Here is a 72,089-nt window from a genome sequence, read left to right as displayed (position 1 = left end):
GTTATTTCAACTTTAAACCACCCCCCCGCCACACACACTTACACACACAAAGGGAACATCTGATTTGCTGGCAATACTACCCCTTATCAGTGCATGAAGGGTATAAAATATCTTCCAAGATAATTTGTAGACCTTACTGCTCACAACAAATACTTAGCATTTGGGTCATGTATGTCTAGGATTAGGAATATTCTTGATGCTATGTAAACTTTTCTAGGAAGTAGAAAAATTAGGTAAATCATTTTGTAGATGTGAGAATGTAAACATATTGGTCACACTAGCGATAGAATTTTGTGACTGGGTATTCTGAAGAACTCTGGGTTTGTGTTGTTTAAAAAATGGTATGGCTCTGGGGTAAAGAATCTACCTACCACTTCAGGAGACACGGGAGAGGTGGGTTTACCTAAGGGTAGGAAGTTCCCCTGGAGAAGGAAATAGCAACTTGCTCCAGTATTCTTTCTTGCGAAATCTCATGGACAGAGGAGCCTGGCAGGCTACAGTTCGTGGGGTCACAAAGAGTCGGACTAAGCACAGCATAGCGCAGTACAGAGATATTTAAGAAGGTCCCACTTCACTGACTAGTGTTTTCTCTCTCACTCATCTCATGGTCTCTAACCCAATGCTTTTCTCAAGTGCATTCTCAGATAAGTATGTGGGTAAAATATTCTTTGAAGATATATACTTATATCTATTATACAGCCATAAGAAATAAGGAAACCCTGCTATTTGCACCAACATGGATAGACCTTGAGGATATTATGCTAAGTGAGATAAGTCACGCAGAGAAACACAAATACTATATGACATGACATATGTAGAATCTTACAAGGTAAACTCACAAAACAGAGAGCAAATGCTTACTAGAGGGTGGGTACAGAGACTGGAGAGGGTACAAACTAAGTAAGCCCTAGAGGTCTAACACACAGTACAGTGTATATAGACAAAGTGTATATACACAGTAAAGTGTATATAGACAACAATATTATAATCATCAAGTTTGTTAAGAGTATAGATCTTAACTATTCCAGGCACAAAAAAAGAAATGATACATTATACAGGATGTGATAGATGTGCTATCTCTACACCTCTCTCCTCCCACGTCCCAGCCCTGCTCCCACCCTCTTCCCTTGAAACCTCTGAAAGGTTGTCTTGTGTTCCATTCCCATGCCCCCTAACTGCGTGATCCAGACTGCTGTGATTCTAGCTCTGACTTGGATTCCTGCAAAAATAATCCCTCCTCTTACAGAAAGTCTTTACACAGTCTGATGTATTTTCATGAGTATTAGGAGTAATGGAAGCTGGGTGTGTGGATGTTACCAATTAAGAAAGGAATCAATAAATTTGGTTAAAAATGTTGAGTTTAATTATGTGGTACAACTCAGGTTATAGTGGATTAGTTTGTAAGAAAAAAAATTTTTATGATTTATGCTTAAAACATCCTTGACCTAGTATAGTTTTTTCCTTAAAGGTCTGTACACATCAGTCGGTGACTAATGCATTATTTGTTACCCAACTAGCTCCCCTAATTCCCAGACATAATTACACTGACATCTGCAAAAGTTTGCATCTCTGGTGGCAGAAAAAATCCTGATCCCTCATCCCTTAAATCTACACATTACTCTTAACCACCTGCCAACATGAGAAGAGCAATATTTTAATTAAAAATTTGACAAAATCTCTCTCATCAAAAGCATACACCCTCAATACCACTGGTATTGAATACACTGATGTTCAAATCCCACAAGATATGAAAACCTTAATAGGTTAAAAAAATGTTAAAGCTTAAGTTTCTGTTTCTATGAATGTATCTATAAAATAAAAAATGTAGGACAGTTAAATTGATGTGGTAAGGAATAAACCACCACTATTAAGTTCGTGAAGAATAATAAAATAAAATTATTAAGCTCAATCATCTTTATTATGAATTTGACAAGTGCTAAGGGGTCTAAAATGTAGGCACAATGAGCCAAGAAAAAGTTAATTCCAAAAATAAAACAAATTCAAACAGATATTTTAAAAAAACAAAGAATACAATGATGAATTGCATTATAAATATTGCTTGAAAAGACATGCTTTTTCCAGAATAAAAAGCATCAGGTATGGATAAGTACATTGTACATATGATAAATACAAAAGAAAATTCTAGAAACATTGGAGAAATAATTGAACAAATAAAGCTAAAAAATCCAAGTCATTCAGATAAAATAGACAGTCTCTCTGTTACTCACCATCCCTGTTATCAGAGTATTGGAATGTCTTGCACTTGGAAAAAATCCAAACTTAACACTTATAGCCAGCCTTAGAGGGGCACATAGAGTACTTTATTCATTTATTTTATATTTTCCTAGAGAATAGTATGGTAAAGTATTGATCATAAGTGTTTAGTTATATAACATTAATATGGCTGATACTCATGTGAAATCACACTTAATCCTGCTGGTGACCAGAAAAATAAAACTGAGACTAAAAATAGGTACCAATTTGTATCCATTAAATGGGAAAATTTTAAAGTCTAGTTATAACAACTTCTGCTAAAAAAAGTGAATCCTTAGTGTCTATAAACATATCAATAAAAACTGTTAAACATATCTTGGGAAACATTTTGGTGTTTTCTTATTAAACTGAATATACTCCTTCCATACAATGTAGTGATTTCTCTTGCAGCTATAAACTAAAAAGAAACGCATACATGTACACCAGGAAACATGCACAGAAATGTACACCAGCAGCACTCTGGTTCTTTATGTTAGCAAAAGCCTGAACGAACCCAAGTATCTGTGAACAGAAAAGTGCATTAAATGATATTAAACAATGGAATACTATACAAAATTAATAATGAATAAGTTACAGCAGCATGTGATCATATGAATGAATTTTAGCATTATAATAGCAAGGAGAAAAATAAGTCGTAAATCTTACATACATCATCACATTATAAGTCTTCAAGGGAATTTAACTGGAATCATTCCATCTTAATTGTTATTTTTTCTTTCACTCTGTGAAAATGGCTAGGGTGACTTAAATAGCTATGAAGGAGGCACCTACATTGACCATAGTTTTGTGCCTTTAAGTTCTGAGTACTAGCTAAAGGGGGATAATAAGAAAAAGTTCCAGCTAGCTGCTTTTAGCCAACCACACACAATAACTGCCACTTGAACACGTATTTTCTACCATTTAAACACCGTAAAATCCCAGTTAAGCACAGGGACCTGCCCAACTTAAAACGATAAATGAGCATCAAAACCACAAAGGAAACTGGAACAAGCCACCATCCCTGGACACTGAACTTCAGAATCACTCTTATATATACTTTAAGAGCAGTTAAAGCTCTTCAAAGATTACTAGATGGATGTGATGGTAGGTGGGAAGGAAGTCCAAGAAGGAGGGGATAGATAAACCTGATTCACTTCTGTACAGCAGAAGCTACCACAGCGTCGTAAAGCAACTATACCCCAACGGGGAATAAAAGAAAACAACCACAATCTACTCTTTCTGTAGTCTTTAAGTAAATGTGATTTTCGGGGGAAGAATATAATCAAAAAAGAAAAGTGAAAATTGACTAGTATACTTTCTTCATTAATTAATCAGCTCATTCATTATTGTAAAACCTAGATACCAATTTTTCATACTCATTCAAAAAATTTCCCATTAATATATGATATAATTATTATATGATGTACATTTTAAACTAGCTTTTGTTATGGGAATTTCAATAATAAAACAACAGAGAAGTACTTATTACCTCTAGTGAAGTGAATGAAAGTCGATCAGTTGTGTCCAACTCTTTGCAACCCCATGGACTTAGTCCATGGAATTCTCCAGGCCAGAATACTGGAGTGCGTAGCCTTATTACCTTTAGGGACTCTTCAAAACCAACAATTCTTACAGAGATAACTCTATTATCTCTGGGTAGATTTTACTTTTTTTTGGTTGCCTAAAGTCTACTAGGTTAATGTTTGTCCTTTTTTTGGTATTTAAACACTAACCATTTTATATTTTATAATAAAAATTTTTATAAAACAGAATTTGAAGAGGAAATTTTATATTTTTATTCTTTTTAAAACTGCTAAGCAATACAATGTCTTATGAGACAGCCTAAGATTTTTCAGGTAATTTTTGTGACAGATGAAATGAATTTGTCTCTCTTGGTCACCACTGAGACATTAGTTTGCCAGCTCTCCTCACATCATCACTTTTAATATTTGTCAATCCCCTGTAACTTAAGTCTCAACCCAGATTGATGCTCAAAGTTGTACAGGGATAATTTTTGTGAAAGAGATGTCTACAAACAATGCATATTCTCAGGAGAACCACAAAGCTCAATCTCCCTTAAGGTTTTCAATTTTTACTCTAATACAGTTCATAAGATTTCCATTACAAAAGATTTCTTAAAAAAAAAAAAAAGAAAAAAATCTTGTATGAATGTATTGATTGGGAAAAGACGATCTAAAAGAATCTGAGCTTTCTCAGAAAACTAAATTTAAAAAATTCACAAGTATAACACATGTATAATTTTTTTTTTAATTAAAATTGAATAAAAAAAAAATTCACAAGTGTTCTGTAGTACATGTTTATATTCCTGCAATTAGTTTTTCAACTGAAGTTATCAGTAAAATGACATCCTTTTTGCAAAGCAGATGCTAGGTTCATCATAAAGCAATTAACACAACCAATTTAAAGGCTGAACATTGTAAAAAAAAAAAAAAATCTGTTCCATATTGATGTAATGTCCTGTCAAATCTATATCATCAGAGACAAAGAATTGCTCATTATTAATAAATAGAATGGCAGAATAAAAGGTAATAACAATAAATTCCACAATGTATATTTAATATCTAATTAATTAATTTATTAATTAATTAATATCTATTTAATATTTAATAGGACAGTTGGCTTTTGGGCAGTGGATGAAGAGTCAATATAAAAGAGTAACTGAAATAAAAGTGCCACATTTTGTAATAAAATACAAAATGATTCATGCCATTGGCTAAGATTTTATTTTCAAATGTAGCAAAATGGCTAAAACTTTATAATCATTAGGTAAAATTTCTGATATTTTTCTAGGTCTCTAACAGCAATCGGAATATTTTCATATCATGTTTATTTCGACATTACAGAAGAGGGTAACAGAGATGAGACGATAGGGTGGCATCACCGACTCAATGGACACGAGTTCGAGAAAACTCCAGGAGATGGTGAAGGACAGGGAAACCTGGGGTGCTGCAGTCCATGGGGTCACAAAGAGTCAGACACAGCAAATGAACAACAACAATAGAAAATTCTGACTAATTGATAATAAGAAAAAAGATCAGGGGATCTCTTGGTCGGGTGAAAAGTAGAATCTGAAAGGACGAAAGGAAACTTCTGGTGTGAAGAATATATTCACACTGTTTCAGAGTATGTATGTGTGTGTGTATGTAAACTTATCAAAATGTACCCTTCAACAATGTGCAGATTATGATTCATGCAGTCTACTTTGTGTCACTACAATTGTTAAATTAAGGAAACAGAAACATAAGAAAAAGTAATCTTCAAAAAAAAGTATAATGCTTAATATATTTATTGTAAGGGTCTGTGCATTAATAAGCTTTTAAATATATTTAGGACTATCATATATAATATAGAAAAAAGAAAGATAGCGCTAAGTTGTGTCTGACTCTTGCAATCCCATGAACTGTAGCCTGCCAGGTTCCTATGTCCATGGGATTCTCCAGGCAAGAATACTGGAGTGATTTGCCATTTCATTCTCCAGGATATTTTTTATTAAATATGTCTGTGTATTTTCCAAGTTACTATTTGATAATAGTGCTTTTCCAAGATGTCAAACTGCTGGGTTTTTAATTAAATCTATTCTAAGTCAAGTCTTAACTAACAGTGTGCAACACAGACTTAATATGTTTTTAGCACTTAGAATCCAATCTATGTAAGACTAGACAATAGATCAATATACTGCATTGTTAAAGATAAATAAGTTAGTGGTGAACAAAAGAAATCCATTCACCCAATTAACATTCCATCAGAAAGGATGATAGGAATTATCACCAAAACAGAGTAATATGACAACAAGGATTCAACCATGAAATTTTGTGGAATTTGTTTTGTGGTTTGTTACTTCTACAGGATTTCATTCTTGGTCCTGTTGCAAATAGCTCAAAATGTGTTATGTGAAATTTAAATGCAAGCCAGGAAAGTACATATAGTTTGATATTTTTTCTTGCAAATACCTATGCACTTGAATGAAGTGAAAATGTGAGATTTCTTTGATCACAAATCAATTTCACATGGTCTTTCTACCACAAATGTTTGACTTATAATAACTGAAGAGCCCCCACTTACATATTGAGCAGTCAGATAAAAATAGCAACCTCTCACTGAATAACTGATACTAATGAGAGAGGCCAATAGGTAAGCAAAAGTTGGCAATATAATGTAGTGAGCACACTATAAGGGGTATGGAAAAAATGCATTGGAATGGCAAAAAATATATATAATGGAAAAAATAATTAGACATGGAAATAAAATCTAGATTTTAATCATGTCTCTGTAACAAAATTATAATAATATGCAAAAAATATAATTTCCCTTAACTTTCATTTCCCTACTTGTAAGTTAGGGAAAATGGTTTATTTCAAATAACTATAAGCCCCAAATTAGACAACCCACTCCAGTACTCTTGCCTGGAAAATCCCATGGATGGAGGAGCCTGGTAGGGTGTAGTCCATGGGGTCGCTAAGACTGGGACAGGACTGAGTGACTTCACTTTCACTTTTCACTTTCATGCATTGGAGAAGGAAATGGCAACCCACTCCAGTGTTCTTGCCTGGAGAATCCCAGGGACGGCAGGGCCTGGTGGGCTGCTGTCTGTGGGGTCGCACAGAGTCGGACACGACTGAAGCAACTTAGCAGCAGCAGCAGCTATACCTGGCACAAGAGCAGACACAATTCAAGTGTAAACACTAACCACAAAGTTGATTTTGAACTTGAATCTAAATAGCAATACAACAAAAAAAAGTTGGACTATAAAGAAAGCTGAGTGCTGAAGAATTGATCCTTTTGAACTGTGATGTTGAGAAGACTCTTGAGAGTCCCTTGGACTGCAAGGAGATCTAACCAGTCCATCCTAGAAGAAATCAGTTCTGAATGTTCATTGGAAGGACTGATGGCTGAGGCTGAAACTCCAATACTTTGGCTTCCTGATAGGAAGAGCTGACTCATTTGAAAAAACCCTGATGCTGGGAAAGATTTAAGGCAGGAGGAGAAGGTGATGACAGAGGATGAGATGGTTGGATGGTATCAACGACTGAATAGACATAAGTTTGAGTAAACTCCAGGAGTTAGTAATGGACAGGGAGGGCTGGCATGCTTCAGTCCATGGGATTGCAAAGAGTCAGACACAACGGAGTGACTGAACTGATGCAAAAGTAGGAAGTCAAGAGATACCTGGAGTAACAGGCAAGTTTGGCACTGGAGTAAAATTGAAAAAGGCCAAAGGCTAAGAGAATTTGCCAAGAGAATGCACTAGTCATGGAAAACAGCCTCTTCCAAAAACACAAAAGGCCGCTCTACACAGATATCACCAAATGTTCAATACTGAAATCAGACTGAATACATTCTTTGATCTGAAGATGAAGAAGCTCTTTATAGTCAGCAAAAACAAGACCTGGAGCTGACTGTGGCTCAGATCATCAGCTCCTTATGCAAAATTCAGACTTAAATGGAAGGAAGTAGGGAAAACAACTAGGTCATTCAGGTATGACCTAACTCAAATTGCTTTATTATATAGTGGAAGTGACAAACAGATTCAAGGGATTAGATCTGATAGACACAGTCCCAGAACTATGGACGGAGATTTGTAACATTGTACAGGAGGCAGTGACCAACAATGTTGAAAAAGAAATGTAAGAAGGAAAATTGTTCTCTGAGGAGGCCTTACAAATAGCTGAGAAAAAAAGAGAAGAAAAACTCAAGGGGAAAAGTAAAGATAAACCCATCTGAATGCAGTGTTCCAAAGAACATCAATGAGAGATTAGAAAGACTTCCTAAAGGATCAATGCAAAGAAATAGAGGAAAACAGTAGAATGGCAAGGACTAGAGATCTCTACAAGAAAATTAGAGATACCTAGGGAACATTTCACATAAAGATGGACACAATAAAGGACAGAAATGGCAAGGACCTAACAGAACCAGAAGATATTAAGAAGAAGTGGCAAGGATACACAGAAGAACTATACAAAAAACCTTAATGATCTGGACAATCATGAGGTGGGGTAACTCACCTTGAGCCAGACATCATGGAATGCAAAGTCAAGTAGGCCTTAGGAAGCATCACTATGGACAAAGCTAGTGGAGGTGATGGAATTCCAGTTGAGCTATTTCAAATCCTAAACAATGATGCTGTGAGAGTGCTGCACTCAATATGCCAGCAAATTTGGAAAACTCAGCAGGGGCCACCGGACTGGAAAAGGTCAGTTTTCATTCCAATCCCAAAGAAAGGCAATGCCAAAGAATGCTCAAACTACCACACAATTGCACTCATCTCACAGGCAAATTTGGCTATGGAATACAGAACGAAGCAGGGCAAAGGCTAATAGAATTCTGCCAAGGGAACACACTGGTCATAGCAAACACCCTCTTCCAACAACACAAGAGAAGACTATACACATGGACATCACCAGATGGTCAACACCGAAATCAGATTGATTATATTCTTTGCAGCCAAAGATGAAGAAGCTCTATACAGTCAGCATAAATAAGACTGGGAGCTGACTGTGTCTCAGATCATGAACTCTTTATTGCCAAATTCAGACTTAAATTGAAGAAAGTGGGGAAAACCACTAGACAATTCTGGTTCGACCTAAATCAAATTCCTTATGACTATATAGTGGAAATGAGAAATAGATTTAAGGGACTAAATCTGGTAGACAGAGTGTCTGATGAACTATGCACAGAGATTTGTGACATTGTACAGGAGACAAGAATCAAGACCATCCCCAAGAAAAAGAAATGTTAAAAAAGCAAAATGGCTATTTGAGGAGTCCTTACAAATAGTTGTAAAAAGAAGAGAAGTAGAAAGCAAAGGAGAAAAGGAAAGATATTCCCATTTGAATGCAGAGTTCCAGAGAATAGCAAGGAGAGATAAGAAAGCCTTCCTCAGTGATCAATGCAAAGAAATAGAGGAACACAATAGAAGGAAAGACTAGAGATCTCTTCAAGAAAATTAGAGATACCAAGGGAACATTCCATGCAAAGATGGACTCAATAAAGGACACAAATGGTATGGACCTAACAGAAGAGGAAGATATCAAGAAGAGGTGGCAAGATTACACAGAAGAACTGTACAGAAAAGATATTCAAGACCCAGATAATCACAATGGTGTGATCACTCACCTAGAGCCAGACATCCTGGAATGTGAAGCCAAGTGGGCCACAGGAAGCATCACTATGAACAAAGCTAGTGGAGGTGATGGAATTCCAGTTGAGCTATTTCAAATCTGAAAGATGATGTTGTGAAAGTGCTGCACACAATATACCAGCAAATTTGGAAAACTCAGCAGTGGCCACAGGACTGGAAAAGGTCAGTTTTCATTTCAATCCCAAAGAAAGGCAATCCCAAAGAATGCTCAAACTACCACACAATTGCCCTCATCTCACATGCTAGTAAAGTAATGCTCAAAATAGCCAGGCTTCAGGAGTACATGAACTGCGAACTTCCAGATGTTCAAGCTGGTTTTAGAAAAGACAGAGGAACCAAAGATAAAATTACCAATATCCACTGGATCATGAAAAAAGCAAGCGAGTTCCAGAAAAACATCTATTTCTGTTTTATTGACTATGACAAAGCGTTTGACTGTGTGGATCACAATAAATGGTGGAAAATTCTTTAAAAGATGGGAATACCAGACCACCTGACCTGCCTCTTGAGAAATCTGTATGCATATCAGGAAAAAACAGTTAGAACTGGACATGGAACAACAGACTGGTTCCAAATAGGTAAAGGAGTACCTCAAGGCTGTATATTGTTACCCTGCTTATTTAACTTATATGCAGAATACGTCATAAGAAATGCTGGTCTGGAGGAAGCACAAGCTTGAATCAAGATTGCCGGGAGAAATATCAATAACCTTAGATATGCAAATGACACCACCCTTATGGCAGAAAGTGAAGAAGTAAAGAGCCTCTTGATGAAAGTGAAAGAGGAGAGTGAAAATGTTGGCTTAAAGCTCAAGACTCAAAAAACTAAGATCATGGCATCTGGTCCCATCACTTCATGGGAAATTGATGGGGAAACAGTGGAAACAGTGGCTGCCTTTATTTTTATGGGCTCCAAAATCACTGCAGGTGGTGATTGCAGCCATGACATTAAAAGATGCTTACTCTTTGGAAGGAAAGTTATGACCAACCTAAACAGCATATTAGAAAGCAGAGACATTACTTTGCCAACAAAGGTCTGTCTAGTCAAGGCTATGATTTTTCCTGTGGTCACATATGGATGTGAGAGTTGGACTATAAAGAAAGCTGAGTGCTGAAGAATTGATACTTTTGAACTGTGGTGTTGGAGAAGACTCTTGAGAGTCCCTTGGACTGCAAGGAGATCCAACCAGTACATCCAAAGAGTTGTTCATTGGAAGGACTGATGTTGAAGTTGAAACTCCAATACTTTGGCTACTTGATGCAAAGAGCTGACTCATTGGAAAAGACCCTCATGCTGGGAATATGAGGGCAGGAGGAGAAAGGGATTACAGAGGATGAGATGGTTGGATGGCATCACAGACTCAATGGACATGAGTTTGTGGGAACCCTGGGAATTGATAATGGACAAGGAGGTCTGTCATGCTGCGGTTCATGGGTTTGCAGATTTGGACATGCCTGAGCGACTGAACTGAACTGAACAATATATACAACTTGTAAAAAGTTTCTCTTCTTTGGAACCACCACTTAGAATATGCAAAGACATTTCAAAGACTGTGAGTAACTGTTCACAGAACATATACCACACAAAAGGCTTGCAAACAGAATTTATAATAAACTCCTAGAAATAAATGAGAATAAAACAAACAATCCAGACAAAAGATTTGAACAAACATTGTATAAATATGTGAATGCCCAGTAAACATACAGAAATCTCTGTATCATTACTCTGCTGCTGCTAAGTCACTTCAACTGTGTCCAACTTTGTGCGACCCCATAGACTGCAGCCTACCAGGCTCCTCTGTCCCTGAGATTCTCCAGGCAAGAACACTGGAGTGGGTTTCCATTGCCTTCTCCAATGCATGAAAGTGAAAAGTGAGAGTGAAGTGGCTCAGTCGTGTCCAACTCTTAGCGACCCCATGGACTGCAACCCACCAGGCTCCTCCGTCCATGGGATTTTCCAGGCAAGAGTACTGGATTGGGGTGCCATTGCCTTCTCCATATCATTACTCAGGGAACTGGAAATTAACACTGCAGTATTAAGACACATATGCAAAAATGATAGCATTAAAAACACTAATAATATCAGGTTTTGTGAGGACAAAAAGTTACTAGAACACATATGGACTGCTTGTCTAGGTGCAAAATAATAAAATTGTTTTGAAAAAATCTTATAAATTTATAATTGATCTATGAATTTCATTCCTGGTTATTTACACACACAAAAAATAAAAACTTGTGAACACATTAGAACTTACACACAAAAGTTTTTATAATAGTTTTAATAACAGTAGCCCAAGTCTGGAAACAATCCAAATGTGCATTAACCAGTGAATGGCTAAACAATTTATGGTTTATCTATTCAAGGGAAGGCTTTTCTGGTGGCTCAGTGTTAAAGAACCTGCCTGCAATGTAGGAGACATAGGTTCAATCCCTGGGTCTGGAAGATCCCCTGGAGAAGGAAATGGCAAACCATTTAGTATTCTTGCCATAGACAGAGGAGCCTGGCAGGCTACAGTCCATGGGGTCACAAAAGAGTCAGACAGGACTTAATGACTAAACAACTATTCCAAGAATACTATGTAGCAATTGAAAGCAAAGAACTACTGATCAATTAAACAACAGTAAGGAAACAAGTTACACTAAGTACAGATATCCTTTGTATACATTGTTCTATTTTTGTACAGCTGTAGAAAATGAACAATGTGTCTGTGGTCACAGAATGGCATTGGTGGTGATTTAGTCTCTAGGTTGAGTCTGACCCTGTGACCCTGTGGACTGTAGCCTGACAGGCTCCTCTGTCCATGGGATTTCCCAGGCAAGAATACTGGACTGGGTTGCCATTTCCTTCTTAGGGTAGTTTCCTGACCCAGGGATGGAACCCAGGTCTCCTATATTGCAGGCAGATTCTTTACCACTAAGCCAACAGGGACTTTCCTATAGAAAACATGAAAGTAAGAATGGTATTCGTTCACTCATGTCTGACTCTATGACTCCATGGACTGTAGCCCACCTGGCTCCTCTGTCCATGGGATTCTCCAGGCAAGAATCCTGGAGTGGGTATCCATTCGCTTCTCTAGGGTATCTTTCCAAATCAGGGATCAAAACCAGATCTCCTGCATTGCAGGCAGATTCTTAAACATCTGAGTCACCGGGGAAGCTACAGAATGCATATTAATTGCCTAAAGTCAGATGTGGAGATGGTGTGAACAGAATTTGACTACAACATGACAAGTAGGAACTTTCTGTATTCATCCATGACAAGTTCTTCCCACCATATTCTGTTTCATTCTGCTAGTTACACAATGGTGAGCTTGCATATGTGACAACTCTGCAACTATTTACAGAATGAAATGGTTTTCCTTTTCAAAGACATTCTCAGTCTCCACTAATAATGTATTATTTTAGAATCCTTCCCACTTGTTTAAGCACATCCACCCCCTTTTTCTCTCACATGAGGTAAAGATGTAACTTTTCACTATGAGAACTTTAAAACCTAGAAATCAAATAAATACCTCTTCTAGTTTCCTAGTTTTTCTTCCTTTCTTTCTTTTTTTAACATTAACTGGAAATATATGGCAATGGTAACTAGATAATTTCTGTTACTTCCAAGAAAAGTCTGGTAAAGTTATAATGGCTTACTGGTATTAATTTTCAGATGATACTATTCATCTTATTTTCTTTTTTGAGAATTTCAGTTGTCTTTCGTAGCAGTGGGGAGAATCTCTTTCAAACACTGTTATATTACTTGATTTTTGTTCCTGTATTTGTTCTTAACCTTTAAAATTTAAATATTATAGAAAAAGTTCATACGCAAAGTTCAAATAGATAAGAATTTTGCAAAAGGCAAAAATATTTGACTTTTAATTTTCAAAAACATTTTTAAGAGGAAGTAGGATGTCTAACAGTGACTACTATTAATAAAATTATTCTGATCACTTTGCTGTACACCTCAACCAAACACAACATTGTAAATCGACTGTGCTTCAATATAAAGTAAAAATTAAAGTTTAAGACTGCAAAAAATCATATTGGTAAATGATATAAAAGCATCAAGTGATTATTTAAAGTGTATTGCTTGCAGGAATTCTTAAAAAGTAATTTTACAGAGTTTGCTGAGAATCTTAAAGCACACAGAAACTCTAATATGTATAGTATTTTTTTTTTTTTTTACATATAAAGTCAATAGATTTACCCATCTCCTGAAATCCTTTGAATCATGGATACCTGATAAAAGCTTTGACCTGAAAACTATGCCTGAATCAAAACTAAAACACAAACATAGTAAATAACTTCAAACCACAAAACACTGGGAATAGTCCTATACTGTATCCTTCCTTGAAGGTCATTATTATATAAGGATTATTCCTCTTACATTATAAGATTTTCATATTTTAACCTTCTTTCTAGCTTCTATATTCAATTCATAGAAATTAGATTATAAAACAAGATACAAGCATAGTTGAAGTTTCAGTTATGAGTACCATGTAAATTTAAGTAATTCTTCAAAGAATACTACTTGATAAATCACATTTATTTTTATTATTTCTGAAATCCTATAATACATAATTTTAATTGGGCCAAACTTTTGTCCAAGTGGACAAACAAAATATGCAGCAATTCATGTTTTTGAAAATTTGGGGGTGAATCTTAGTTTTTTCTCTAAGTTTTAAACATATACAAAAATTCATTCCTTGTTACTGAGGAAAAAATAAATTGATGGTACTGGAATTTAGATCTGTGAAAACTTCATGAGCTTTTAAGTATATATTTGAGTCACAATATTTATGAGGCTTTCCAGAAAATTTCAAACATCAATACATTAGGCTCTCCTTGACATGTTATCATCCTATTATAAAAATGTTATACACTTATGTCACACACAGAAATAATTTGGTTAGAAAATATATAGGATATTATGATTTCAATCCAAAAATGAGATACTATATTAGAAAGTATTTATGTGAACTGACACAAGGGCTTTATTATAGATGATCTAAAGCAAGGAAAGTAAACATCAGCTATGTATGTCTTTCCTGTAATCACCTAAATTCCAGAGAAAATGGTTTGTGTTTTATGTTAACTCATTAAGTTGTGCATGTCAGGAAAGGAGCCCATCCATGAATGCAGCCCCCATTACTAGATGCTTCATCAAACCTAATAGAGTACTTACATCTCCAGTAAGATGAGGAAGGAAGGAGAAAAGGAGACTTACATTTATCAAACATCTTTTAATGTCAGTTTCTGCACTTAATGCTTTTATGTAGGAGTAAATAGAATGAACTCAGTGACCTTGTGTAATTGAGAAGTCCTTGTGTAAAAATCCTGTGGTCAACATAAATAGTAAATCAATTCTCTACTGAAACACATAAAATGGTAGCAAAAAGAATGGGATAAAGTATAAAAATACAGAATCAAAATGAAGGAAAAGTGGACAACTATAAAGAGTGTTAGTAAAAAAATGTTTGGAAGACAGGAAAGTAGCTGTAAGTGATTTCGCTGAGTGACTAAAATCAATGTGCATGCAATGGAGGGAAACAAAACGTAAGAAGCAAACTTATTAGTGCCAGAGTAATGGTTAGAAACATCTAAAACTCCATATTACAGAGCTAGTAGTTTAAACAAACAGAAGAGAGTTAAAAGTGATTGTGTGTCTAAAATAAGGTTTGAAACTGGGAAGAGTTGGGGCAAGTAAATGCATGTACTTTGAGGTATTATTTACATCTAATTCACATGCATGTATAAAAATGTAAAAACCCCGAAGAGAGAAAAGGAGGCTTCTTTCTTAGTTAAAAGTGTATAGTTTAAGTTAATAGTGGCCAGCTCAAAGTAACACTGGTAACTTCTGCTGGAAACAGAGACCTGAGGAATGTGTTTGTTCGAATGTCACACAGTAATGGATAGATGTCAGTTACAACCCCCAGCTAGCTTCACTTTATGGTGAGTGTTCTGCTGCTTGCAACATACTAACTATTGTTCATTGAGAAATAAAGGAAATATAAAGAGGTATAAGGGCTTCTCTCATAGCTCAGTCAATAAAGAGTCTGCCTGGGTTTGATACCTGCGTCAGGAAGATCCCCTGGAGAAGGAAATGGCAACTCACTCCAATATTGCCTGGAGAATCCCATGGACAGAGGAGCCTGGCAGGCTACAGTCTATGGAGTTGCAAGAGTCAGACACAACTGAGCAACTAAGCACACACCACACACAAATAGGCATAAAGACAGAACAGGTATCTGTCTTTCCCCCCAAAAAAGAACAAAATATTTGTCATTGAAAAATTACTTTGAATTGATGAACACAAATCAGATTTTATATGACAAAATAAAAAAGCAGTATCTAAATTGTACAACTCTCTGCAACCCCATGGACTGTAGCATATCAGGCCTCCGTGTCCATCACAAACTCCTGGAGTTTACTCAAACTCGTGTCCATTGAGTCAGTGATGCCATCCAACCATCTCATTCTCCGTCGTCCCCTTCTCCTCCCACCTTCAGTCTTTCCCAGCATCAGGGTTTTTTCAAATCAGTCAGTTCTTCAAATCAGGTGGCCAAAGTATTGGAGTTTCAGCTTCAACATTAGTCCTTTCAATGAATATTCAGGACTGTTTTCCTTTAGGATGGACTGGTTGGATCTCCTGGCAGTCCAAGGGACTCTCAAGAGTCTTCCCATACACCACAGTTCAAAAGCATCAATTCTTCGGTGCTCAGCTTTCCTTATAGTCCAACTCTCACATCCATACATGACTACTGGAAAAACCATAGCCTTGACTAGATGGACCTTTGTTGACAAAGTAACGTCTCTGCTTTTTAATATGTTGTCTAGGTTGGTCATAACTTTACTTCCAAGGAGTAAGCATCTTTTAATTTCATGGCTGCGGTCACCATCTGCAGTGATTTTGGAGCCCCCAAAAATAAAGTCAGCCACTATTTCCCCATTTATTTGCCATGAAGTGACGGGACTGGTTGCCATGATCTTAGTTTTCTGAATGTTGAGCTTTAAGCCAACTTTTTCACTCTCCTCTTTCACTTTTATCAAGAGGCTCTTTAGATCTTCTTCACTTTCTGCCATAAGGGTGGTATCATCTGCATATCAGAGGTTATTGATATTTCTTCTGGCAATCTTGATTCCAGCTTGTGCTTCATCCAACCCAGCATTTCTCATGATGTACTCTGCATATAAGTTAAATAAGCAGGGTGACAATGTGCACAGGTATAACACAGTAATGAAACAAGAGGGAAGGGGGTAGGGCACACATTTAAAATAATGACATAACCTGAGACATGGGATAAACTGATTGGAATCAAGTATAGTAGATCCAAGATGAGACAAGTTGACTTCCACCAGACCTTGAGCCTCAGTATACATTCATTGCAACATATTAGCAAGCTAAATGACATACCCATAGTGCCATGACAATTCCAAGGCCAACCATAAACATCAAAAAGTGGATGGTGGGTGGCCCAATTCCTGGAAATACCAACTTCCCCAAAATAGCTAGAATACTCCTCCCACTCATTAGCCTATGAAATCACCCACCCATTTAAAAACTGACAACTCCATATCCTGGAGTCTCTCTTGCCTTCAAAGATGGCCCACACTCATTCTGTGGAGTGTTTCTCTATAAATTAATCCACTTCTTACCTATCACTTTGTCTCTCACTGAATTCCTTCAGTGATGAGATATCAAGAACCTGAGCCAAGTGTGTGATCACACCAAGTTTGTGATCTCAGTTAAAAGACCGTGGGTTTAAGTCCCAATCTGAATTACACAATCTCAGCCTCATTAAATGATTAAACCATTCAAATGATTCATGGCAAATAGATGGGGACAAAATGGAAACAGTGACAGACTTTATTTTCTTGGGCTCCAAAATCACTGCAGATGGCAACTGCAGCCATGAGATTAAAAGATGCTTGCTCTTTGAAAGAAAAACTGACAAACCTAGACAGTACGTTAAAAAGCAGAGACATTACTTTGCCAAGAAAGGTCCATCTAGTCAAAGCTATGGTGGTTCCGAAAGTCATGTATGGATGTAAGAGTTGGACCATAAAGAAGGCTGAGGGTCGAAGAATTGATGCTTTGACTGTGTTGTTGGAGAAGACTCTTAAGAGTCCCTTGAACTATATGGAGATCAAATCAGTCAATCCTAAAGGAAATCTATCCTGAATATTCATTGGAAGGACTGATGCTAAAGATGAAGCTCCAATACTTTGGCCACCTGATGTGAAGAGCCAACTCCTTAGAAAAGACCCTGACTCTGGGAAAGATTGAAGGCAGGAGGAGAAGGTGATAACAGAGGATGAGATGGTTGGATGGCATCACTGACTTGATGGACATGAGCTTGAGCCAGCTCTGGGAGTTAGTGATGGACAGGGAAGCCTGGAGTGCTGCAGTTCATGGAGTCTCAAAGAGTTGGATATGACTGAGAAATTGAACAACAACAAATTCAAGTAATTACATTGAAAGGATTATTTACCACCAATAAAGTTGCCCAGGATTGCAATCAAATTGGGACACACACAGGTTCCAGATACCTGAAGATTTTGTGAAGGTAAATAAGTAAGGCTGTTCAAAAGGATTTATTTTTCATATCTCAAATTTTATAAATACTAAATATGTCCTGCCTAGAAAAAAGTCTTTTGTTGAGGTACTGTGTCAAGTCTTCTATTTTGCCTTCCTTGTTTAAATTATCCTTCTCCAACATTCAAAAATCATGGCATATTTCTCATTTAATTCATTTTCACAACTGAGTATTTCTCCAATGGCAAAGACAAATTATGATATTAAAGAGAAGGAAACTTATAAAAGATAAGGAGCCTGCTTTAAGGAAACACATAATTATAAATATAAAGTTAGGCATGGAAGTAAATATTTATTTACAATAAGAAAGGAGGTCATAAATAATTACTGGAACATTGGAGTTCAAGGTCCATTTCTTGTGAAATTGCTTTAGGCAATTTACCAGAACTGCTTACATAGAAATGCTTCTTGCTTGCAATCTGTCTTCATTTCCTCTCCTAGAAGAGTCTACAACTAACAGTAACTCCAAGCAATCATAGGAATTTCAAGGGAGGGGCTCTGAAACTTGAAGTTCATTATTTCAAGGCCTCCTGCTCCTGCTTTTAGGACTTTAGACAAATATAAAAATTGAAATGTGAATAGCAGTGAAGCCTTTCTTAAACAATTAAGTCACCATAAACCCATCAGAGAAGCATGGTGCTTCATTTGCCTTAGATAAGTTTGTGTTGAGAATAAATTGTATAGATAGAAATATTTTGGCCCACATTTTGAATTCAGAGTAGGACAGAAAGAATGATAACTATATGAATTTAAAAACCATGTCATATCTCTAAACTTTCTCCTCTGGTCACAAAGAATAAAGATATAAGATGAGTCCTTCCACTCTAAAAATTAATAAATCTGAACAATACACATAGCAACTGTTTTGGTGCAGTGGACAAAAGCAACACAAGACTGCAATCAAAAACATTTATAAAATGAAATTTTAAAGCTACCATTTACAATAGAATTTTAAAAACACTAAGCACCGTATTAAACAAGTGAAAGGACAATCCGCAGAAGGAAACTAATATTTGCAAATTATATGCCAGATGGGGATTATTATCTTCTTTTAAAAGAATTCACACAACTTAGCAAAAACAATAAAAACGACAACTTGATTAAAACATGAACAAAGGATATGAACAAACATTTCTGCAAATAGGATATTCAAAGGGTCAATAAGCAAATAGAAGAAGAGCAACATCACAAATAATTAGGGAAATGCAAATCACAACCACAATAAGACACCACATCATGATTTTGTTAAGTTGCTTTGGTTGTGTCTGATTCTTGCGACCCCATGGACTGTAGCCTGTCAGACTTCCCTGTCCATGGGATTTCCCAGGCAAGAAAACTGGAGTGAGTCCAGGGGATCTTCTTAACCCAGGGATCAAACCCAAGTCTCTTGTATTGCAGGCAGATTCTTTACCAGCTAAGCCAACAGAGAAGCATTTAGGATAGCTATTACCAAATAAATAAATAATACAAATGTTGGTTAGAATGTAAAGAAATTGGAATCATTGTACACTGATGGTGGGGATGGGAAATGGTACAACTGCTGTGGAAAATAACAGAGCAGTTCCACAAAATATTATACACTTACTTATGATACTCGCTATATACACAAAAGAACTGAAAACAGGAACAGATTAGATACATCTACACCAATGATCACAACATTATTGGCAATAGCCAAAAGGTCGAAACAACTCAAATGTTCATTGACAAATGAATAAAGGTGATGTATACATGCAATAGGATATTATTCAGCTTTAAATAAAAAGAAATTCTCATATACACTACAATAAGGTTGAAACTTGAAGGCATTTTATAAGTGAAAGTATTGACATAAAGAAGGACAAATATTGAAATATTATATGATACCACTTACATGAGTTACCTGGAATAGAAGAGTCATGTTGATGGATAGGAGAAAAGTGATTCTCAGGGGGTAAGGACAAGATGAAATAGGGAATTATTGTTAGTGGATGCAGTTTCATCTTGGGTTGATGAAATGTGTTAGAAATGGATAATAAGGATGGTTGAACAATGCAAATGTATTAAATGATACTAAATTGTATATTTGAAGATGGTTAAAGATGTTCACTGGATGGCATCACTGACTCGATGGACGTGAGTCTGAGTGAACTCTGGGAGTTGGTGATGGACAGGGAGGCCTGGCATGCTGCGATTCATGGGGTCGCAAAGAGTCGGACACGACTGAGTGACTGATCTGATCTGATCTGATCTGAAAGATGTTCAAGCTGGTTTTAGAAAAGGCTAAGGAACAGAGATCAAATTGCCAACATCTGCTGTATCATGGAGAAAGCAAGAGTTCCAGAAAAGCATCTATTTCTGCTTTATTGACTATGCCAAAGCCTTTGACTGTGTGGATAACAATAAACTGTGGAAAATTCTGAAAGAGATGGGAATACCAGACCACCTGACCTGCCTCTTGAGACACCTGTATGTATGTCAGGAAGCAACAGTTAGAACTGGACATGGAACAACAGACTGGTTCCAAATAGGAAAAGGAGTACGTCAAGGCTGTATATTGTTACCCTGCTTATTTAACTTCTATGCAGAGTACATCATGAGAAACGCCGGGCTGGAAGAAGCACAAGCTGGAATCAAGATTGCCAGGAGAAATATCAATAACCTCAGATATGCAGATGACACCACCCTTATAGCAGAAAGTGAAGAGGAACTCAAAAGCCTCTTGATGAAAGTGAAAGTGGAGAGTGAAAATTTTACTTAAAGCTCAACATTCAGAAACTAAGATCATGGCATCCGGTCCCACCACTTCATGGGAAGTAGATGGGGAAACAGTGGAAACAGTGTCAGACTTTATTTTTGGGGGCTCCAAAATCACTACAGATGGTGATTGCAGCCATGAAATTAAAGGACGCTTACTCCTTGGAAGGAAAGTTATGACCAACCTAGATAGCATATTCAAAATCAGAGACATTACTTTACCAACAAAGGTCCGTCTAGTCAAGGCTATGGTTTTCCCAGTGGTCATGTATGGATGTGAGAGTTGGACTGTGAAGAAGGCTGAGCACTGAAGAATTGATGCTTTTGAACTGTGGTGTTGGAGAAGACTCTTGAGAGTCCCTTAGACTGCAAGGAGATCCAACCAGTCCATTCTGAAGGAGATCAGCCCTGGGATTTCTTTGGAAGGCATGATGCTAAAGCTGAAACTCCAGTACTTTGGCCACCTCTTGCGAAGAGTTGACTCATTGGAAAAGAGTCTGATGCTGGGAGGGATTGGAGGCAGGAGGAGATGGGGACGACAGAGGATGAGGTGGCTTGGTGGCATCAGCAACTCAATGGACATGAGTTTGGGTGAACTCTGGGAGTTGGTGATGAACAGGGAGGCCTGTCGTTCTGCATTTCATGGAGTCGCAATGAGTCAGACACGACTGAGCGACTGAACTGAAAGAAAAAGTTGAGAACAACTTATAAATAGAAAAATAGTGAATTAACTATTTTTCAAGATATATACTCTGATGTTTATCAAAACTAGTAAAATAAATGAGAAAAGAGTTTATAAAAGTAAAGATACAATATGTTATTGACTGGAAGAGTCAAGATTATAGAGAAGTCCATTGTTCCTAAACTGATTTATAGATTTTAGGAATTCTAATAAAAATACCCATGGGTGATTTTAGATTGTTTTCTTTTGTTTTTGCAAAAATTGAGAGATCAGCTCTACAATTTATATGGAAATGTAGAGGACTCAGAGTAGCCAAAACAATTTATTTAAAAATGAAAACAAAGTTCAAGAATATATACTACTTGATTTTATAAGTTAATATAAAAACCACAGTAAATAATATAATTTGGGTAGTATGAATTATTGACATTGAAATTAATAAAATAAAAGAGAGTCCAATATTTGACCTATACATACATCATTATTTGATTTTGAAAAAAAACCCACCACAATAATTCAAGATGAAATGATAGTGTTTCAACAATTGATTCTAAGACAATTATATATTTGAGTGGAAAAAATATTAAACCCATTCCTAAGTGATAATGATATTTAATTTATACTTTGTAGATCTAATTGTAAAAGCTGAAATGAAAAACTTCTAGGAGTAAACATTTAGAGAGGGAAAGATGTTTGTAGAGGGAGTAAACTGAGGTGAAATAAAATAATGATACCATGTCTTCAAACTGATAAAACCACTCCAAAGAAATTCTCAAGAAAAAAAAAAAAAAAAAAACTGTGAGAAAATGTTTCCAACATACAAATGACTTGTATTCATGATTGTATAAAGAACTCTTACACAGGATAATAAGAGAAAAATGACCAATATTGCATTGACAAGAGATTGCAAAAAAAAAAAAAAATCAGAATAAAAGATATATGGATGGCAAACAAGCACATGAAAAATTGTTCAGTATGATTAGTCAATGAGGTACCATTTCACAAGCACTACCAAATCTAAAATTCAAATCAAGGCAACACCAGTGTTAATGAACATATGGACCGACTACTAATAGAAACATTATACACTTCTGGTTATAATGATGTTTATTTGGAAAACATGTTCTAAGTCTTAAAATGTTAATTATACAGTTATCATATGATGCAGACATCCCAGTCCTATATATTCACCAAAGGACAATGAAAATGCATGTTTATATGAAGATTTGTACATCAATGCTCATAGCAGTTATTGAAAAAAATCCTATCTAAGAACAAAAACAACACAAGGCTAGATCAGCAGGTGAAATGAGCAAGTCATGGCATATGGACACAAAGGCATACGGACACAGTGTATCCCACTGATACAATGGAACAGCGCTCAACAATACAGATAACACTACAGATTCATTCAGTCTACCAAAGAAATTGGTCCTAAAAATAATAGAGCACAACAGAATGTTGGGAATCAATTCCTCATGGGTTTCTTGGTTTCTTGCTGTGAAGAGATACACTTTTGTTCAGAACTATTCGTTAAGAATGTTTATAGAGCAAATAATCTTGAAAGTTAGTCTTCCTTTCAGACAGGAAGGTAGATTTGTTTTCTGATCGAAATAATGAAGAAGCATCTCCCTCTAAGTCAAAGTTTGGGAAGATTTACCATTGGCCCCATGTTAGATTCAAAGTTTCCCAGGCTCTGGGTTCCTGGGCTGTGACACCACCTACAGAGCACTCAGCATGGTCCTCTGTCGCTCTGCACTTTTCATGGCGGGTTCAGCAGGGTACTTAGCTTGTTCTTTGGCTTTGTCTCAGTGACTACTCCACCATCTACTTCAAATCGTCCCATTTCAACTGAATCTCAGAAAGGGCCTTTTTTTTTTTTTTTTTTTTTAATTGAAGGATAATTGCTTTACAGGATTGTGTTTTTTTCTGCCATTAACATGAATCAGCCGTAAGTATACATATGTCTCCTCCCTCTTGAGCCTCCCTCCCATTTCCCTCCCCATGCTACCCCTCTGGGTTGTTTCAGAGCCCCAGGTTGAGTTCCCTGAGTCATACAGCAAATTCCCATCGGCTATCTATTTTCCATATGATAATGTACATTTCCATGTTATTCTCTCCATATATCCCACTTTCCGCTTTCCCCCACCCCACCCCATGTCCATATGTCTGTTCCAGAGAGGCCTATTGCTACAGGCTTGCATGTGCTCAGTTGCGTCTGACTCTTTGCGACCTCATGGACTATAGCCAGCCAGGTTCCTCTGTTCATGAAATTTTCCAGGCAAGAATATTGGAGTGGGTTGCCATTTCCTCCTCAGGGATTCTTCCCAACCCAGAGATCTAACCCGTATCTTGTGCCTCCTATATTGGCCAGCAGGTTCTTTACCACCGAGCCAACTGGGAAACCTGTAGAGAAATGCTCTTATTTGTTGCCTGTGACTTGACCATTATTGGTCTTTTGGTTTAAGGTCAGCAGATGGTTGGATTGTTCTCTGCTGTTTGCTGTTCTATTGATCCTCTTAGGCACTGTGTCCCTGAATATGTGACCAATAAGGATTTACCAATGCTGCCTCCTCCAGGGGCCAGGGACATATTTTTGCCCCTCTCCTGCAGATGTAAAGATTTCTCCACATCTCCCTCCCCACCTCCACACAGAGCAGGAATGTAACTTTACCTGAACCCAAGGTAACAGGCTACAGGTCATGCTGTATGCTGCCTTTCTCTGAATGCCCTAAGGCTGTTGTTTCTTGGGGAAATACGGGGGTGGGAAGGATACATATGGGTGGAACTGTGTACCATTCTCTCAGCAGCCTCTGCTCCGTACCCCAGGAAGACTTTCTCAGGACTTTTGTCCCAAGCCAAACTTTCCTCCAAATGACTCAGTGAGATCAGTGGAAAAAAGACTTGACTTTTAGCAATTGATACTTTCAGCTAAAGTCTTTGTACAATCTCTATGACATTTGTCTTCTTCCTTGGTGAATAGCACTGCTTCTCATCTCTCTTGGCCACTGTCATTCCTCAGATTTTGGATAATTTGGTTGCCCTGCAACATCAGCTCTGATGGGCCCAAGAGAAGTTATAATTTTGCAATTCATTTGTCTCTTTGTATTCTTGTAAGGCTGGAAAAGAATTTCTTTCCAGCTTTCAACACCCTAAGTGGAAGCTGGAAGCCTAAGTCATGTCATTCAACATGTTAAAAGGATCTAGAAAATGAAAACAGGTCTCAATACCTGATTTATTCCACATGCAATCTGTGCAGCTGTCACTATCTTAAATGGCATTGTTTCCAATAATATGGTGAGATTTTTCTTCTAGTTTCATCAAATTTTAACTCATTAAACAAAGTGAAATGAAATTATTACAGGAATAACTACATCATTTGATGTCATGATAAATAGGTGGTTTCCGATTCATTGTTTTCAAAGAAGTTAAAAAGAAATGTACAGTTTGACAGCAGACCAATTACTAAATTTAATTTTTATTTTATAAAAATGCTTGATCTTGACATATAAAAAGAAAAGATCAAAATACTGATGACATTGTTATAATAAAACTTGCTTTATTCCTACCTGTTTATATAAAAAAATACTTCTCAATATAAAGGAAGATAAGAAATGCTGAAAATTCTCTTTGGTAATATGTAATTTTTATTTATGAATTCCTGAAATATTTGGAAATATAAACCTCATCTATGGTATTAAGAAATAAATTTCCAATAAATTGGCTAATATGTTCTCCTAAAACTTTTCATGCTATCTCAATGCAAGAACAAAAAAAAAAAGAAAGAAAGAAAAACAGAATCCTCAGGGGAAAAAAAGGGTCCACAGAAAAATTTTTTAAATGATAAATTTAGATTATCTGTTGTTCCATCTAGGAAGCATAAGATAAATAAATTTTCATCATGTAAATATATTACATGAGGATAAAATATTGGGACTTAAGGAAAGATAAAAAAATATAAATTCAAGATAAAAAATAATCAAAATTTTAATAATATGTAAATTTTTTAATTAATGAATTTTTTGTCAAAATGAATTTCATATATGTTCCATTGGGTCCATTAAGAAGTATATCATAGCAAATTTATTTTTAAATGTCAAATATTTACAATATATTGGGAATCCATACTTTGCAAACATTTAAAAATACTTTAACAGTTTCCAATGACAAACTAAAATTGTAATAAAGGCACAGAGATTATAAGTTATTTTAGAAATATATTTATATGACTAAAACTTTTAAAGAGCCTTAAGGTAAGACATGACATCCTTCCTATCATCATTCCCCCTGCTATCTTAAGAAAAGGAAATAGGAGGGATACACTTCAGATTTTTTTGTTGATTGATGTATTATTAGCCCTAAGCAGAAGCCCCAAAACAATTAGAAAGGAGGGAGGGCTTTAACTGTGAATAAACAAATTATTTTTGCCTGCTGACTGAGAGTTTATCCATACCTTTTATTTTACTAAACTACTGCTGCTGTTTCTTGTAAGTGCAGTCAGGAACACTGTTATCTGGCTTTCGCTGAGCAATTCCCTGAAAGGACTGGCTCAAGGATTAGAAACCATGGAATTCATCCTCCTCCTCTTTGCTAACTCAGTAGATATCATTCAGATATCAGCTACCTGCCTTTTATTTTTTTTTTCAGATATCAGCTACCTGCCTTTTAAATACAAGTATGTCTTTGGAATCATGAGAGATATAACTTAAAATTTAGAAAATGCTGGAGGAAATCTAGGAATTGACTACTTTAGAATCGCCAATAATGCATTGCACTCATTTGTCCAGAGTACCCCATTATTTTACCAAGGAATGTAGTTTATCAAGAGTTCTCAACATCTGGACTCAGGATACCATGTGCCTTCTCCTAGATTTATTCAGTTCAGTTCAGTTCAGTTCAGTTGCTCAGTCGTGTCTGACTCTTTGCGACACCATGAATCGCAGCACGCCAGACCTCCCTGTCCATCACCATCTCTGGGAGTTCACTGAGACTCACTTCCATCGAGTCAGTGATGCCATCCAGCCATCTCATCCTCTGTCGTCCCCTTCTCCTCCTGCCCCCAATCCCTCCCAGCATCAGAGTCTTTTCCAATGAGTCAACTCTTCGCATGAGGTGGCCAAAGTACTGGACTTTCAGCTTTAGCATCATTCCTTCCAAAGAAATCCCAGGGCTGACCTCCTTCAGAATGGACTGGTTGGATCTCCTTGCAGTCCAAGGGACTCTCAAGAGTCTTCTCCAACACCACAGTTCAAAAGCATCATTTCTTCGGTGCTCAGCCTTCTTGATAGTCCAACTCTCACATCCACACATGACCACAGGAAAAACCATAGCCTTGACTAGACAGACATTTGTTGGCAAAGTAATGTCTCTGCTTTTGAATAAGCTATCTAGGTTGGTCATAACTTTCCTTCCAAGGAGTAAGCGTCTTTTAATTTCATGGCTGCAATCACCATCTGCAGTGATTTTGGAGCCCCCAAAAATAAAGTCTGACACTGTTTCCACTGTTTCCCCATCTATTTTCCATGAAGTGATGGCACCGGATGCCATGATCTTCGTTTTCTGAATGTTGAGCCTTAAGCCAACTTTTTCACTCTCCACTTTCACTTTCATCAAGAGGCTTTTGAGTTCCTCTTCACTTTTTGCCATAAGGGTGGTGTCATCTGCATATCTGAGGTTATTGATATTTCTCCTGGCAATCTTGATTCCAGCTTGTGTTTCTTCCAGTCCAGCATTTCTCATGACGTACTCCGCATATAAGTTAAATAAGCAGGGTGACAATATACAGCCTTGACATACTCCTTTTCCTATTTGGAACCAGTCTGTTGTTCCATGTCCAGTACTAACTCTTGCTTCCTGACCTGCATACAGATTTCTCAAGAGGCAGGTCAGGTGGTCTGGTATTCCCATCTCTTTCAGAATTTTCCACAGTTTATTGTGATCCGCACAGTTAAAGGCTTTGGCATAGTCAATAAAGCAGAAATAGATGCTTTTCTGGAACTCTCTTGCTTTTTCCATGATCCAGCGGATGTTGGCAATTTGATCTCTGGTTCCTCTGCCTTTTCTAAAACCAGCTTGAACATCAGGAATTTCATGGTTCACATATTTCTTAAGCCTGGCTTGGAGAATTTTGAGCATTACTTTACTAGCATCTGAGATGAGTGCAGCTGTGTGGTAGTTTGAGCATTCTTTGGCATTGCCTTTCTTTGGGATTGGAATGAAAACTGACCTTTTCCAGTCCTGTGGCCACTGCTGAGTTTTCCAAATTTGCTGGCATATTGAGTGCAGCACTTTCACAGCATCATCTTTCAGGATTTGAAATAGCTCAACTGGAATTCCATCACCTCCACTAGCTTTGTTCATTCGTAGTGATGCTTTCTAAGGCCCACTTCATTTCACATTCCAGGATATCTGGTTCTAGGTCAGTGATCACACCATTGTGATTATCTGGGTCGTGAAGATCTTTTTTGTGCAGTTCTTCTGTGTATGCTTACTATCTCTTTTTGATATCTTCTGCTTCTGTTAGGTCCATACCATTTCTGTCCTTATTGAGGCCATTTTTGCATTTAATGTTCCCTTGGTATCTCTAATTTTCTTGAAGATATCTCTTGTCTTTCCCATTCTGTTGTTTTCCTCTATTTCTTTGCATTGATCACTAAAGAAAGCTTTCTTATCTCTCCTTGCTATTCTTTGGAACTCTGCATTCAGATGCTTATATTTTTCCTTTTCTCCTTTGCTTTTCACTTCTCTTCTTTTCACAGCTATTTGTAAGGCCTCCCCAGAGAGCCATTTTGCTTTTTTGCATTTCTTTTCATGGGGATGGTCTTAATCCCTGTCTCCTGTACGATATCATGAACCTCATTCATCAGTTCATCAGGCACTCTATCTATCAGATCTAGGTCCTTAAATCTATTTCTCACTTCCACTGTATAATCATAAGGGATTTGATTTAGGTCATACCTGAATGGTCTAGTGGTTTTCCCTACTTTCTTCAATTTCAGTCTGAATTTGGCAATAAGGAGTTCATGGTCTGAGCCACAGTCAGCTCCTGGTCTTCTTTTTGTTAACGTATAGAGCTTCTCCATCTTTGGCTGCAAAGAATATAATCAATCTGATTTCTTATTTCACAATAAAAGATGAATGTATCATTTAACACTTGACTAATGATTCACTCGTTGATTTTATTGTTGTTGAATGTAGCATCATTCTTTCCATTATGTGTGGGTTTCCCTGGTGGCTCAGATGGTAAAGAATCTGCCTGCAATGCAGGAGAATCAGGTTCAGTCCCTGGGTCAGGCAGATCCCCTGGAGAAGGAAATGGCAACCCACCTCAGTATTCTTGCCTGGAGAATCCCGTGGATGGAGGAGCCTGGCAGGCTACAGTTCATGGGGTCACAAAGACTAACATTCCCCATTGTGTTTATTACTGGTGGGCTAAATTCCACTTTCTCCTGTTACAGGAAAGGAAACTCCCTCTTCATCCAAACCTTGGTAGCCAGAATGCAGGCATGCAACCTACAGTTATTCAATCTGATGCTCCATCTGGGACATATTTGCTTCAGCATGTGACATAAGAAGCAGAGACACTTGGAATACTGGACATCATGGAGATATGGATAATAGTGGCATTGAGAGTAGAAGTGGAAGGGTCCTAGCTAGACCATTCCTGGTGAGCTATGTTCATGACTCTTGTTCTTGCTAATGAGAGCTTTGGACATCTGCACAGGCCTTTTCTTTCCAAGCCTGATATCTAACCCTCTAACCAAGCCTATGTACAGCTCAGCTACCTAAACTGATTCAAATAAGACAGCAACATCCAGTGTTTCACAGCTAAGTATAGGTTTCCAAAGACATAAGCATATTATTTCCACAGCCTGGCCTGTGATTTGTTAGTAATTATTTAAAGGGTATATCCTGGTGCAAAATTGACTATCACAATCACTCTTAAATGCTTATAAATAATCTTATTAGAAATCAATATCTTATCTTAATAAATGTAATCCCATATACTATCCCCCATTGTTGTTTTGATTCAGCTTCAGATAAAGTTTATGTCTAGAGCATGTATTATATGAAAAATCTCTATGTCTAAACATGATAGAAATGCTCAATAAAAGACATGTTCATACAAGGGGCACACGACAACTGATTTCTTCATGAAGCAATAAAATCTCAACCCCTGTGTCATTTTCACCCTCTCTGTGAATGGTGAGCAAATGTATCCTATTTAGTTGTTTTGCTTTCTCACTCTGCTACTAAATTTGCCCTTGACCTGTCTCTTCTTGTGTAAAGCATGATCTTCTTATGATTAAGAAATGCAATTTGTACGAACTGCAATAAACAGGGAGAAAAGAAGTTCTGTACAAGTGTACTGGAGAGCTCAAAGTCATAATATATTTCCTAAAATAAGCTATTTCATGCATATTTTTTGATTATTCACATCTGGAACTTCTGTTCAATTAGTCATATGGCATTTCAAGCTTCTTTCCAATCCTTGTTCTTGTCATTTGATACTATCTGTGCAAGTTCATCACCATACGGTTTCATTTTGCACTTGGTTAATTTGATCTCTCCTCTAATAGATTATTCTGTTTTATACAGTTTCTCAGAATCTTTGGTACATGGCTTAGCAATTTCCTAATTATTAATACCCATCTTCTTACAATTTCTAGCCTTAGTCCAGATTCTGTGCAGTAGTCAAAATAAGTGTATTTTCTTTTTCATTTGGGGTACCATCACATATTTGAACATAACTTAAGGATACAAATTTCCCCATTTCAGAGTTAAATTGCTTAACATCCTTCAGAGAATATTGTTGCACATTATTCATTATTTTGTGTATTATTCACTTTGTTAAAATTCTCATAATTGCTTTTCTTCTCCCAGAAAAGAAAATGGTGTCTAATTATAGATGGAAAAACTTATCATAGATTGTGTTCTGAACAGTATGATTGCCATGATTTACTTCTTAGTACAACAATCATGTTATTTTAAAATCTTCTCCCCTCAAATGCTCACTTAGTAACACGTTATAGCCTATAGGTCCTCAAGGAATAATCAAGAATTGTTGATGTTATGCCCTGATTTTACCTCTTTTCCTTGTTTGAATTTTAATATAAATTGTGGATTCACACTTATTTCTGTGAAAGTTAATCCTAGTGGGTTCAAGTTTTAGTATTATCTTACTGACAGACCATAGACAAATGTATTAATCACCTGGGCCTTCACTCTTTCACTAATATATGATGATCTTGCCTCAGTCCCTTCATTTGAAATGTAAATTATGTACTTCAAATCCTTCTGCCATGAATCAATGAAATTATGATAATCAGTGCTTGTGATGTTGTTTCATATATATTTGTTATTGTATAAAAAACACATTAAAAATCTGTTCAAATTTTTAATTAGACAAATTTTTTTCCAGACAGTGCTCTACTTTTCCATGTCTGCATTTTGCCATGTAAAATTTGGCTTCCTGTACTCTGTTAGTTTCCTGTGGTTGTTGTAATAAATTACTATCAAGTATGGCTTCCCGAGGTGGCACTAGTAGTAAGAACTCTGCTTGCCAGTGCAGGAGCTATAAGAGACTTGGTTCAATCTCTGGGTTGGGAAGATCCCTGGAGTAGAAAAAGGCAACCTGCTCCTGCATTCTTGCCTGGGAAACCCAATGGACAGAGGAACCTGGCAGGCAACAATCCATAGGAGCATAAAGAGTCGGACATGACCGAGTGCACATGTGCACACACACACACATGTTAAAACAGTAGAAATGTGTTCTCTTGCAATTCTAAGGACAGAAATTTCAAAACAAATGTTGGCAGGGCTGCATTTCCTCCGGGGGCACTAGAGTAAAACTTTTCCTTTGCCTCTTCAAGCTCTGGAAGGATACTGGCTTTCTATGACTTGTGACCTCATCACTCCTATCTCCACGTCTATGGTCACATTGTCTCTGATTTTGTGAAATCTCCTTTTGCCTCACACTTGTTATTGGATTTAGTGGCCTCACGGACAAGACAGAAGAAATGTCTCCTCTCAAAATCTTTAACATGATCACATTGTTGGCCATGTAAGGTATTATTCATGCCTTACCGATCATTTTATATATAAATAATCAGAAGTCCTCAGATTAAAATTTGTAATACATCATTAGGTTACTCTTATTAAGTCTATTGTGCACATCAATGACACCACTATTCAAATCACAGACACAAAAACATTTATCAGAAGGGAGTCTAGGAAAGACTATGGAAATCTATAATCTGGAGGAAATCTTGGCCAATATATATGTGATTGCAAGCATAATGAAGTTAATACTACCTAGTATCTGGTATAGAAGAAGGCAATGGCACCCCACTCCAGTACTCTTGCCTGGAAAATCCCATGGACCGAGGAGCCTGGTGGGCTTCAGTCCATGGGGTCACTAAGAGTCGGACACGACTGAGCGACTTCACTTTCACTTTTCACTTGCATGCATTGGAGAAGGAAATGGCAACCCACTCCAGTGTTCTTGCCTGGAGAATCCCAGGTATGGCGGAGCCTGGTGGGCTGCCGTCTATGGGGTCACACAGAGTTGGACACAACTGATGTGACTTAGCAGTAGCAGTATCTGGTATACCATCTGGGATAATGGGGAGCTTACTGATGTCTTTAGTTACCACATGAAGTTGGGCAAGTGACTTCAACTCCCTGAATCTTCAGCTTTATATTAGGGACTTTTCCTTGATCATTCTTAAATTTTTAGCAATAATTTCATATTTGCATAATTTATTAAGAAAGATATATAAAAATTACCTCATATTTTTCTTCCCATGATATAAATTAAATTTCAAAATCTGATAGATACTTTTGTGAACATATATATGCCACCATCTGGTGGCACAGATGGTAAAGAATCTGCCTGCAATGTGGGAGACCTGGGTTTGATCCCTGGGTTGGGAAGATCCCTGGAGAAGGGGATGGCTACCTACTCCAGTATTCATGCCTGGAGAATTCCATGGACAGAGGCTACAGTCCATGGTGTTGCAAAGAGTCAACCATGACTGAGAGACTAACACTTTCACTTTTTTTTCCCCCATGAGTAAAATAAAAACTATATGGGATTTGTAATAATCAGTAATTGCCTTAAAAATTCCAGAAATTTATTGACCATTTCTAATTCAGGTGATCAGAGAAGGCTTCACAGAGATTGTCTAGGAGGAATCAGGCAGAGACAAAGTGAGACAGAAGAAAGGAGACAGGGATAGATTTGCCAAAGTGCTGCTAATCAAAAAACTCCCCCGACCCTGTTCTCACACACTAGATGGGCATTTATTAAGTACCTTTAGGAACTATGTACTGTGCTGTTAAAATGATTAATTGGACTTTGACAAACTTTGAAGAAAAAAGCTAAAGTTTATATATTATTGCTAAAAACGGATGTATTGTAAAGCCAATGGATGTGCTATAAATTTCAAAAATTTAATGAAATTGAAAGTGCTACTTTATCTTTCTGTATAGTAACACTGCATAGTCATGAGAATTAATTCTGTATTAAGCCATGAGACATAAATTCTATATATGGATTAATCAAGGTATAAAATACAGAACTTTCATATATTTATTTCCATTTGTCACATCTTATATATGATATACAATCCAATCCAAATATATATTCATTGTCTATTATAACCTCATCACTAAGTAAGTTGTACAAACATTTTATATCTTCAAGAAGCCTACAGTTAGGTAAATATAATGTATCATGTTACCAAAAAATAGATTGATATGGAAATATTTTTGAATGCATAAATATATCAGATAGTAGAACAGATATTTGGGACTAGAAGATAACTTTACTATACAGACTATTTTGGTTGCCATGAGATTATTTATCTAGATGATTTTATGTAAGTGCATATGTAGCTAAGTCATTTATTTTCCCTTTGTTTGGAACATTCAATCAAAGCCATTGGGAGAATTAGAGTGATGCTAACCAAGTTAAGAATGTTTTAAAATGAGATGACTTCTGAACTGTACCACCTTATTTATAGAAGTATCTTACTTTTTCATTCTACATCAAGTTACACACACTTACTAAGCAATGGTCACTATTAACTGTTATGGCAGAAATACCTTTCCTAAGTAAGATTTTTTTTCCCTTGTCACAAATAACCCTTGAATACAATGTATAAATTCCCACCCTTATTTTGCATCTTAAGTTTAGAAAATGTATGCCCCAGTGACAGAGGCACATGAGAGAAGTATGAAATACCTAAGAATAAACTCTTAGTTTTATTTTCTACCCTTCTGTCTATGCAAATTTCACCTCAATGAGCTGTCACTATAATTATCTGTGTGGGATGCTTTTCCTACAAATGCAGCAGGAGCAGAGTCATCATTGCAGGTATAGGAGGCTGGGGACATTGTTTTCACAAATACTGAGGGAAAGAAAAGACAAAAAACAAGTCTCCTGTTGTAGCTACATATTCCAGGAGACAAACTCACTCAGAAGAACAATGCAGATAATGGAGTGCAGTTTATTACACCAGTGGGCCCAATGCAGAGGCTCCTCTTAGCCAAGGACCCTGACCAGTTTTTGTGAAAACCTTATATACCCTAAGTGTATGTGCCAAAATCCACCTCCCCAAATACCCTGAAACTAGTCTGAACAAAGGAAAAGAAAGATACAATCAAAGTTAACTTGTGATTCATATGCCTTAAGCCTAGGTAGTTAACAGTGGACAATTATCAATAGGCCTTTTTTGTGTTTATTTTTGTGTATGGTGTTAGAAAGTGCTCTAGTTTCATTCTTTTACAAGTGGTTGACCAGTTTTCCCAGCACCACTTGTTAAAGAGATTGTCTTTAATCCATTGTATATTCTTGCCACCTTTGTCAAAGATAAGGTGTCCATATGTGTGTGGATTTATCTCTGGGCTTTCTATTTTGTTCCATTGATCTATATTTCTGTCTTTGTGCCAGTACCATACTGTCTTGATGACTGTGGCTTTGTAGTAGAGCCTGAGGTCAGGTAGGTTGATTCCTCCAGTACCATTCTTCTTTCTCAAGATCGCTTTGGCTATTCGAGGTTTTTTGTATTTCCACACAAATTGTGAAATTATTTGTTCTAGCTCTATGAAGAACACCGTTGGTAGCTTGATAGGGATTGCATTGAATCTATAAATTGCTTTGGGTAGTATACTCATTTTCACTATATTGATTCTTCCAACCCATGAACATGGTATATTTCTCCATCTATTAGTGTCCTCTTTGATTTCTTTCACCAGTATTTTATAGTTTTCTATATATAGGTCTTTAGTTTCTTTAGGTAGATATATTCCTAAGTATTTTATTCTTTCCGTTGCAATGGTGACACCGTATACAAAAATAAACTCAAAATGGATTAAAGATCTAAATGTAAGACCAGAAACTATAAAACTCCTAGAGGAGAACATAGGCAAAACACTCTCCGACATATATCACAGCAGGATCCTCTATGACCCACCTCCCAGAATATTGGAAATAAAAGCAAAAGTAAACAAATGGGACCTAATTAAACTTAAAAGCTTCTGCACAACAAAGGAAACTATAAGCAAGGTGAAAAGGCAGCTTTCAGAATGGGAGAAAATAATAGCAAATGAAGCAACTGACAAACAACTAATCTCAAAAATATATAAGCAACTTCTACAGCTCAATTCCAGAAAAATAAATGGCCCAATCAAAAAATGGGCCAAAGAACTAAATAGACATTTCTCCAAAGAAGACATACAGATGGCTAACAAACACATGAAAAGATGCTCAACATCACTCATTATCAGAGAAATGCAAATCAAAACCACTATGAGGTACCATTTCACACCAGTCAGAATGGCTGTGATCCAAAAGTCTACAAGCACTAAATGCTGGAGAGGGTGTGGAGAAAAGGGAACCTTCTTACACTGTTGGTGGGAATGCAAACTAGTATAGCCACTATGGAGAACAGTGTGGAGATTCCTTAAAATACTGGAAATAGAACTGCCTTATGACCCAGCAATCCCACTGCTGGGCATACACACTGAAGAAACCAGAATTGAAAGAGACACGTGTACCCCAATGTTCATCGCAGCACGGTTTATAATAGCCAGGACATGGAAGCAACCTAGATGTCCATCAACAGATGAATGAATAAGAAAGCTGTGGTACATATACACAATGGAGTATTACTCAGCCATTAAAAAGAATACATTTGAATCAGTTCTAATGAGATGGATGAAACTGGAGCCTATTATACAGAGTGAAGTAAGCCAGAAAGAAAAACACCAATACAGTATACTAACACATATATATGGAATTTAAAAAGATGGTAACAATAACCCTGTGTACAAGACAGCAAAAGAGACACTGATGTATAGAACAGTCTTTTGGACTCTGTGGGGGAGGGAGAGGGTGGGATGATTTGGGAGAATGGCATTGAAATACGTATAATATCATATATGGAACGAGTCGCAAGTCCAGGTTCGATGAATGATACTGGATGCTTGGGGCTGGTGCACTGGGACCACCCAGAGGGATGGTATGGGGAGGGAGGAGGGAGGAGGGTTCAGGATGGGGAACACATGTATACCTGTAGCGGATTCATTTTGTTATTTGGCAAAACCAATACAATATTGTAAAGTTTAAAAATAAAATAAAATAAAAAAAAAAAAAGAAATTTCAACAACAACAACAAAAAAAGAAATTTATTACTTAAAAAAAAAATTATCAATAGGCCTGTGGTCATACCCCAATAAGCATAATAGAATTTATGATTCTATTCAGTTACACAGATAATTAGGGTATTCTTTTAGGTGAAGGAGGGTCTAGGTACGAGCCCTGAGAATCTTCCTTCTAGGGGGTCTGGTTTTCCAGTTGGTATGTCATTTCCATAGATACTGGGCATATAGCTCAAAGTTCATAGTCCAGCCCAAGATGGAGCCCTGCTTTCAAGGTGGAGCCTGTTCTGTCTGTTTCCTCCTTCACTATCTCTCCAAAATCTGGTGAGCTCCCATTTGAAACTTCCTCTAAGAAAGCAAGTCAATGATTTCCCTTTATTTCTCAATAGAGTGAGCATCAGGAAATCAAATGTCTTCCTTGTCATTCTGCATTGATAATGTAATAGTTTCTGTGGATGTGTTAAGAAAAAGAAATATTTTAGCTCCTTAAAAACTAGAGAGAGAGAGAGAGAGAATAATGAAATGTACACTATAACATACAAGGAAGAAATTATCTTCCAAGAGAAAACAGTGCAAAGATACAATTACACCTGGCAGCATAAGACATGACAATGCCTTGTTTCTCAGCTGGCAGGTAATTTAAAAAAAAAAAACAAAAACTGATTGTAAGAATGAAAGGAAAAAGAACAGAAAATTACAGATTCACCAAATAAGTACAAATAATATAGGACTACTAAACTGCTTGGTTTTTTTTTTTTTGCTAGTAATGTTGAGGAAGGTATATCTTTTCTAATATTAAGCACAGTAAAACATTTAAGTGTATAAATATTTCTCAAATCATAAAACCAAATCATTTACAATGAGATTAGCTGGGGGCAGGGGGGGGGACACCCTTTCCCAGAGGATCCAACTAAAGAGAGTGCAGTTGAATTTATAGAAAGCAGCTAGGGACTCAAATAGTTCAGTAGGAAAAAAAAAATACATACACATCCTGCAGTCAGCTACACTGAGGGATAGAGAGGATATTATCTGATTTTGAGTATATTTTATATGTAAAATGGAACAAAAGTGTTAAGTGCATACATTAAAATTATGAAACTATACCTAATACATGTGCATTATTTCCTTAGTGTATTATTCTTTCTCAAAATTTGTAGAAATATTGGTTAGTTTAATTTACCTCCATTTACAAAGTATCAACAGAACAGAAATTCCAAGGAAAAACATTGAATCTAATGGTTATAACCTCAAGACAGATTTATATAGTAATAAACTATTTTTCAGACTCCAAAGTTAGCTACAAATTGTTGTTTGGATAAAATTAAATGAAATTGCACTAACTTTCTACACATATTTATCAGTGTAATTGGGCATATGCAGAAGTTTCTGACTGTTGTTTTTCTGTTTGTGAAGGACTGTGCTGATGATGCATTTATACAAACAACTGGAGCATTGATGCATAATTACCTGCCACATAATTTTAATTGCTCTTCAAAAGCTCTAAACTATGTGTTCAAATGTAACTAGTTGGTGATACCATATAGAGAAATTATACTTTCAGCTACTGCAAGAGAATATGAATGAATAACATTACTGACTATCCATCTTTAATAAGCAAAAGAGTGTCAATTTGTTTATGAATAAAATGATATTTAGAGAAGACTAGAAATGCATCAAAAATTGGATTTTTGCCTACATAGTACCAAAATATAATTTCCTTACAAGTGATCTATTGTTGTAGAATATTAAGAAATTTTGATGATGCCATACACCTTAGAATGATGGGTCGGATCTGTGACCCAGTTCAAAGGTGAAAATTGAAATTCTCATTGCCCAAGCCAAGGTTATTCTGTGAAATTTGGTGGTTCTCTCTTATTAATGCCATCAATGTGGCATGATTAGCTTTACTAAAACTGAGACTTTTGTGCCTGTGGGCCAGCTTCCTTATTTTCATCATACAGTTATGCCCCCTGGCATTTTTATTTCTTCTTAATGGTGCAGCAGAAGAGGCTGGCATTCATTATCGGTCTAGATGACCTGTGTTGCTTTCCTAGTTTCCTAGAATCTCTCCTTCTCCTCCAATCATTCCTCACTTTCTCTTCACCAGTTACCAAAGTCATACCAATGTGTGAATGCTTTTAACAATAATGTAAAAATCCAATTTTAGAAGTCATCTTCCATTTCTTCACTACAAAGATCCTGAGGCAAGGCAATCTGAAGCAGAACAAAGTATTTAGGTGCCAGAGATATGATATTAAGATTTCTGGCATGAAAGTAAATGACGCACATTTGTATCTCAATAAAATGTGAGGCTAGCTGAAGGAATTTTGTGAAAGGCATCCTGCTTGCTCTCAAAAACAAATAACAGAAAGTTTGCATTTCTGCTTCTGGACACAATGGTATCTGGTTATCATCCCTGGGAATGCTATGGCTATCTTGCTATCTCCTTCAAAATAGAGACATGTGTAAAGAATGGCTCCAATTTACAGAGAACCAGGGCCCAAATACAGGTCAAGCAGCAACAGTTATAACTGGACATGGAAAAATGGACTGGTTCAAAATTGGGAAAGGAGTATATCAAAGTTGTATATTGTCACCCTGCTTATTTAAATTAAATGCAGAGTACATCATGCAAAATTCCAGAATGAATGAAACACAAGCTGGAATCAAGACTGCCAGGAGAAATATCAATGACCTCAGATATGCAGATGACACCACCCTTATGGCAGAAAGCAAAAAAAAAACTAAAGAGCCTTTTGAAGAAGGTGAAAGAGGAGAAAGAAAGCTGGCTTAAAACTCAGCATTCAAAAAACTAACATCTTGGCATCCAGTCACATCACTTCATGGCAAATAGATGGGGAAACAGTGGCAGACTTTATTTTGGGGGGCTCTAAAATCACTGCAGATGGTGACTGTAGCCATGAAATTAAAAGACACTTTCTCCTTGGAAGTAAAGCTATGACCAACCTAGACAACATATTAAACAGCAGAGACATCACTTTGCCAAAAAAGGTCCATATAGTCAAAGCTATGGCTCTTCCAGTAGTCATGTACTGATGCAAGAGTTGGATGATAAAGGATACTGAGCTCCCAAAACTGATTGCTTTTGAACTATGGTGTTGGAGAAGACTCTTGAGAGTCTTTCGGACTGTAAGAAGATCAAACCAGTCAATCTGAAAGGAAATCAATCCTGAATATTCATTGGAAGGATTGATGCTGAGGCTGAAGCTCCAATACTTTGGCCACCTGATGTGAATAACTGACTCACTGGAAAAGACCCTGATGCTGGGAAAGATTGAAGGCAGGAAGAGAAGGGAACAACAGAGGATGAGATGGTTGGATGGCATCACGAACTCAATGGACATGAGTTTGAGCAAATTCTGACTGAACAACAATGCCCCAAATACATTGTTGCTAGGAGCTTTTAATTCATGGGCAGTTTTATTATGTGAAGCAATACTACTCTCTGTATTTCAGCAAACTAAGTGTTTTGTTTAACATATGAATTATTTTAATTGATCATTTGATGACAGGAATTGAGAAAAAAGTTTTACTTTAAAAACTTTAAAGGTTTCATGAGGAATCACAGCATTATAGCAAATGTTCACTTAGCTAAAAAATTAGTTTCAGTTCAGTTCAGTTCAGTCACTCAGTCGTGTCCGACTCTTTGCAACCCCATGAATCACAGCATGCCAGGCCTCCCTGTCCATCACCAACTCCAGGAGTTCACTCAAACTCACGTCCATCGAGTTGGTGATGCTATCCAGCCATCTCAAAAAAAACATTAGTTTAGCAAACTCCATTTCAACTTTTTCCACATTCTTTTGAAAAATGTTTACTACTTTTCCTATCTAAATGAAAGGTCACAATTGGAGGATAAAAATGCTATGCTTGTTGATATGCCAGATGTGCTTAATCACTCAGTCACATCTGACTCTTTGTGTCTTCATGGACTGTAGCTAAACAGTTTCCTCTGTCCATGGAAATCTCCAGGCAAGAATACTGTAGTGGGTTGCCATTCCCTTCTCCAGGGGATCTTTCCAATTCACCATTTGAACCTCGATTTCCCTCACTGGAGGCAGATTTTTTACCCTCTGAGCCACCAGGAAAGCCATATTTTTTGGACTGTTTAAACTTCTGTCATAAATTGGCCAAAAAGGAAAAAAGTACATTTGAGGACCATAGGTCCACACGTCCAGGAGGCACCCATACCAGACCCACTATAGTTGGTGAACAGAGTGTCAGAACTGGAGGAGCAGGAGGAGCATCACAGTCACAAAATTAACCCCACAACTTGGCAACCATGCTACAGGGCTCGATGGGGACATTTGAGGGAAAAATCAAGTCAAGCCAAATACCAACGAATATCTGTTCCAAGATCTGAGCAATCACTGTGTGAGTGGCATCAGTGTCCTGGATGTTGAGCTTGCTTTTGAGAAATTGTAAGTAAGCTCCTGTTTTTTTATCCTCAATGTATGTTGAGTTTTGGAGAGAGATTTTTATAAACTATTTCTGCCATTGCAGACACATCTCACCTCCACACTTAACCACACTTAACCACTGATGACCACTGTCGGAGGCTACAGTCACATCTGTCTGTGCTTTTCAGGGTAATTCTGGCATTTCCTGTTCCGCTCTGCTTCCAGGAATGGTGGCAGAGGTTTGATGGAGCTTCAATACAGAGCAGCCTATACGAGGTTTAGGTTGTGTGGCTTGCAATGACCATGCACCCCCCAGCCACATTCCACTGTGACTCCACAGTGTCTGAGATTCTAGTGAGTTCATATTTTTACTTTTAGTTTCCTGAGTTCTTCCTTTTGTGTCCTTATGAACCCACTCTGGTTCAGTTTTCTCAAAACCATTCACTTGCACAAGAACTTTTGGGAAGCACTTCATAACTCAACAAGCCAGTCCTCTGATCAAACAGAGGATATTTATTTTTTTATGGCTATAAAGGAAGTCTGGACCTCAGATACAATGGCCTGGATATTTTCTAGGTAGGGGAGAAAATAATTCATTCCTTCCTTTTTATAGTTATGAAATACTAACCGCAAACTAATTTCTCAGGAGACTTTCTGGTTGTATTTCAAATAAATTACCCTCTTATACTTCTATTGTCTTTATACTTTTGCATGATATCCATAACATTACCAGTATGACTTTTTGTATTATATGCAGGTAAGATTAAATATTAATATAAAGATTACATTTTCCCATGTAACATATTGATTAATTTTATTTTAACAAGTTTTTGGTTACTTGTTAACACTTCTCTCTTGATCTGGGTCTGCTCTGGTATGGTAAATCAAGAATCGATTGTACGTGTTTTAACACAAGTAAACTGAATCGCACTGCATCCCAGAGAGCTTTCTCTCTGATCTTACATCATGAAGGGATAGAGCCACACATACAGAAGCGATGATATAAATCTATGAGCATAGCAAACGTAATGTGTTTGGACATGCTAAAGCAAAGATTATTAATTTGCTCTACCTTTGTTTTCCCAACACTATATTAACTAGACTTTTCAGTATACAAAGATGCTAACACTGAGGCTAAGCTACCCATGTGGGTATTTTCATATTTATTTTATTTTCAGAATAAAATGGGAAATTAGGAAAATAGATTTATAGCATACTTGAAACATAATTTTTAAACACATAACAACACTCATGTAAAACCATCAGTTTTAACAAAATATTAGATGTACATTGGGAGAGACAGTCAGCCTTGCACAACTTCATAAGAGTAAGCTTTGGATCAAGAACATTTTCCTACCTGGGGATAAAGAGTCTTCACAGCCTGTGCTGGGCAGGTCAGCTTCTTTGAGAACCTTTCCCTATCTAGACCTGAAGTGTTCTTCCTCATTCTGCTCAATCCTTCTACATTATATGGTACAAACCTACAAGTTCATCTGTTTGAGTAGGGTGGGAACCGGGTCCTTCTCTTGCAGCATAGAAGGTGCTGGTCACTCCCTGCATCAGCTTCCAGGAAGATCCCATGGTTCAGGGCTGACTTTGCCCTGTCTTCTCTATGTGAGTAAAATATTGTACCATCCAGTGGCTGTGGGGACCGTGTCTTTCTTGTTGATCCCCCTTACCTACAAACCACCCAGTGGGGCAACTTCCTGGGACTGCAGTTTCTGATGGCAGACATTGTCTTGTTTTTAGCTGTAGAGAAATGGAATATTTCCTGTCATATTAGTATACAATGATGTCATAGTTATCAGTGATTTTAGTCCTCAAATGTGAGTTCCTGAGTCCTTAGGGCACTCCGGAAGGAGAAGAATACCTGTGATCTAACAGTCATCAGACAGTAGTCACTCCATGTGGTGAGCCCAAGGGAGCTCTGGATGTGAAAACACAGGATACTTGCCCCAGAATAGCTGAGATGCATATGGAAAGAATAATTTCAGTGATCCCAGACTCTCATATCATCCCATACTTTGAAAAGCACTAAATTCCTTAACTTTGGATATCTTTTATTTTTAATTAACAATAATCTTTGGATGTTCAGACTATCTATCTTTTGTTGTAAAACTTCTGTATAATCTGGCTCCTCCCTTTGCCTCCTGGGAATAGTTCTCTCAGGGTTATTTGAGATGCTGTCTCAAAGTCCTAAAAATTCCCACCAAATGAAACATAATTCTCAACTTCTAGGTTGAGACTATTTTTAAGTCGACACTATCTATCCTCCATGCATGGGACTCTTTCATTGGAGGTTTGAATGGTGTCACTGCTTGACAATGGATATTTTCAATCTATTATAAATCATTAGGAAAAATCATTTGCACATCATTAAAAGATTGCATTCAAATATACTACATTATTTAGGAAATTTGAGAGTGGAATCATATTATCTAATCTGTAAAGTGTGCAACATTGAAAAAAATTAAGAAAAATTCCTATAGTAACACATTTATCATGGTCCTGAAAATAACACATAGCCTATGATGTTCTTCCTAACGACAAAGCCTATGATGCTCTTTCTAAGCAACTCTGACAGTTGTGTTGGTTAACAGCTGACATAATCTGGCTCAATACAATTTTTCTCCTTAAAAAAGAAAAATCCAATGAGGGTATAGGGTTAAAAGCAGTAGACTAAATCGGTAGAGATGACTGGAGAACTAGAACTTGAAAATTTAAGGAATGAGATCTTTCTTTTGAGGCATCCATGATGGCAAAATGTGGAGATAAATAGAGATAAGAGCCAGAAAAAAGATAATATGATACAAGTAGAGATTGTGTGGCATCAGAGAAGCAAAGGATAATGACTTCTAACAGCTTTGTTCTAACAGCATTCCAGTAACTATTTTCAACTATGGCAGGCCAGCCTGCATTTTCTGACCCTGTGCCCCATGTGATAGCTTGTTACTGCTTCCCTGGTGGCTCAGATGGTAAAGAATCTGCCTGCATTGTGAGAGACCTGGGTTCAATCCCTGGGTCAGGAAGATCCCCCCGGAGAAGGAAATGGCTACCCAGTCCAGTATTCTTGCCTAGAGAATCCCATGGACAGAGGAGCCTGGGGGCTACCGTCCATGTGGTGGCAAAGAATCAGACATGACTGAGCAACTAACTCTATTCGCAGTAGTAGTAATAATAAAATTATTTGGGGAAAATTTTAATAAGTATCCAGGAAAATCTTACCAGGGCTTTCTGGTATTCACCTAAGTTTGAAAACCATCCACATAGAAATGCTTTAGGTTCTAAAATGATTTAGAAATTAAATCATTCCTCAATACAAACTTCTTATAGGAAAGCAGATTTTATATTAGAAAACTTTCTTTGAAAAGACAAGGTGTTAGTTATCCACATTTCATAGTATTACAGTAGGCTTCCAGAGGGCTGACATAAGCCTTCTATAATCCCACTCATGTTTGGAGCACTTCTGGGACCAGTCAACCAGAGTTTAAGTTTTTACCATTTCTGAAGACCTGTAACAGGACAGAAGACACACTACAGGAAGAGAGAGGAGACATGAACAGTCTAGAGCTAGAAGTAGTTGGTCAGTCACAGAGTAAAAGGATTATTTTAAATACAGGAAGATAAAAAGGCTGCTAATTTCCTTCTCTAATACCTCTCCATAAGACAGAGGTATTAAAAATTAACAACCAAAACTGTTACAACAGACTAGGAGCACCAAACAGCACTTTAGTTTTTTCTACACATGGGAAACAATACAAATAGATGTGAAAAGTTAGAGACTTTATTTGCACATTGGAAGATCCAATGGAGAGATGATAAAAGTAGATATTTCAAAGTTTCACAGTGTTATGCAAGAGGAATGGTAGAGATGGTACCAAAAAGCCCTAGAAAGGACAGGAAGGCAATTATCCATTCCATTGGTAGTCAAGCAGTTAGGAGCACACATGAAACACTTTTAGATAATCTACGTATTGATCATGAGTAATTATAAAGGAAATAGATTATTTAAAATCCCTTCTTGTTCATGGAGCCAGATGGAATGTCTCTCACTGCTTACCACAAACATGAACTACTTGAGAGAATTTGCTTTAAAGTTCATTAACAGAGTTGTACTTTCAGCTTCATAATACCTACATGAAATCAGAGGCACTGATGGAATGATGGCTTTTGATGGTTTTACAAAGGATATGTAAAATTATTATGGCACATAGAGTACTCTAAGGAGGGTGAGAAATGTGAGTCTCAGGAGAGAATTCAGTGGACGCCTATGGGTTAGTGAGTATAAGAGGAAACTGGGAGAGGAGTAGGTTGAGAGTTCCTGTCCTCTGAAATTTCTATCAAAACTAGTCAGTTTCTTATATTTTCAGTCAGTCCCACATTTGGTTTCATCTGAAGTGGATCTTCCCCTCTTTATAGAAAACACATAAACACACACATATATATATGTGTGTGTTAAGTGTCTGTGTTCAGTCACTTGGTCATGTCTGACTGTTTGCAATCCCATTGACTGTAACCCTCCAAGCTCCTCTGTCTGTGGGATTTTTCAGGCAAGAATACTGGAGTGCATTGCCATTTCCTGTCCCAGGGGATCTTTCTGACCCAGGGATCAAATATGCATCATCTGTGTCTCCTGCACTGCAGATGGATTCTTTACACAAATGCATATATTTAAAAACCAGTATTTTCATAGATACATATAATTTTCATATATTAGTAATTAAGTAGTTCATGTTTCCTCAACATTTGCTTAGATCTTAATTTAAATAAAATTATATATCAAGGTACTCCTCACAATAAATGTTGATGAGTTTTATGTTTATTCATATTTAAAAGATTCTACAATGTATAGATATATATTATTGCTAAAGGAAGATTAAGAAATATCCAAGTTACTCTGTATTATTTAATACAATTTTATTTAAACAGACCATCAGAGGATGGATACAAATAAATATTAGTTATTTACAAAGCTATCACAGTCTAAATTCTTTTACACAAAATTAGAAGAAGAAAAAAAAAGAGCATTGCACTCTGAACAAACTTCTCTCTTAAAAAATAAATCTTTTTGTCTAACTGGTAGTTCCAAAAGCACATTACAAATAGAACAGCTACTTAGTTTCTCATGAAAGTAAGCCATGAGTATAATTTCAATTATACTCAGAATTAAGTTAGATAGCTTTTAAATGTTGCAGGGGAAGCTATAAAGCAGTATAAAAATACTTCTGTAATTTAAGTTCAGCAGTAGCTCAAAGTATTGTAGAATGAAAAATGAATTTTTGATATCATCCAATCTTCAAATTCTACTTTATTTTACCCAAACAAAACAAAACATTTAAGCTTCATAGCACTAATGCTACTCAACTGAATCAATATGAGCGCTCTATCTGACTCCAGAAAGCCAGGAGTGCTGTTAAGTCCAAGTCCAAAGTCTGAGAAGCAGGGTAGCTGACGTTCTAAGGCCCAGCCCTGGAACAGAAGACTGATCCCAGCTCTACAGTCAGCCAGAGAGGATTCATTTTCCCTTCCCCTGCCTTGTTGTTCTATTTGGATATTTAATTGATTGGATGATGCTTCTCTAGTCTGTGGAGAAACATCTGTTTCACTCTGTCAAGTTCATTGATTCAAATATTAATCTCTTTCCCTTATACCTCAAAGATACACCCAGAAGTAATGCTTAACCAGCAAACTGGACATCCTGTAGCTCAATCAAGTTGACACATAAAATTAACCATCAGAGCCATGGTAACATCTCCCCCAAACATTCTTCCTATTGTTTAACTTTTCCCATGCCTAGGAAATTGTACACACAAATTGTTTTTATTACAACTTAAGCCAGTGCTTTCTCTTGTTAAATTGTTACTGAATTGAGGAGCACCAACTTTCCATCTTGTGTGTAAGTAATCTTCATATATTCACAGACCAGCATGTCTCTTGGAATCTTTCTTGTTATGTATCAGAAGAGAGTTTGGGAAAGATGTTACTTGTAGTAATGTGAAAAATAAGAAACAAAAATAAGGAACTCAATAATCTAGCTAAAAATATTTCCCTAGAGAAAATGAAAAAGCAAAAAACAACATCTGGCCTCTTCTTAATGAGAAGAATCTGAGAAGAGAGAAAATCTGAAGATAAATCTGAGAGGAGAAAAATAGCTAAAGAACAAACTATTAAATATAATGGGGTGGATTTTGGTGTGATAAATTTAAAATAAAATTGTTTCTCAACTGATGGCTACTGTCAATTGTTAGACATACAAAGATAGACTTCAAAGATATTGTTGATTCAGACCCAGAGCATCACAATAAAGTGAATATTGCATTAAAGAGTGCATTAAAGTGAATCACATTTTTTTTTTGGTTTTCCAGTGCATATAAAAGTTATTCTTATGCTATACTATAATCTTTTAAGTGTGCAAGAGGATTATTCTTTAAATATAATGTATATACCTTAAATAAAAATACTTCATTGCTAAAACTACTAACCTTCATCAGAACCTTTAGCGACTATTTTTTTTTATATTAGTAACAGCAAAGATCACTGGCCACAGATCACCATAAAAAACATAATAATAATTAAAAAGTTTGAAGTATCATGAGAATTACCAAAACATGACACAGAAGAGCAAAGTGAACAAATGCTGTTAGATAAATGCCACCAATAGAGTAGCTTAATGTGGAGTTACTACAAATCTCAATTTGTAAAAAATGTAGTACCTGCAAAGTGCAATAAAGTGAAGTGAAATAGAGGTGTACCTGTAATTAAAGACAGATTCAGAAGATTTTGCTCCAGCATCAAATTTTTCAGAGATGTCCTCAAATGTTGTGGAACTTAGAAAAGGTATTTTTCCTGTCCTTTTTGTAATTGCTATCCTAAAAAATCTAAATTATGGGATACAATTTTAATAACAATGTTTTAAAGAAAAAATTTAATGTTTTAATGAAAACATCAGTGCTTCTCAAAATTATATATAGATTTCCTGTTGATCTCATTAAAATACAGATTCTGATTTAGAACATGTGGGCCAGGTCCTAAGATTCTGATTTATTATCATCGTCTGACGATACACATGTTGCTGGTTCCACCCTGATACACATTGTGTAAGAGAGTTACAAATTTCTCACTAAGATTTATACAATAGAATTAGACCCTTGAAAAGAGAGTAAATGTGACTCTCCTCAATTCTCCCAAAGAAATTTAGCATCATCATCCTAGAAGCAAGGGAGACATAATTCAATTTACATGTATCTTATGAAGAAACAGAAGATGATAAAATTGATTATGCTCCATGTGGTCAGATTAAATAAAAGCTGGAGTTGAAATGCTATGTTCACTCTGGAGTAGTCAACTGAAAAGTGAAAGTAAAAGTCATTTAGTCGTGTCTAACTCTGCCATCCCATGGACTATACAGTCCATGGAATTCTCCAGGCCAGAATACTGGAGTGGGTAGCTGCTTCCTTCTCCAGGCGATCTTCCCAACCCAGGGATCAAAGCCAGGTCTCCCTCATTGCAGGCAGATTCTTTACCAGCTGAGCCACCAGGGAAGCCCAAGAATATTGGAGCCTATTCCTTCTCCAGGGGATCTTCCCAATCCAGGTATTGAATTGGTATCTCCTGCACTGCAGGCAGATTCTTACCAACTAAGCTATCAGGGAAGCCCAGGAGCAGTCAACTACTTAACTAAAATAATACATTCCTGTGAATATATTCTAGAGTGTTAGTCACCTTCATATGGTATAAGTGTCTCTCTTAAAGAAAAAAATTAAATATCTTCTATTTTAATAGCATATAGAAGCTAAATCAGATCCTCCAAAAATGAAATAGTCCTTTCAGTGGCTCAGTGGTAAAGAAGCTGCCTGCAATGCAGGAGATGCAGGAGAATGCAGGCTTGATTCCTGGTTTGGGAAGATCCTCAGAGGAGGAAATGGCAACTAACTCTAGTATTCTTGCCTGGGAAATCCCATGGACCGAGGAGCCTGTGGGTCACAGAGTTGGACATGACTGGGTGACTGAGCACACATGCCTGCAAGTTGTACTTAAAGTGCTGTTTAGAAAACATGGAATTTGAAGTTAAAAATGAAGTATCTAAACAAGATTTCTGGATAACAAAAGAAACAAAAAGGAGCTAGTCAACACTTAGGCAGACACAGGGTTACAAGATTTTTCAGTTACCTCTGGCAATGATTTTAAAAGCAGGCAACCAGCAGTGCTGATTAACTTAATTTGGCTATAATGTAAGGACATTTTCTTTAAAGAGCTACCCTGATGAAACATCTTACACTTCTTTTCGCTGCCTTGCTTTTCCTAAAGATTTGACTATAGAGGTGAAGAAAAGTACATAAAACATAAATGGGTTCTCACAGTCACATCTGCTATTTTTTAAAATATGCAAAATAAATATATAATAGATCTAAAGAGCTTAGTGTGCTTTTTCATTTCATCACACTGTGACACCACAGAGTAAGGAAAAATTCCATTGGTGTTATCCTGGCAATGCATATTTTTCAATCTGATAAACTCTATGGATCAAATGGAAAATAATATTTTACATAGCTAATGCTCAAAGAAGCCAGTGAAAAAGTTTACGCACCTTGAAATTTCAATTAACAGACACACTATGGCTTCCCCATTAAAATAGTATTGCAATTCACTTATTTCATTTTATAACAATTGGATTTAAATAGAATCTTTGAGAGGGAAGGGTAGAGGAGAATGATCAAGTCAACTGTGTACTATCACTAATCAAACACTGCAGGAAACTTGTCTTCCTTTTAGTATAAATCTTTAGTCAACCTAAGGGCTTCCATTGTGGCTCAGATGATAAACTATCCACCTGCAGTGCAGGAGACACAGATTCAATCCCTGAATTGGGAAGATCCGCTGCAGAAGAGAATGGCAACCCATTCCAGTATTCTTGCCTGGAGAATACCATGGACAGAGGAGCCTGGCAGTCTACAGTCCATGGGGTCGTAAAGAGTCAGACATGTTTGAGTGACTAACACACTTAGTCAACCTAAAAATTCAAGCGATCTAATTTTACTTTCCATCTTTGAAACAAATAAGTGGGTATTTCAAGCTGTTTGGAAAGAAAATAGAAAGATGAATTATGTAATACCTCATGAATCAATAAATACATATAAATATCCTCATGAAATGCACTATATTTTTCTAATTAACATATTGATTTTTATTCATTAATATATGTACTCATGGGACAAATATTTCTTGGGAAGCTATTATTTGTCAACCACTTCACATGCCTATTTTTACCAAGGAACAAACTACATATGATGCATGTCTTTATGGAATAAAATAAACAAAATACAAATACATAATAAATAGTAACTAGAGCTATAATGAAAAAAAACTGAGATCAACTGGGAAAAAATCATCTTATTTTGGTTAATGAGGGAAAATCTTTCTTAATAGGTCGTATTATCACGGAGACCTAAATGATGAGAAGGACTCAGTCATCAGGAGGAGATATTTAAGCAGAAATAATTATACAAAAAAGAGCTAAAGAACTGTGTGTTTGTGAAAAACTAACCAAAGATCAAACTATATTGTGTAGCAAAGACCAAACTATACCAGGTCTTTGTCTATAACAGAGCATAGAATTTCATTCTGGTGAAGTTTGGACTCTGCTAAGCAGAGGAGTGCAAAAATCTGACATATATATTTTTTTATATGGTTCAACCTTCTTTGCTGAGAGTGCTCTGAAGTTGGCATGTAAAAGGCAGAGACCAGGGAGAGATGAATCTAGTAGCCACTTTAAGACTACAGGGTTTTTTAGACAGGATCCTAACAATGGGGGAAAAATGCAGATGAACATGTTTTTGTTTGGACAAATTTTAATCTAGGTATTTATTATAAAAGTTGGGACACATCACTTATGCTAAATGAAAATGTTGTTAGAATGCAAGAGAATGAGAGAAATTTGTTTCAAGCTTGGTTGACTATTTCCTTTCTGCATCCAAAGACAAGAAACCACAGTGAGATGGTAGGAGGGTCACATCATGATAAAGTCCATACCAGCTGGGTGGGTGACTCACAGACTGCAGAACAATAATACCAAGAAGTTCTTGTACCATTGTGAAGGTACTGAACTGCAGGTCAGGCTTCCCAGCCTGGGGATCCAACAATGGGCCTGGGAATACCCAGGCAATCTGACCTTGAGGGCCAGTGGGATTTGATTACAGGCCTTTCAGAGGACTGGGGGAAACAGAGGCTCCAGTCTTAAGAAGGCACAAACAAAATTTTGCATGCACCAAGACCCAGAGGAAAGGAGTAACAACCCCACAGGAGACTGAACCAAAACTACCCGCTAGTGTTGCAGGGCCCCCTGTGGAGTCATGGGCTGGCAGGGACTTACCACTGGAGCACTGGAAGGTCCCCCTTGGCATAAACTCTCTTGGAGTTCACCCTACCATTAATGACCCCATGGCTGGGTTGCCTCAGGCCAACTACCAGAGAGGGAGTACAACTCCACCCATCAGCATGTAGCTGGATTAAAGCTTTACTGAACAAGGTCCTATCCACCAGAGCAAGACCCAGTTTTTCCCATGCCTCCCATCAAGAAGCTCACACAGGTCTCTTAGCCTTATCCATCAGAGGGCAGACAGAAGAGGTAATAAGCATAGTTTCACAGTGGCTAAAACAAATGTCAGTTTATAGAAACTTAATCATGATGAAAAGCAGAAAGTTATGCCCCAGATGAAGGGACAAGATAAAATACTATAAAAGCAACTAAATGAATTGGAGACAGGTACTCTTCCAGAAAAAGAATTCAGAATAATGATAGTGAAGATGATCCAGGATCTCAGGAAAAGAATGGAGGCAAAGATTGAGAAGATGCAAGAAATGCTTACCAAAGACTAACAAGAGCTAAAGAACAAACAAATAAGATGAATAATACACTAGTAGGAATCAATAGCAGAATAACTGAGGCAGAAGAATGGATAAATTACCTAGAGGACAGAATGGTGGAAACCACTGCTGCAGAACAGAATATAGAAAAAAAGAATGAAAAGAAAAGAAGACAGCCTAAGAGATCTCTAGGACAACATTAAATGCACCAATACTCTCATAATAGGGGTCCCATAAGGAGAAGAGAGAGAGAAAGGACCTGAGAAAATATTTAAAGAGATAATAGATGAAAACTTCCCAAATATGGGAAAGGAAGTAGTCAACTAAGTCCAGGAAGCACAGAGAGTCCCAGGAAGGATAAATCTGAGAAATACACAGAGCCACATGGTAATCAAACTGACAAAAATTAAAGACAGAGATAAAATATTAAAAGCAACAAGGGAAAAATAACAAATAGCATACAAGGGAACTCCCATCAGGCTATCAGTTGATTTCTCAGCAGAAACTCTACAAGACAGAAGGGAATGGCATGATATGTTTAAAGTGATGAAAGGGAAGAAACTACAACCTAGAATACTCTACCCAGCAAGACTCTCCTTCAGAATTGATGGAGAAATCAAAAGTTCAGACTAGCAAAAGTTAAAAGAATTTAGCACCACCAAACCAGCTTTACAACAAATGCTAAAGGAACTTCTTTTGTCAGGAAACACAAGACAAGGAAAATTCCTACAGAAAATAAACCAAAATAATTAGCAAAATGGTGATTGGATCATACATAATTACTTTAAATGTAAATGGATTAAATGTAAATAGACTGGGTGGATGGATGAAAACATGTGCATGCAGGCACTACCACTTACCATATCACTCTGCTTGACACACCCAAATTGCATGTAATTATTTTATATTGTTCAGAGAAGGTGATGGCACCCCACTCCAGTACTCTTGCCTGGAAAATCCCATGGACGGAGGAGCCTGGTGGGCTGCCGTCTATGGGGTCTCACAGAGTCGGACACGACTGAAGTGATTTAGCAGACTTAGCAGATTTTATATTGTTAAGTAAATCATGTTCCCATTATGGTTTGCAACTGTAATTATCTTTTATTTTTAGTCTGGTTATTGATACTTTGAACTGATAAACATCTTTTACTATTGTGATTATATAACTATTACTCACTTAATACCATTGTATCATGATGAGTCAACAGAAAAATAATAGAACTCTATATCACCAAAACTAGGATTTAATAGAAAAACCTGTAATCACTTTTTAAAATCCAGGTGCATATCAGAACAATCTTGAAATTTTTTGAAAAATAAAAATGCTCAGGTATTGGTTTTGCCTCCAGAGCTCCAGATATATTTCTAATGAACAGTCATGTTTGAAAAGGACTGGACTATATGATTACTTTTTACTTTGACCTAGGTTGTTTCACTTTTTATATTTTATATTCAGTGCTCCCATTTCATTTAGTTTATGTTCTCCAATTTCTCCATCTTTTCTCTTTTTTTTTTAATGTTCTTTCTCAAGCCTTTATCAAATGTAGTAGAAAAGCTTTTGTATGTGTATATATAAATATGTGCAATATATATATTTTAGAAAACTTATGAATTTTTGCCTAACTAAAGAAATTATGACAGTTTTATTCTACTTGTTTGACTTAGTATGAATAGAATTCTAGATTTCTAATTAAAAAATATGTATGTGACAAGCAATAAATGTTTACTGTATAGAATAGGAAACTATAGTCAATATCTTGTAATATGGAAAATATTGGATGGAAAATAATTTCAAAAATAAAATATGTGTATTTCTATAACTGAATGACCTTGCTGTGCATCTGAAACATTGTAGGTCAACTATACTTCAATAAAATATGCATATTTTTTAAAAAAATAGACAATATTAAACTCAAAGCTAAAAAGTACATTATTTTTATTTAAAATTCATAGGAATAACCCAAAAAGCTTCCGCAAATGTAGATTCCCAGCTCCCTACTGGGAATTTTATATATTTCCTGCCCTGTTAGTTTAGAGCCCTAGTAGGAACAGCACTTCAGGAGCAAAGGCGTACATATTCTGTGCAGATCTTTTCTTTTTTTTTTTAAGCATTATCTAATAAAAAGAAATGGGGTACCTTGAAGAAGATGATTCTAGAACTGAGTAGGAAACTTCTAAGATGAGCATGGAACATCTTTTACTGAAGGAAATTAAGGGAATCTGAAAATACAAACAGATAAGAAACACAAGTAAATAATAAAAGAAACCATAATTATGGGGTATATCAAAGGATATATCTAATGAAAGAGTTCCCAATAGCAAAAGCTGGAACAATTTGAGCAACAAAATAAATAAAACAGTCCTGGATTATAAATGTATGTATATATATACATATATATGTATGTATGTGTATATATATATATATCTCCAAGTACCCACACTGGTGCAAATAAATCATTAAGTAAATAAATGAACAAAGGGGAGAAGACAAAATTTCTGGGGGGAATTCCAGATAGTTTATATACATATTCTTCCATGGAAGTCAAACATGTTAAATCACCATCGTTTGGAAAGTCTTATTAAATGTACTAACCCTAGATTAGTACATTTGTACAAGTTACATTTGAACAACCTTGTGCACACCAGGACCCAGGGACCCCACAGAGACTGAAACAGAACTGTGTTTGAATGTCTCCTGAGGAGGTATGGGTCAGCAGTGGACTGGCACAGGGACAGGGGCTCTGGGTGCAGCAGATCTGGTTATGGCACAAGCCCTCTCAGAGGAGGTCACCACTAATCCCACCATAGAGCTGCCAGAATTTACACAGGACTGGGGAAATAGACTCTTAGAGGGCACAAACAGAAACTGGTGTGCACCAGGACCCAGGAGAAAGGAGCAATGACCCCAAAAGAGACTGACCCAGACTTTCTCGGGAATGTCCAGGAGTCTCCAGCAGATGCATGGGTCGCTGGTGGCCTGCTGTAGGGTTGGGGCAGTGAGTGTAGCAGTACATGCATGGGATCTTTTGAAGGAGGTAGCCATTATCTTCATTACCTCCACCATAGTTTAGCCCCAGGTAAATAGCAGGGGTTATTGTCACCCTGCTTATTTAACTTATATGCAGAGTACATCATGAGAAATGCTGGACTGGATGAAGCAGAGGCTAGAATCAAGATTGTCTGGAGAAATATCATTAACCTCAGATACGCAGATGACACCACCCTTATGTCAGAAAGTGAAAAAGAACTAAAGAACCTCTTGATGAAAGTGAAAGAAGAGAGCGAAAAAGTTGGCTTAAAGCTCAACATTCAGAAAACTAAGATCACGGCATCTGGTCCCATCACTTCATGGCAAATAGATGGGGAAACAGTGGAAACAGTGACAGACTTTACTTTTGGGGGCTCCAAAATCACTGCAGATGGTGGCTGCAGCCATGGAATTAAAAGATTCTTACTACTTGGAAGAAAAGTTATGACCAACCTAGACAGCATATTAAAAAGCAGAGACATTACTTTGTCAACAAAGGTCTCTCTAGTCAAGGCAATGGTTTTTCAAGTAGTCATGTATGGATGTGAGAGTTAGATTATAAAGAAAGGTCAGTGCCAAAGAATCTATGCTTTTGAACTGTGGTGTTGGAGAAGACTTTTGAGAGTCCCTTGGACTGCAAGGAGATCCAACCAGTCCATCCTAAGGGAAATCAGTCTTGAATATTCATTGGAAGGACTGATGCTGAAGCTGAAACTCCAATATTTTGACCACCTGATGCAAAGAGCTGACACATTTGAAAAGACCCTGATGCTGGGAAAGATTGAAGGTGGGAGAAGGAGATGACAGAGGATGAGATGGTTGGATGGCATCACCGACTCAACGGACATGAGTTTGAGTAAACGCCAGGAGTTGCTGATGGATAGGGAGGTCTGGCTTGCTGCAGTCCTTGTGGTCTCAAAGAGTCGGACACGACTGAGTGACTGAACTGAACTGAACCTTAGGTTTATAAGCTTTTGAGTCACCTGACCTTAGGGTAATCAATGATGTTACTGTGCCCTTCCTCTCACATTAATGCTGCAAAGCATTTATAATTTTTACTACTTCCCATTCATCATCAACATTCTTTAAAACTGAAAAACCAGTACTTGATTTGTTCACTAAATATTTAGCTCTGTTTCATTATTTTAACATGATTTATTACAAAATGAAAAAGCAAATTATCAAGTAATAACATAAAAAATAAATTTTCTCAGCTGTTAAAAAGAATGCATTTGAATCAGTTCTAATGATGTAGATAAAGCTGGAGTCTATTATACAGAGTGAAGTAAGTCAGAAATAAAAACACTAATACAGTATATTAATGCATATAATATATGGATTTTAGAAAGATGGTAACGATGACCCTATATGTGAGACAGCAAAAGAGACACGGAGATAAAGAACAGACTTTTGGACTCTGTGGGAGAAGGCGAGGTTGGGATGATTTGAGAGAACAGCATTGAAACACAAATATTACCATATGTGAAATAGATCGCCAGTCCAGGTTCGATGCATGCGACAGGGCGCTCAGGGCCGGTGCACAGGGATGACCCTGAGGGATGGGATGGGCAGGGAGGTGGGAGGGAGTTAAGGATGGGGGAAATGGCTGATTCATGTCAATGTATGGCAAAAATCACTACAATATTGTAAAGTAATTAGCCTACAATTAAAATAATTAATTTTAAAAATTTTAAATGTGCAGTGTACAATAAATGGTACTGCCCCTGACAAGAGAGTTCCTGTTATGTGCAATACATTCAGTGGCTGGGTGCTTATTTTCTGTTTCAAGCATATGTCATTTCACACAGATATAACCAACTGAGTACAATCTGCTGTTTCATCAAAAGGCTATCAGACACAATATTATCAAATACACCTATCAGAAAACAGAATAAATTGTCTCCCTGATCACTCACATCCCAATAACTTTTCAATATTTTAGTGAATGCCCTGCTTTTATTGAATGGAAAATGTAATTGCATTGAGTATGGAAAGGATAAGTGAAGACAAATATGTGTCTAACATATTTAGTCAAATATGATTCTTAGTATACACCAGTCACTGCAAATGCATTTCGTTTACAATTGGAATCGACAATAGAAAAAGAAAAAAGCACAAAATGATAGTCTCCCCAAGTTATCCTGGGTTTTTTAGTACAACAATTAATTAGAAGATAAATGAGAGTCCACCAAGAATAAACTTTCAAGGACAAACAATAAAACAGGAAGCATGCCAGAAGAGGTGTAAATCATTACAATTCTAGGAAAAAGAAAATGTATTTTTCATCATATATATATGCTTTCTTTATTATTATTTTGTTTCTGTTTTTCTAGATATATTAATATAACATTATATTTTACCTGTTTTAAAATATATGTAGAATGCATTTTATTTGTGTGATTTTATTTTTAAGTATATCGTTTTTTGTTTTTTTGTTTTTTTAATTTTATTTTATTTTTAAACTTTACAATATTGTATTAGTTTTGCCAAATATCGAAATGAATCCGCCACAGGTATACCCGCGTTCCCCATCCTGAACCCTCCTCCCTCCTCCCTCCCCTACCCTCCCTCTGGGTCGTCCCAGTGCACCAGCCCCAAGCATCCAATACCGTGCATCGAACCTGGACTGGCGACTCGTTTCATACATGATATTATACATGTTTCAATGCCATTCTCCCAAATCTCCCCACCCTCTCCCTCTCCCACAGAGTCCATAAGACTGATCTATACATTGGTGTCTCTTTTGCTGTCTCATACACAGGTTTATTGTTAGCATCTTTCTAAATTCCATAAGTATATTGTTTTAAATACTGAAATTACCAGATTATCCTTACCAAATTTTTATTAAAATACATTGGATTTTATTTCCATAAATATAAATTCACTTTATTTATGAATATCCTAGGATCATAATTTTAAAGTTTTTCAAAAAAAAAATAAAGTTTTTCAAAAATAGTCAAACACGATTTTATGAGGAATATGCATATCTACATAAAAAATAGATTAAACAAATAATGTTGAGACAGTTTTAAATCCAAATTGAAAAAGTATATTAAACATTACCCCAAAGGATATGTGACAGTTCAATCTAGAGTAATCATTTATCCTAAAATCCATCTTGTCTCTTTAGTTAACTGTTTAAAATACTCACAACCCTTCTCCCAGTAAATAACATAAATTGTTCAATTTTCTGAGTGCTATTGCAAAAAATGAAGAATTAAAAATCATCAACTGTTAAATTTACTTGCTTCATTGGGAGCAGTTCTGTAAAAGAAGGTCTTCTTCTCTGTCACATCTGAGTCCCTGTTACTTGCCAGATTTGTTGAAATGTTCTATAGTCAATTAAGCTGACGGTGTTTTTCAGTGACATACAATTGAACTTAGGTTCCAACTATATAATTAACACTGAGAGGACTCACTCTCATCAGAAAAGGGTAACAGAAAATAAGTCATTTTTTTTCCTCCCCTTCTTATGTTTTTTAAGAAACCAGGAAGAATTGGTGATAAGCAGTTTATTGCCTGTCACTAGATGTGAATGAATATTTGACGGATTCCTTCAGTTACTTTAAATTCTAGAGCTGCTAGAATAGAAAGTAAATTATAAAATTTCAAGACAGCAGTGAAAGAAATTGGTGATTGGTCTTAAAATGAGAAAAGCAGAAATGAGTTCATTGATACCTATTACTTATTGCAAGTCAAAAAACTGAAGTAGAAGGAAAATACTACTTACATGTACAGAATAAAATAGATAAGGAAAAGAACCATGCATGGGCAATTTTAAATAAATATAATACTGTTGAAGTAAATTATCAAGATTGTAAAAATATTAATTTTAAAAGATGATTTTATAATGTGACAAACTGATGTACTTTTTCATATCATCCCAATGAAAAACACTGCATGCTTGCTTTATGCTTCCTGAACTACCTTTCTCTCTTTATAATATGTTCCCTTAGTGGTCTACGTGGATTTTGGATACTGGCAATTTAGGGTGGAAAGAAAGACTCTGTCACTCAGTAGCTGAAAATGCCTAGCCAAGTTATTTCCCCATTCTAAGCCTAGTTTTATATGTGAATAAGAAAATAGCATTTGCCACATAGAACTTATGCATTGATGGCATGGAATTTTATATGAAAACGTTTAAAATATTAAAATTGTGGATAGAGTTAGAAAAGATGTGATGTGATAGAAATAGTAGTAGCACATTGTTTTCTTATCAGATTTAAAAAAAATAGCCAAGTGTAAAATGACTTGCCTTTTAGTTTGTGTGACTGCCTTCTATGGGCTGATCTGTGTTTTCACAAGACTTATATGTAAAGTGCTCATGCCCAATACTTACCACAGGGCAGGATCTTATCTGGGACTGGGGTCGTTGTAGCTCTCTTTAGTTAAGATTTCATTATACTGAAGTAGGGTAGCCCCTAATCTGACATGACTGATGGCCTAGTAAAGAGGGGGAATGAGGACACAAACACACACACGGGAAGAACAGTATGTGCAGGTGAAGGCAGAGACCTGCGAGGTTTCTACAAGCCAGTAAACTTCCAGAACCTAGGAGACAGGCATCAAAAAGATTCTCCCTAAGAGCCCTCACAATGAACTAACCTTGGTGACTAACCACAAAATGACACTTTATTCTTAAATTTCTAGCCTCCAGAACTGAGAAGCAAAGTCTGTGCTAGTTTGCGGTACTTTGTTCTGACCCTTCTAAAGACCTGATACAGGTTCTATTTAGAGTGCAAGGTTTGCTAGAGTTGGGCTATCCTTATTTTCTATATACTGCTAAAGCTTACCTAATCCATCCTGTAACAGTTTAATTTATCACTGACTCAATTATTTTCTCAAACTTTTTTTTTTATACTTTATGTCTAAAATATTTGGGTATCAATAAAACTCTATTACTCCTACTACAAAGTTATCTTTCTTATAACTTAATTATTAGGATAAAGCTCATCTTTAGAACATTATTCACTGGCATGTAGTTTCTTTTTCAAAGATCCTCTTCAATCATCCACTCTTTTGGGATATATATATATATAAACAAATTCCTCTAATTTTACCATTTTAAGTAACAATCTTTTGCAGCTACAATCATTCTTTTAAAACCATTTTTCCAAGAGGTCCTTTTTTGAAAACCATACTTAGACTCTCAGTCACACAATGATCTATCAGGCTTTATTTCTTCCACACATAGGATTATTTCATGTTTAGATGATCCATTTTTGAATCTCATTCCACTAAAATAAAGCTGTAAGAGGAAAAAGACAAGGATTTTTGTTTGTTCAGTTGGATCAACAGCACCTACAGAAATGATCATGTGTGTTTTCCTTCAACATTACATCCTTGGCCCACATGCATCTGTAACCACAAAAGTGTTTAGTAAAATAGTAAATAATAAGTGCCTGAACAATTGAAAATATTCATTGAATACTAGGCATCATGCAAATGCAATGCATATGTCAAGGTAAGAAACATGGTCTCGATTTGTGGGAGCCTATAATTTCAAAATAAATACATGAAATTGTAATTCATAATAATGCCACACAACAGATTTAAATGTTTATGTGAGAGGTTAAAATTGGTGATTTGATCTCATCAGAGAGGTTAGGAAAGGCTTTTCTGAGGAAAAGAATTTTAGGCTGAATTGTATCCGGGCCATTTAAATAAAAGAAAAGAGGTAATTATGCTTCAAGATACAGGAAAATCATATGCAATCACCCATGATAGAGGACTGAAAAAGGTCAGAATGGCTAGAATAGAAAGATTAAAAGTATCTAGCAATATGAAATGAACATTCTTATGAGAAATTTATAAGACCTGTTGTGGAAAATTCATTTTTATCCTAAGAACAATGAGACTCTTCTGAGATAGTTAAAGTTTTAGAAGACTTTATACCTTATACATCCACCAGATATATGGTGGAGGGGATAAAAACAAGACCCCTGTATCTGCAATGTCAAGAGCAGATGGCAGAATGAAACACTTGGAAAGATATTATAAAAGTCCCAATGGGAGGTGTTGTGAGTTTGAAATGTTGACAGAGAGGGAGAAGAGTGGATTGGAACTTAGAAATGTTGAGGATGAAAAAATGATATATTAACTACAGTGAGTGAGGCAACTGGGCATATGTTTGATTGCTAGTTCTGTGACCTGCGAAAAATCGATTGAGCCTCGTCCCTTACTGAAATAAATAAAATTTAAAAGATCTACCATTTATGGCCTTAAGAAAGGGGAATGATTGACATTCCTTTCACATATGTACAATTTCAATTAGGATACTAGGTAAATGGTTAGCATTCAATGGGAAAATTACAAGTTAGAGTTATTATATACACTACTGACATACTTCAATAGAAGTATAATTTCATTTTTGTGAATGGATACAATTATTCAGAGAAAAACTGTAGCTTAAGAAGGGCTTCTCTGTGGCTTAGGGGTAAAGACTCTGTCTGCCAATGCAGGAAATGCAGGTTCAATCCCTGGGTTGAGAAAGAAATAGCAACCCACTCTAGCATTTTTGCCTGGGAAAATATTGAACAGGCTACAGTTCATGGAGTCACAAAAGAGCTGGACACAACTTAGTTACTAAACAACAAAAACATAGTTTAAGAAACAACTAAATAGACAGCCACTAAAAGTAGCATGGAAATAAATATGAGTGTGTCTTTTTCAATAAGATTCTTGGCAGGCTTATGGTTGTTACAAGTTTAAATAAATTATGTACTACCGATGTCTGCTTTATTTTTCCCATGAAGGAAAATAGTGATATTAACTGTGTGTGTGTGTGTGTGTGTGTGTGTGTGTGTGCGTGTGAAGTTTAGGGAATTGCTAATTTAAAAAATAATTATATGAACCAGATATAACTCAAGCACTCTATCTGATCTCCATATGGTATCTATAAATCTCTCATTTTGTATTCATTTCTCTTACAAATTAAAGGTTAAACTCTATGATAAACATTATTTTCTGGAAAAAAATAGCATCTTGTTTTAGTTTTCTAATCATGCATGCTTTATCTACATTATGAATTCTAAGGGGAAATAATGATATTTGTGTTTTAAATAAGACAATTCCTATAGAAAACATTGTATATGTTTCTATGTGTACTTAAAGTATCCACTAAACAGAAATTTTGGAACAGAAGCATCTGTGTAGTAGCTATGGTTTAATCAAAAATATATAGTTTCAAATACAAAGACTCTGTTAATTATTTAGGATTCCTTCTTATTTCTTCAATCATTACTTTTAAAAAAATATATCATTAGAATCCAAGCTATATAATTCTTTATTTTTTCCACAGTTAAGAATTATGGAGAAATGACTTATTCTAACTTTACAGTAGCATTTTTTCCTAATGTTTTAATAAAAATTATCAGATTGTTTTTTTGGTGGTGTTCTTTTGAGAAATTCACTTTTAGTCTTCTTTCTAAAATCTATACTTTTTTCTGAATATTATAATGATTCATGAAGTAGTAGATTCAAAGAAGTAGTTGTGAGTATTCAATTATGTACTTCGTGTAGTAAGATTTAATAAATACATTGTTAGTGTATTAGATTCTTGGGACTGCCCTAACAAAGTATTGCAAACTGGGTGAATTAAAACAGCAGGAGTGTATTTTCTTACAGTTCTGGAAGCTAAAACTCTAAAATCAAACTATCAGCAAAACAAACTCCAAACAAAACCTGCAGAGGAACACTTCTTACATCTTACTAGCTTCTGGGATTTTGATGGCCATCTTAGGCAGTCCCTGACTTGCAGCTGCATAACCCACTCTCTCATTCAAGGTCATATGGTGCTCTCTTCATGGTGTTCTTTGGCTTCATATGACCTCCTTCTTATAAGAACATAAGTCATATTAGAGTCGGGCTTCACTCTACCCCAGTATGACTTCATCTTAACTATTTACATCTTCCTTGACTCTCTGTCCAAATCAGGTCACACATTCTAATGTATAGAGAGTTAGGACTTCAGTGTAAATTTTTGCAAAACAAAGTTCAATTCATAAAAGGCAGGCACCCATATAAAACCACCAGTAGTATAAGATTATCTTTGTCTTCAATCCAGGAGAGATTATTTTTGTCACTTCATGACACAAAATAAATGACTACCCATGGATATTGATGGCACTCAGTTTAATATTTAGCAAGGCCATATGGTAGACACATAAATACAGTAGCTAAGAATGCGTGTTCTGCACCTACATTCCTAGGTCTAAATCCAAGATCCTGATTTCTAGTTCTAGGATGCTGGAAATATTATTTTGCTTCTGACTCAGTTTCCTTATTCTTAAAAGAACTATAATAATAGTATTGAAGAAACTGTGCCATTTACAGAGACAAGGTTGGACCCAGAGACTGTCATATAGAATGAAGTGAGAAAGAGAAAAACAAATACTGTATATTAATGCATTGATGTGGAATCTAGAAAAAATGGTACAGATGAACCTATTTGCAAAGTAGAAACAGAGACGCAGACACAGAGAGCAAACATATGGACACAAGTGGGGAAAGAAGGGATATCATGAAATGGGAGGTTGGGATTGACATATATACTACTATATATATATAATAGATAACTATACTATTTATAAATATATATAGTATAATATATATAAATAATATATAAAATAGATAACTGTTGAGAACATGTTGTACAGCACAAGGAACTCTACCCAATGCTCTGAGGTGACAAAGAGGGGGTATAAGTATACATGTGGCTGATTCAATTTGTTATACAGCAGAAACTAACATAACTTTGTAAAAAAACTAAACTCCAATAAAAGAAAAAAAAAAGGCCCCGTCTTTATAAAGGTAAAATGAATTTATCTTTAAAGAGTTTATAAGAGGGTTTGACATAGGAAAAGAATCCTGTATCAGCTGCTATTATAATACATATGAAAGATACTCAAAATACAATTACAAAAGAAAAATATTGAAAAGCTACCAAGGACTTTTGGTGCTGCCCACAATAGAAATCAGTTCAGTTCAGTTCAGTCGCTCAGTTGTGTCTGACTCTTTGTGACCCCATGAATCGCAGCACGCCAGGCCTCCCTGTCCACCACCAACTCCCGGAGTTCACTCAGACTCACGTCCATCGAGTCAGTGATGCCATCCGGCTATCTCATAGAAATAACTTGTAGCAAATAAGCCTCTTTCTAGAAAGGCTTAGAGTGCTGTCATTTCAGTCAGCACTTGGGGCTCCATTTCCCTACAGAATGGAGGAAAATATGAAATAACTATTATGTTCAACAGGCTTGTATGTTCCCCCAGAAGTTAATTTCTAATGTTCAGTTATATAAATGGCTCTTCAGCAGGGAAGGGAATAAACTTTGAGTTTAAAATCCTGCTAAGCTAGAAGACCTTTGATCAATTCATTTCAGAGTCCAGAAAAAATGAGATTAAGGTATATACTCAAGGCATCAGGGTACACACAAGGATTAAGAACTATGTCCTAGGAGTGAGGACAAAACTGAAATAAAGAAGACCTAAACAAATAAAAATACAACCTTTCAGAAAAGTAAGCTGTGCATATTCCAAAAGGAAATGCGAACTGAAAGATATGACTTACCTACATGGTATTTCCCAACAAACACTGATATATTATTCTCAAATGTGCATGGACTTTTCCATAATAGGTTACAACCAGAGTCATAAAGCAAGTCCTGATATTTCAAATGAAAAAAAGTTAGTAAATTCTGAAAACAAGGAAATATAAAACTATATAAAATACTTTAAGATAATCCATAGGCATGAAACATAAATTGGAAAATATTTTTAAGAAAGCAAAAATGCAACATATCAATTTTGTGATGCAACTAAACCAGGAATTGAAATAAAATTATACCTTGGAATGAGTATATTAGAGAAGACAGATTAAAGATCACTAATAAATTTCTAAGTCCAGAAGTTAGAAAAACAAGTGAAATGAAAATAGTTCAGTCTGACTCTTTGTGACCCCATGGACTGTAGCCCACTAGAGTTCTCTGTCCATGGAATTCTCCAGGCAAGAATATTGGAGTGGGTAGCCATTCCCTTTTCAAGAGGATTTTAGTGACCCAGCAATTGAACCTGGGTTTCCTGCATTGTAGGCAGATTCTTTACCATTTGAGAAGTTAGAAAAATAATGACAAAAAAAAAGGAAAAAAAAGTAATGACAAATCAAAATATTCTCAACTGTGAGGTAAATTTCTAGACAGCAGAGAATAAAGACAAAATGAAAAAAATATAAATATGAGGTAGAAGAAGGGAACATAGACATTTACTATGGTATTATCATTATCTAAGCCATGCAGGAATTTCAAAACTAATTTTACAGATTAATTATAAAATAAATTCAAACTGTCCATATATAGCTGCAACAATTATAAAAAGAGTCCTGAAAAGAATAGAATTCTCTTCTCACGAGGCAACAAAAGCTACTGGCAAACACACAAGTGACTGACTGACATCAGATTGACATAAGCAATATAGGGAGGTATATTCACAAAATTATAATGTGGCAACTCCCTCAAAATGAGAAATATTCTGAATCTAATACTTATATGTGGCAGTATTCTCAATGTGTATCTGAGAGCAGATTAAGTACTTATGAAAAAAATCAAGAATTAAAAACTTATATACCTCTTATACCCTTCTAAAGAAAACAATACTAAGAATATTGTTAAGGGATCAATACTTTAGCTTCACCTAGAGGACTACAAGAAAGACAAAAAATGGACTGCAATGAACTGAGATCTACATAATGCCAACATAAGAAATACTCGAATATAGGAATTCTGGAAAACCAGAGAAAAATGTCCAAAAGCAAAACACTTTCATCAACAGTATAAAGAATCCGGAAACTTTATTGATATAGTCAAAGCATATGGTTCTCAGTGTACAAGGTTAAAAGGAATCAATCTTCAGAAGGGAGATTCTAGCAGCAGAGCTATTCAGATATCCACTCTGACCCTCTGACCAAAAATTGAACCAAAGGAACTACCAAAAATATCCTCAAAAATATCAAAGTTCTTGACAGACAGTAGGAAAATATCAAGTTAAAATTTCAGTGAAAGAGTAACACAGAGAAGCAGATATTATTTTGATGATATTTACCAAGTCTTATAAAAACTGAACTTTAGCTTTCTTGGGTTTGTCTAAAATGAGAGACTTAGATATAAGTCCAGTACCATGACAAGGTGGATGACCCCTCCAAATAAAGGAGACACATCAAAAGGAAACACTTTTGATACTTGATGAAACATATTTTCTTGAGCCCCTTCTCAAAGAGAACTGATATTAAAGTTAGCGTGGTAGTCAACAAAGTTAGAAGGCAAAATGAGCATCTGAGAAGTTAAAGTAAAAAACTCATCTTCACCTGCACTTGCAGATCAAATTTACACAACCCAGGTGTTAAAAATACAAATTCTGAGTTAAGTATAAATTACTTGAAAGGTAATACTCCCTGGTGCCTGGCATATCAAAGAGTAATCCTTTATGGTGGAAATTATCTTAAAACTAAAACCCGAAGACTCTTCAAAATAATTTCCCAGGAGAGTGTGCACAGCTTAAAATTTAAAAAAAAAAAAAAAATTTCAAGGCAACAAAATAACGCATACAATTATCTACAGAGAAACAGACATATGAATATTTATAAACTGGAATAATCAGACATAGGAGGAAAACAAAATCTGTGTTTACTATACTTAGACACACACACACACACCTTACAATAAAGTTTAAAAGGATTTTCATGGAAGTTACTGGTTTTGCACACAGACAGCTTGGAAGTTATTCCTCCTTCACAACTTCAAATAAAAAGCTGACCAGTCTGATAAATCAACTGTTCTTGGACCTGTTAATAATTGAGGACTCAAAGGAAACCACAGCCTCCTAGACTGTAGAGACAAACAGTTGACAGCTTACCGGAGCAGACACTCATGAAGAGAGACTGCCGTGGGAGCCAGTGCCAAGAAAGGAAAAACTGAATCATATGTGATGAATTCCTGGAGGATCAGTGTGTATAGACTGAATTACAAATTATATTTGTTGCTGTTTAGTCCCTGAGTCATGTCTGACTCCTTGCAACCACATGGACTGCAGTCCACCAGGCTCCTTTGTCCATGGGATTCTCCAGGCAAGAATACTGGAGTGGGTTGCCATTTCCCTCTCCAGGGGATCTACCTGACCCAGGGATTGAACCCGGGTCTCCTACATTGACAGGTGGATTCTTTACTGCTGAGTCACCAAATTATAGAGGGACCTAATAATCAGTGGTCCCCATAAATTTGTGAGTTTTGCCTCCAGAAGCTTGACAATGTTCTCACAATAACTTTGGAGAACCTTGTCAGAGAAATTGGAGAAAAGTCCCCTCATGCTTCATATCACAGGAAGGGAAAAGGTACCATTTTGAAATACATCAGAGCATTCTGTTCTCAACAAGGTCTCCATCAAGAAATACTCTCTAACCAGAACACAACATGGGATTTTATCAGTCTAATTGGCTTGGGTGCCAGTGCCAGCTTCCTGCATAGAAGGGAAATCCGTAACTCCAAACCACTCTAACCCCTCTCTCCCTCCTAAGGGGAATGGAATTGGAAAGAAACGGGGAAGCATGTGCTCAATTCACAGAGCAGAGGCATAGGAGCACAAAAAGACCAATTTAAAGACTAGAGATTCACCTCCACCATCACAATATTAAAGGCCTGTTTACAGCAGTATCTTTTTCTATCAAGAAAACATTAGTAGGCATACTGAAAGCCAAATAACAACTTGACAAGACAGAACAAGTATCAGAACTAGATTTGGCATTGTCAGACTGGGAGTTTAAACATCAATGATTACTATTCTAAGGGTCTTAATGGATAAAGCAGACATATAAGAACAGCGGCACAATGTAATCAGGAAGATAGAAATCCTAAAAACCAAGGAGAAATGCTAGAGATCAAAAACACTGAAACAGAAATGAATGTCTTTGATGGGATTATTACCACTGGAAACAGTTGAAGGAGGCATCTATGAGCTTGAGGATACATCAAAAGAAACCTTCAAAGCAGAAAAGCAGAGGGAAAAAATAAAACATGGAAAAACAGAACAGAATGTCCAAGGAGTATGGAACAACTACAAAAAGTGTAAGATGCACATAATGGCAATAACAGGAGAAGAAAGAGAGAAAAGTACAGAAGAAATATTTGAAACAACAGTAATTGAGAATTCCACCCAATTAATCTCAAACAACAAATCATAGCTTCAGTGAGCATACATAATGCCAAGCAGGATAAATGCAAAGAAAAAAAAATCACTTTATCTATAAAGGAACAATAATAATACTGATTTCTCTGCAGAAATTATGTAGGCAAGAAAAAAATATTCTGAAATATTTAAAGTACTGAGAGGAAGAAACTCCAACATCTTATTCTGTGGTCTGTAAAATTATCCTTCAAAAATGAAGAAGAAATAAAGTCTTTTTCAAACAAACAAAAAAATGAGTAAATTTATTTCCAGAAGACCTGCCTTGCAAAAAAATGTTACACGAAGCTCTTTAGTGAGAAGGAAAATACAGATCCTATAGACACTAAAAAGATAATAAAAGGATATTATGAATAATTCTATGCCCCCAATTTTGGTAGACTAGATGAACTGGACCAATTACTTGAAAGATACAATCTGTCAAAATTCACACAAGAAAAAGCAACTCATGTGAATGGCCCTTTACCTTTTAAAGAAATTAAATCAATAATTAATTACCTTCCAAAACAGAAAGCATCAGATCCAGGTGAGTTCACTGGTAAATTCTACCAAATATTTAAGGAAGAAATTATTTAAATCCTCTACAATCTCTTTCAGAGGACAGAAGCAGAGGGAATACTTCCTAATTCTATGAGGTCAACATTACCCTAATATCAAAGCCAGAAAAAACAAATTACAAGAAAAGGAAAACACAGACCAGTATCTGTCATGAACATAGATGCAAAAGTCCTTTAAAAAGTATTAGCAATGCAATCTAATATATAATGTATAAAAAGAATTATACATAAAGATCAAGTGGGTTTTACACAGAAGTATGTTAAACATATCCAGCAATTTCACTTCTAGGTATTTATACTCAAGTGAAATGAAAATATATACTTTTTCAAAGACTTGTACATGAGTGTTTATAGATATTTTGTTTGTAAATGCCCATATTCAAATATCCTTTACTGAGGTAATTAATAAAACTGATGTACATCCACACAAGAAAATAATACCTAGCAATTTAAAAGAATGATTTATTGCTAAACATGAATCACAGATAAATAATACTAAGTGAAGATGGTCAGAATGAAAAACCCATGTACCTTATGATTCCATTTATGTGACACCAAGAAAAGGAAAATTCATACAGACAGAAAATAAATCTACACTTGGGACTGTGGAGGAGATAGTTGAATAAACCTCAGATGGGCAATTTTTTTCCTTTTATGGTGTTGGAGCTCTGCCATAATCTTGATTGTGATAATGTTCACATGATTGTATAACTTTGTCAAAACTCTCAGAAATATAAACTACAAAAGGAGAATTTTACTAAATGTAAATAATCTTAATTCATAAAAACGAAAACAAAATACCAGTAATTTTTTTTCTTTCCCGGTTAACCTGAATATTCATATATGATTGAAATTCTGTATTAAAAATGCCAAAATCCTGCACTATTTCATTTACATGATATTTTAACTAATTTGAAAAAAGACTTTGAAAACAAAAGCTGTCTTACAGGAACAATGTACAATAAGGCATGAGTTTGTATTACTGATTACGGAGAACAAATCAACTTGACACACTTTTTAACTCGTGTTAATGTGTGGCAGGGGCCACCACAGTATTGTGAAATAAACAAACTTTAAAAAAGTATTCTTTGACCAAGGCTTCCAGTCTAGTCAAACTACAGCAGATTTTCAATATTCACAGATTCATCTGCTCCCTTAAAGTTGTTCAGTTCAGTTCAGTTCAGTTCAGTTGCTCAGTCGTGTCCAACTCTTTGCGATCCCATGAATCGCAGCACACCAGGCCTCCTTGTCCATCACCAACTCCCGGAGTTCATCCAAACTCATGTCCATCAAGTCGGTGATGCCATCCAGCCATCTCATCCTCTGTCGTCCCCTTCTCCTCCTGCCCCCAATCCCTCCCAGCATCAGAGTTTTTTGCAGTGAGTCAACTCTTCGCATTAGGTGGCCAAAGTATTGGAGTTTCAGCTTCAGCATCAGTCCTTCCAAAGAACATCCAGGACTGATCTCCTTTAGAATGGACTGGTTGGATCTCCTTGCAGTCCAAAGGACTTTCAAGGGTCTTCTCCAACACCACAGTTCAAAAGCATCAATTCTTCAGTGCTCAGCTTTCTTCAGTCCAACTCTCACATCTATACATGACCACTGGAAAAACCATAGCCTGGACTAGACGGACCTTTGTTGGCAAAGTAATGTCTCTGCTTTTGAATATGCTATCTAGGTTGGTCATAACTTTCCTTCCAAGGAGTAAGTGTCCTTTAATTTCATGGCTGCAATCAATATCTGCAGTGATTTTGGAGCCCAAAAAAATAAAGTCTGCCACTGTTTCCACTGTTTCCCCATCTATTTCCCATGAAGTGATGGGACCGGATGCCATGATCTTCGTTTTCTGAATGTTGAGCTTTAAGCCAACTTTTTCACTCTCCACTTTCACTTTCATCAAGAGGCTTTTGAGTTCCTCTTCACTTTCTGCCATAAGGGTGGTGTCATCTGCATATCTGAGGTTATTGATATTTCTCCTGGCCATCTTGACTCCAGCTTGTGCTTCTTCCAGCGTTTCTCATGATGTACTCTGCATAGAAGTTAAATAAGCAGAGTGACAATATACAGCCTTGACATACTCCTTTTCCTATTTGGAACCAGTCTGTTGTTCCATGTCCAGTTATAAGTGTTGCTTCCTGACCTGCATATAGTTAACTCAAGACAATTACTGCCAGGCTTTTGTGGTCATTTGCAGACATATGCAGAGTAGCAAAATATGATTTCTATGTTTAAAATAGTCCCCAAATATAGTAATGAAGTGTTCTCTAGTGTTGCAAAGAGCAGGATGGCTTAGGAGGAAAAGAAAATGTGAGTTAGATAAGTTTCTTTCAAGTATACTGTTGACTGTGAGTTCAATGTTAATGAATCAAAAGTACTACACTTTCAGATAAAGGAGTAGGAAATTTGCTCTTAAGTACATGAGGCAACTCTGTATGATACTAAGTAACATCTAAAGTATTTGATAAACTATGGAAAAGCGGCAGTATTATTTGTTATGTGAAATGGTGACTAATTCAAAGCATAATAGACAGCATTGTTGTGAAGTGGAATGTCAAAGAAATTTATTTTTACATTACTCAAGATAAGGAAAATGTTAAGTCCTTCCTGGCTAGTACTGACACGTTCCAAAATGTGATCGCCTTTTCTTTTCCTTTCTTTGTGTCACAATTAATTATGCTGTATAACATCCTTACATACGTACCAACATAGCTGACCATAGAATAAATCAAGAGTTTGACTGAACTTTGTAAGTTCAGACTAAATTGAAAAACAATAGCCAAATGATAAAAAAATTACATTGGATGTTATAGCTTGAAGAAAAAAACAATGTCCTGTCAATAAACTTATCATCTCCCAACATTTGATTATGTCAGATACCAGGCATAGTTAGAGGAAAAATAAATAAGATAGACTCAACCATCATTATCATCAGTAGGGAAAAATTTCTAAAATTTTATCATGATCATTAAAGGTAAACAATAATAACAATAATCATAATGAATAAACATCTAAATGTGGAAGGGCTTGATACACAGTGAATCATTATCATTTATTTTAGTCATCATATAATGATGCTGCTGCTGCTGCTGCTAAGTCGCTTCAGTTGTGTCCGACTCTGTGCGACTCCACAGACGGCAGCCCACCAGGTTCCCCCATCCCTGGGATTCTCCAGGCAAGAACACTGGAGAGGGTTGCCGTTTCCTTCTCCAGTGCATGAAAGGAAAAGTGAAAGTGAAGTCGCTTAGTCACGTCTGAACTCTTAGTGACCCCATGGACTGCAGCCTACCAGGCTCCTTCAGCCATGGGATTTTCCAGGTGAGAGTACTGGAGTGGACATTATAGTATAAATACACTTAATGCTCTTGACTGATTCATATGTTTCTCCTGTCATAAAGAGCAATGTTAATGAATCTAGAACATTTAAACTGCACAGATAGTCTTAAGAAATTAAACCTGTACACTGGTTTTAGGTTATTGGGGACATTAACAATTATTCCTTCCTCAGTAAATTTACTAAAACCTAGTATCTATGTTATTTTAATATAAAATAATTGTCTATATTGATGCCTCTGCCAGATCACTGTCTTTAAATCTGGACATCTTTTTGTTTTTATGCTTTCAGATCAGATCAGATCAGTCGCTCAGTCGTGTCCGATTCTTTGCGACCCCATGAATCGCAGCACGCCAGGCCTCCCTGTCCATCACCAACTCCCGGAGTTCACTCAGACTCACGTCCATCGAGTCAGTGATGCCATCCAGTCATCTCATCCTCTGTCGTCCCCTTCTCCTCCTGCCCCCAATCCCTCCCAGCATCAGAGATTTTTCCAATGAGTCAACTCTTCGCATGAGGTGGCCAAAGTACTGCAGTTTCAGCTTTAGCATCATTCCTTCCAAAGAAATCCCAGGGCTGATCTCCTTC

Source organism: Bos taurus, chromosome 16, assembly GCF_002263795.3.
Source record: "Bos taurus isolate L1 Dominette 01449 registration number 42190680 breed Hereford chromosome 16, ARS-UCD2.0, whole genome shotgun sequence".
Taxonomy (NCBI): Eukaryota; Metazoa; Chordata; class Mammalia; order Artiodactyla; family Bovidae; genus Bos; species Bos taurus.
This window is presented reverse-complemented; position numbering follows the sequence as displayed.